At 40.2% G+C, this 72,089-nt stretch overlaps 2 protein-coding genes across 24 annotated transcripts in view; both read right to left on the bottom strand.

Annotated features, from left to right (window-relative positions):
- Positions 1–7,422, bottom strand: part of SETD5 (SET domain containing 5) — a 78,887-nt gene extending 71,465 nt beyond the window's left edge. For 13 of the 17 annotated variants that reach the window (XM_034658702.1, XM_019792804.2, XM_019792803.2 and 10 more), the window contains exon 1: positions 7,082–7,422. The gene's annotated coding sequence lies outside the window, so the exon portion shown is untranslated. Of the gene's footprint in view, positions 1–6,299; positions 6,452–7,081 lie in introns of all 17 variants that reach the window. The other 4 variants (XM_019792809.2, XM_019792808.2, XM_034658708.1 and 1 more) reach the window with 2 other exon arrangements.
- Positions 7,423–18,025: 10,603 nt separating this feature from the next.
- On the bottom strand, positions 18,026–41,263 carry THUMPD3 (THUMP domain containing 3). 7 transcript variants are annotated; one of them, XM_034658713.1, is made up of 12 exons: positions 41,134–41,194; positions 40,350–40,440; positions 39,522–39,809; positions 38,385–38,462; positions 30,959–31,088; positions 30,612–30,877; positions 28,474–28,604; positions 25,747–25,816; positions 23,277–23,392; positions 20,403–20,513; positions 19,474–19,597; positions 18,026–19,296 (listed from the first exon to the last, which is right to left on the bottom strand). In XM_034658713.1, exons 2-12 carry the CDS (start codon positions 40,389–40,391, stop codon positions 19,147–19,149), a joined length of 1,506 nt encoding a protein of 501 aa, XP_034514604.1. In that variant the 5' UTR covers positions 40,392–40,440; positions 41,134–41,194; the 3' UTR covers positions 18,026–19,146. The 7 variants fall into 7 exon arrangements, with proteins under 7 accessions (XP_034514604.1, XP_034514601.1, XP_034514602.1 ...); XM_034658710.1 differs by having other exon boundaries at positions 30,612–31,088; positions 41,134–41,192; XM_034658711.1 differs by lacking the exon at positions 40,350–40,440 and having other exon boundaries at positions 30,612–31,088; positions 41,134–41,263.
- Positions 41,264–72,089: the final 30,826 nt, after the last annotated feature.

The raw sequence follows: 72,089 nt of genomic DNA, 5'->3' as shown, positions 1-72,089 counted from the left end.
TGGAAAACTGAGTTCAAACCAATTATCTCCAAAAAATCAAATTCTCTTAAAATATATTAAGCATTTAAAAGAACCTTAGCATATACTCCTTTATAAAAGAGGAATCTTTTCTGGGGGCGCTTGGGTGGCTCAGTCATTAAGCGTCTGCCTTCGGCTCAGGGCGTGATCCCGGGGTCCTGGAATCAAGCCCAAGCCCAGCATGGGGCTCCTCCGCTGGGAGCCTGCTTCTTCCTCTCTCACTTCCCCTGCTTGTGTTCCCTCTATCGCTGGCTGTATCGCTCTCTGTCAAATAAATAAATAAAATCTTAAAAAAAAAAAAAAGGAATCTTTTCTAATCCAAATAACTGCTATCTAATTTGTATGTGAATGCAATTCTTTTATACATATTTTTTTTTAAAGAAACTGGCATACATGTACCGTTTGACATTTATTTTAAAAGTAACTAAAAATAGGGGCACCTGGCTAGCTCAGTCAGTGGAGCATGCACTCTTGATCTCAGGGTTGTGGGTTCGAGCCCCACCGTGGGTAAAGAGATTACTTAAAAATAAAATCTTAAAAAAAATAAAAAATAAAGAAAACTAACTAAAAATACTGTTCAGGACACTAATTGGTTTAACATTTTAATGAAAACTTTAAAAAGGGCCCAAACTTTGAAATATTTCATTGTGATTTTGCTTAAAGGGCCAGATAACCGACAAATCTCTTCCAACTCCATGATTCATATTATTCTAGTAAGCTAGATGCAACCACCCCACTTTCTGCTGGGAGCTGAATACAAATGTATTAAACTAGGTTGTGCCTGACCTAAAAACGGGGGAGAGCACCTTGGGAGTAATTTCCAGGGAATATCAGGTTCTCCAGGAAGTAGGGATGAGACAAATAAGTAGCCTTTTTCAGTTAGCATTTTATATGATAGCAATCCAACACATATATTCTGTAGGGTGCTCTCCGTATTTCTGGTCCAAAACTGGAGCTAACAGGGGCACCTGGCTGCCTTGTAGGCAGAGCATGTGACTCCTGATCTCAGGGTTGTGAGTTCAAGCCCCACACTGGGTGTAGAGATCGCTTAAAATAAATAAATGAAATCTTAAAAAAAAATAAAACAAAATAAAATTGGAGCTAGCAATACGGAACTATTTCACAAAGCGAAACAAATTATTCTACCTATTCTGGCCTAATCCTAGTCTAAATAAAGACTATATATATATATATAAACATAAAAGTTTTATGCAGATAAAATATTATCCATTTCTTAATGAGAATTCAGCTGTCAGAAGCTCTAGAACTGGTTTCCTCAGGAGGTGACTTGTATTCGGGAAAGTGGAAGGCATGGGATTTATTTTCTTTTAACCTATACAAAGCTTTAGTTTTTATTTTTCCTTGGAGGAGGCAATGGGTCTTTACCCGATATTCAGGGATATACTAAATTTGGGGTTAAGAGTATATAGTTGGCACAAATTCAATGCTCGAGTGGGAACTATAAATGATTTCTTTAATTGTATGCCAAACTGAATAATCTCCCAGGGAAAAGAACCTCCTCCTCCTGCCTTTCCTACCTCTTGCCCCTCCCCCATCAACACTGCCTCCCCGCTGTGTAAAGAGCCCTTTGTCCTGCCCCGCACTTATCTAGCTGTTTGGCCATATTGACAGGCCAACTAAAAGCATAATAAGGGAGTCAGTCTGACATAAGCAGCTGGCAATTTGAAACAAAAATCTTCCTTTTCTACTCAGACCAAATCCTGCTGCAGAAGTCTCAGGCTCCTCCCATGCTTCCATCTATTTTTCAAACAGAGCAGCAAGGAATTCGGCATTTTCCCTTAATTAGGTAGCACGTCAAAAACTTGAATCCCCAGACAGAAACAAATTTCTTACAAATTCCTATAGCCACTACTTATTTTATGATTCATAACATAGGCCAAAGAGTATACCCTGCTCTGGGTGTATATATATATATATATATAACCAACATAGCTAAGGAAATGATTCTTACCACTTCAATTTGCCATCTAAACTCTGAAAATTCTCAGACTACAAGGAAGACAGAGAAGCACAGAAGAGAAAGCGGTCAGACCAAACCAACACGTATATACACAAAGCAAAACTCGGTAATAATCTTAGTATTTTAACAATACAAAGATACTATTCCAATAAGCAAAAAAATTCCTTTTCCTTGTCTTTATACCAAATACTTAATGTGACCCTTACATCTCTCCCTGAGGTATTCAGCAAACAAAATCAATATGATGGAAAAACTGAGTGAGACAGGATGGGATTACAAATTCCTTCCTCACTGAAGCTCCTATAAAGTAGGCTGAGATTTACTGTCATTGTTTCTTTATTATTTCTCATGGTTTCCTTCATAAAGTTTTTCTAAAGTGATGCTTTCTAACAGTTCCCCATCCCCATTACTGGATACCAATTTAGAACTGAATATACAATAGGACAATTTCAGAAGATTCTAAATGATTTAACAAAATATGTATTGATAAATGAAAGAAATGGTATTCTATCTTTCATGAATTTCTCTGAATCTTTACCACAAGCGAGATCAATCGCTACAGCAAGTGAAAGGTCAAGGTTAAAAGTGCCATTTCATCATATATTTTGGAATTTTTGGCAGTAAGGAATGGTACCAATACTTGTCTAACACAGATGCATTATACTTATTTTCTAAGGACTGCCTCTGAAAGGAATTTTTCCCAAGGAGGTTCCACACCTAGCATGGAGCCCAACACGGGGCTTGAACTCACAACCATGAGACCCAGACCTGAGCTGATAACAAATAGGAAGCTTAACTGACTGAGCCACCCAAGCACCTGAGAGGATGTTTTTAATCAAATTACAAATAACTACCAGTTGTATTACTAAATATACATTATCTCACACATTTTACAGAGCTCAAAGTACATTTTGTCTTAAAGAAAATATCCTTCTCAGTAAGTTTTAGTTTTGTTTTTTTTTTTAGATTTTATTTATTTATTTGACAGAGATAGAGACAGCCAGCGAGAGAGGGAACACAAGCGGGGGGAGTGGGCGAGGAAGAAGCAGGCTCCCAGCGGAGGAGCCTGATGCGGGGCTCGATCCCGTAACGCCGGGATCACGCCCTGAGCCGAAGGCAGACGCTTAACCACTGTGCCACCCAGGCGCCCCTAAGTTTTAGTTTTCAATACCTGAAGTTTTATAAATAAAATTCACTGCTAAGCCTTTTAGTTTCAGATTGAGCTGACAAATCACCAGAGCTGAACCAGAAATTAGAAGAAAATTTCATTCTACATCATAATCCAATTTTCAATAAGATGTATCCAATGATTGTTGATAACTGTGGCCTCATGTTTCATTAAGTTATTTCAACACGAAGAGGATAAGGTAAGAGCGGTTGTCTGCACAGCTCCATTTTGCACTATATTATTTTCCTAACCAAAATCAAAAAATGAGATGTCAACCCTCCATTAGAAAGGCCAGAGTAAGTTCAGAAAATATTTAAGTTCCTAGACACAAAACAGTATCAGAACATACAAAAATTTTCAAACATACTGGTTAAATAAATCCTGTGAAAAGGGCCTCTATGATCTTTCAGAAAATGATTACATCAAGATCACAAAGGGTTCCAAACAATAGAAAATACAAGTGAAAAAGCAATTATTTTACAAGGTAACTTTCATGTTATGTAATAACTTAAACTAAAAGACATTTACATTTATATCTAAGCTATGTTAAATACCCAGTATGAGTGAAACCATCTTTATTTGATATGGCATCTTTTATATGTAATACTAATAAGAATAGAACCATCTAAAATATTATTCGTTAAAGGTTCTATTTCATTTGTTTGTTTGTATCACTGAGAGACAATGCAAGCCACATTTGTGAATGACAAAACTCACTTCCACTCTTTCTGGTTCCCTGCCACAAGTGCCAGAGTCAAATTACACATTATAGATGATTGTGGGATTTAAGTACATTTACATGAAACTGAAAATATCAAAATTCTGGGGTAAAAAAATAGGATGCAAGTGTCTTGGAGGGGTGGGAGGAAGAAAACACACCGACATCTGTTAGATATAAGTGGTGGTATATTTGGGTGGTGGTTTTCCTTCAAGTACTTCCATACTTAACAAACTGTTCTGCCTAATCAAAGATCTGCCTAATGTGCAAGAGCTGTGGGGGAAAGGGAGACCATATAAGGGGTTCAGAGGCTCTCTTTTCAAGTATCCTGTACTCTAGCCTTACTCGATTTCTGAATATTCCTTCTGGACCATCCTTTATTTCAAATGGATCATGGCCAAACATACATCTTTGTGATCTTACAAGACTACATCCAACACATATATAATGAATCAATTTTATAGGTCAAATGCCAAAGAAAAAATCTAATCGAGAGAAGTCTATACTAATACAGAAATTAAGAAAATACTTCCGAGATTTATATTTAGAAATCATTCCAAAAAGAGCAGTTCTTTTTAGAGTTTACAATTCCAAATGTAGTAATATGCTTAGCAAAACTTTATCTATTCAATAAAGTAAACGTGGCCTAACGACTTGAGAGAAGGAAGGTGGCACACAAACAACAAAATATCAAAATTAATTCAATAATTAAAGAGATGGAGGAAACACGTCAGTTGCTGAAAAAAGAACTGATTTTTCCCATTCTGGTTCTCTGGAGGATCCTTAAATTCTTATTACTTTGGTTATGAATGGATTGAAAAATTTAAACTCTAATGGAACTTTCAGACCTCTCCAAGCACAAATCCTCAGATAAAAACCGAAAATTTGCCCAAAAAAACCCAAAAACAAAAACAAAACAAGAAGAAGTCTTTAACTAGGTCCATTTTCCAGATGTTGATATCCAAAATGGGTAGAAGGTTATGAACTGCTAACTCTCATCTCCCCACCAATAAAATGCAAACCAGCTCAGCAGTCAAAATTCCCAGGAAAGCAAGGTTTCTTCTTAGTTCTGAAGCAGCCATCGCCTAAGTGCAGCTCCCTGCAGCCAACAGCATTAATGGACGCTGCACTGCTGTCCTTCCCTGGAGACAGCAGCCAGCACTACTCAAGCTTCTCACGTAGCAACCAGAGCTCCAGAGCCAGCAGCTGCTGCTGCCTTGTATATTCACCCCTGTGATCCAACCCAAAGGAACAACCTTCTCCTTACCCCACCCCCACTCCTTACATACTCTTTTTTCTTTTTTTTGGACCAGTGCTCCCTGCCAGAAGGGCTGGAATTATGCTTTTAGAAACAATCTTAAGGTCACCCTTTTAGTTTTAAACTAAGGTCTTTTATCAAAAAAATAAAAATTCACCAAATAAATTCCAAATATCCATTTTTAAATTAAGCCAGTAATTTAGGAATGAACATTAAGTTTTCATCTTTAAAAGGCCAATTTTCCAAACACTCTCTTTACAGTCAAATTTAAATTTGCAGCTAGAGACACAGCCTCGTGTCTTGTCTTATCAAAGGACATAATTCATTTTTCTATACATAATGACAGTGTGAGTAACCCTTAAAGACTCTAATCCCATAACGGGCCAGAATTTGGGGCTATAGAAGAAAACTAATGATCCTCCTGAGAAAACTGGAAGAAATTCAATTAAAAAAATTTTCTTGTGTCCTCCAAGAGGCCCAGAAACCTCTGATTATGTGAATATTCTTGCTTTAGTCCTAACTCACATCCACATTACACACATCTAAAATTACCACTTACAACTTTTCTCTTAGAGTGACCTAAAAACATTAATGACATAAAATTAACTATCAAGAAATTTTCCCAAATAAGATACACAAACATTCTCCTGAAAATTTCTGAACACTCAACTCACCTGGATCCTCCCCAATCAAAAGTATAGCTATGCAACATGGGCCCCAACAACAACAAAAAATGTAAATATGACCTTGATCACAAATATGTCATTTAAAAGAAACTTGTTTAGTCAAGTTATAAATTAGCAGAGAACCTGGGGACTTTTTCAGTACTATGACCACAGAGAAAATTGGAGAAATGAACTAAAGTACAGACAAAGCCCAATGGAACCCCGAGCTCTGGGTAAGAAATGAGTTACTGGTGAACACATTGCACAAGTAACATGAGAAAGCAGAAAATGCAGGTCATACACGCATCCCTGACCCAGAGCAGCAGAGCTGGCTGCAGCATCAGTATCCAAGGGAAAGACCAGTTATTCCTACGAAGTGAGACAAGCAAAGGCGCTCTATAGAATAAATTAGCATAGAAGGGGCTTTCCCAACAGTTCAACTTTCCCTCTCACGCAATTCACCTACTTAAATAACCAGGGCTTTTTCTTACCACCATTCACCTCACATCCCTGGCTTCCACGCAGAAGGAAAGGGAATTCATAAATGGTAAATTTTCCTGCTTTTAAGACGTTCTCAAATGATCGCTCTCCACGCCCAAGGCAGGAAAAACGACACAATCTGGCCCAACTCCAAGCTCGAACCCTACAAATTCAACGAGGCTATCTCAGATACTGGGGCATACGCCACTGAGAGCCCAAGAATGTGAAGTGGGGGTGGCGAAGGTAACGTCTCTAGTGTGGGAAAAGAAGCAATCATCTGAGATGGGGGCCCGAGAACGAGACTGAAGGCGTCCAGAGCATTATGGATGGGGGATCGAGCCCCCCCCCGAGAGATCAGAGTTGTCACAAGGCCGCGCGAAAGGGGGTGGGGGTGGGGGTTAGGGGAGAGGGAAAAAAAGTATGCCTGTGCATTTTTAGAGGAGGGCAGGGAGAGGCCTATCCTCAAGTAAAAGGTAAACGTGGAGTAGGCAATTCCCAGAAAAAGGGGTGAAGAGGCGTGGGGGAGGGGAAGCGTCCTGACCCAGGAAAGGCATGAAAAGGGTACTGGGGTCGACTAGATTACGAAGGGGGCCTCTCTCCCTGGGAAAGAGGGGTGCAATGGTGTGTGCGGGGCAGCGAGGGGGATGAGAAGGGGCAGCATCCTCCTATGAAAAGCCTGGGGAGGGCCAGGCCCACGTCCCGAGAGCGAGCGCGGGGAGACGGAGGAGGTGACCCTTCCCTCCCCCAGGGCCCGGTCGTGAGGCTAGGTCTCTCTTTTCTGTCGGACCCTTACCTTGTCCCAGGCGCTGCCGGGGCCTGGGCCCGGGCTGCGGCGCACAGCACTCCCGGGAAGCAGCAGGACTCGAGTTAGGCCCAACGCGGCGCCACGGCGTTTCCTGGCCGGGAATGGCCCGTGCCCGTGAAGTGGGGGTGGGGGACAGAAAGGCGGAGCGAGCCAAAGGCGGGGAGGGGGAAGGGCCAGGGAAGGAGGGGGGGCCGGCACTACAGTGTTGGCGGACTGGCGGGACTGGGGCTGCGCGAGTCTCTCAGCGCAGGCGGGCGGCGGCCGCCCCTCCCCCGGCGGCGGCGGCGGCGGCAGCGGCAGCTCACTCAGCCCGCTGCCCGAGCGGAAACGCCACTGACCGCACGGGGATTCCCAGCGCCGGCGCCAGGGGCACCCGGGACACGCCCCCTCCCGCCGCGCCATTGGCCTCTCCGCCCACCGCCCCGCACCCATTGGCCAGCTCGCCGCCAATCAGCGGAAGCCGCCGGGGCCGCCTAGAGAAGAGGCTGTACTCTGGGGCTCCGGCTCCTCAGAGAGCCTCGGCTAGGTAGGGGAGCGGGACTCTGGTGGGAGGGGTGGACCGGTGGACTGGAGGGAGTTGGGTGGCTGAGGCGGTCCGACTGATGGATGGGGGTTGCCTTCCTACGCGGGAAGTTGGGAGTATAATGTTTGTTAAGCTGGAAGGGAAAGAGGTGGTCAGAGGCAGGCAGGAGTGTGGCCCGCCCTGCGGCAACCGGAGGGGGAGGGAGAAGAGCGAAAAAGGCTCGAATCCGGACGGAGCCATTGCTCCTGCAGAGGGAGGAGCGCTTCCGGCTCACCTCTTGTCACTGATTGGCCGCTTCTCCTCCCGCCGTGTGTGAAAACACAAATGGCGTGTTTTGGTTGGAGTAAAGCGCCTGTCAGTTACAGCCTCGGGAGTGCGCAGCCGCCTGGGGACTCTCGCATTGCTCCCTGGGTGGGATGGGTAGGTAGATGGGGTGGGGAGAGAGCTGGAGGACGGGCGCGGTCGACCTCCCGCGGGGGGTGGAGGGTCAGTGAAAGTGTCTCCCGAGCGGGCGTCCTTCCACCCGCCCCTTCCTTGGAGGGAGTCGGTTTACCCGCCGACTGCTCGGCTTCGGCATCTGATTGGTTGCTGAAGCCCGGGGAACGGCCCCATGCCATTGGCTCGAGTCCCAAATGAGCGAAACCATTGAGCGGGTCAGCAGGGGTGGGGGGGGAGGCGGTCGTTGGTACAGTCCTTCCCGAGGCCCAGCGCCGCAGTGTCTGGCCCCGCGCCCCTGCGCAACGTGGCAGGAAGCGCGCGCTGGAGGCGGAGGCGGGCTGCCGGGCCGAGGCTTCTGGGTGGCGGCGACTGTGGCTCCGCCCCGGGCGTCCGCCGCCTGAAGGACGAGACAAGCCGGATCTGCTCTCGGACTCGCGGGGGTGGGGGAAAGAGCGGGGGTCGGTCTTGCTGGTTTGTGGGAAGGAGGTGCATGTTCTCCCCAAAATCGGCGAGACCTGCAATCCTAAGGGATCTGCAGTGGAGGAGGCGGAGAGAAGGCCGCACCCTTCTCGGTAGGGGGAAGGGAGTGCCGCAATACCTTTATGGGAGTTCTCTGCCGCCTCCTGTCTCCTAAGGACCGCCCTGGGCCTAGAAGAATCCCTCCCTCCCCCGCGATCTCGTCATCCTCTCCATGTCAAGTCGCTCCTTCTCGCTTGTGGGCGGTACTCTTTTGCCCAGCCTTAACCTGGTGTCTGGGCGTTGTCCTGCAGGGGATTGAGCAGGTGTTAAGATTTCTCTCTTCCCACAGACTTGAGTTTGTGTCGCAAAGTAATTATAATAGGGGAGGAGGAGGGAAATGGGAGTCCAGGCGTTCACCTCAGACTGATTTTAAGCATCAAGACTGCGTGTTATTACCACTTAAGACCCCTTTCGTAGTATTTTTCCTGCAGATAAAGGGGAGATTAAAGACATGGGTCATCCGAGTTTTTTACTCACCCCATTTGAGAACCTTGCTTACACCACCAAAGCATTTCAAATTAAATATTAATCTTAAAATTTTAGGCCCTTTCCTTGCATCCCTGGGGTTAGGGATCTTTGCAGCTCGCACTCCTACTTTGAGCCCATTTTGCATTTGTTGTACTTGCTCTTTCAATCCGAGACATAGCAGTGGCTTTCTCCTGTCCTGTTTTTGGCAGCCCGGTGAGTCATGAAACCAGACAGATCGGTTCTACTGCCAATTAAGACTACCCAGTTTGAGGTGAGGCCTCACGGTTACCCAGTAATGCATTTATTCCTCCTTGAATGTTTACCTTGTTTTACACTTTATCTTTTTCTCAGCTAGGATTCTACCCCTTGATCCTCTTCACCGTCCAGATGACCTTGACTACTGCCTTACTGAGAATTGGATATGAGGTTCAACAACATCTCCGTTTTACCTCCTTTAATACCTCTCCATCCATCTTTTTATTTCTATTCTCATCACTTAGTGGCTGGGCTCGATTGCCTTAATGCTGATAGCCTCCTAACTGGTATCTCTGTCTCTGGTATTATCTTCTGATCCACCTAACATGTTGGTGGGAAAATTATCCCAACATACAGATAGAGCTGAAAATGACTGATGCAACTCCTTTACTTCTTACGGGATGAATTCCATCAACGTGAAGGTGATACACAAGGCCCCTGAATGGGCCAACCTCAGCTTTTCTTAACAGCTTTTTCATTTGCTACAATTTTTTACATATACTTCAAACATTACCTTTGCAGTCATATTGGATTGTTTACCCAAATCGTAGTGTCATTGTCCTATCTTTGTAGGCTGGTTCCTTCTGGAGTGGTACCCTTGGTGCTTCTTACTCTTTAAGACTGTTAAGACTCAAATACCATCTCCCCTGTGATCTTGCCTTTTATGATCTATCTTCCTCTAAGCCAGACACCCCTAAACAAAGGTTACCAGTGCTTCTGATCTGATAGCAGGTTGAGTCAGCATTTCTCAGATTGTTGTCATTGCTTGTTTAAATTCTCTTAACTGTTCTGAGCTTCTTGAAGTGAGAGGTTCTTGTTAAGTCTTGTACCACTAAGCTAGTGTATTCCCTGATAGCTAGCCAATCCTAAGTAAAGTGGAATGAGTGACATGTGGATGTCTTTATAAAGTTTGTTAGGTTATTGGTCTCTCAGATAGTTTTGTATGTATGCTTCCTAGTGCTTTAGTTTAGCACTGTCCAATAGAATGTTCTGCAGTGATGGAAATGTTCTTCACTTTTGCAAACCAGTATGGTTGCCACTGACCATATATTACTATTGAGCACTGGAAATGTGGCTACTGTGACTAAAGAACTGAATTTTCAACTTGAGGTAATTTAAATTGCCACTGTGTACATTGTAGCTGTAGCCACAAACTTGTGTTTGGGTTGCTGAATATTAGTATGCATTAATAATTTTCTCTTCATAGTGAGCAGTAAGAAAACAAAACTTGGCCTGTTTAGTTTAATTTTTTTTCCCTGCTTCTTTAACCTATTATCTATACTACATCTGTACCTAGCTGAAAGCTAAATTGAAGCCATTTACTAAAGCTAAACGTGCCTTGGAGAATAGTGTGTTTAAAAAGCAAGTGTTGACTAGTTTGAGTTTCAAAAAAGAATACCTAATGAATTTTAGGAAAGTGGGATTTCATTAAACCGTAAGGGTGACAGAAGTTTAGTTAGGAATAGGACTATATCTGATAGTAATTAAACCAGCCCTAAATTTCAGTCCTACAAGTTTTCATTTTTGGAGAAACTTGATCAGAGGAGGCCAGGCCTTAAGTATCATATCTTGTTAAGAAACCATCACAAAGTAAGTTGTATCCTGATAAAGTATAAATTAATAGATATATCCTAACACCAAAATATTTTATCTGCTAATATAGCGTGTTGTGAATTTCAGTTAAATTTTTAAAAGAAGATTTTTGTTTGTTTTACTTAAGATTTCTCAGAGTATGAGGATAGCAACCTTAAAACTGTCAGTGCACACAGATAGTTGGCTTGCTATTTAAGCAGATTGCCAGTCCCAGAGCGAGAGATTCTGAGTCCACTTAAGACAGGGGTGGGAGGCACTGGAATTCTGTATCATGTTCCTTATTTGCTTCTGATGTTGGGGCGAGGAACCACACTGCAGGTAATAGTACACCTATTTATCTGACAAAAATGATTAAAACTTCAGAGAAACTCTCTAATACTCTCTGTGCTCTCTACTTTGTGATTTTTTTTCCTTTCAGAAAACGGAATGAATGGAAAAGTTGAGAGGCGAAGAGTAGTAATATTTAATAGTTTTGGAAACTTGCAGGTCAGATTGTTTTTCTTGTAAAAGGGATGTTAAAATTCTCCAAATACATTTTTTGAACAAGAGCATTGCCTTTTTTATCTGTTTTCCCAGTAAATGCATGCATTGGACTTATTTTTGATTCCCCAGTGCCTGTACACAGAGCTGAGTACTCAATAAATGTTGGTTTTATTAGTTTATACATGAAATTGGCTTTCAGATAGTAGCTAAGTCCACAAAACACAGACACAGGCTCCTTTTATGGAGAAATTTTAGGGTCATACTTAACCCAAGTCTCCTCATTGTATTTATAAAGGAGACTGATGGATCGTGGTCTCTAAATGCATCTGTTCACTGTTGACCTCTTCCTTGGGTTTCCTGTATGAACCATTCTTCTTCCTGTGCTTCACTTCCTTGGGCTTTATTTTTATTTATTTATTTATTTCATAAACCAGCTATCTCTTTTTTGAAGTAGAGCCATATTGTTTCTATACTTCTAGGATAAAAGTATACTGAACACTTCTACTTACATGAGAAAGTTGGAGGTATTGTAAAGGCTTTTAATTTTTTTAGATTTGCAAAATTTGGACCACATAATGTTTCTGCCATATATATATTTTTTAAGATTTCTTTATTTATTTTTAGAGAGAGCGTGCACTGGAGGAGTGGGCTGGCTGAAGGGCGAGGAGAGAGAATCTTGAGTAGACTCCCCGCTGAGCTTAGAGCTTAACATAGGGCTTGATCTCAGGACCCTGAGATCATGACCTGAGCTGAAACCAAAAGTTGGGTGTTTAGCAGGCTGAGCCACCCAGGCATCGCTCTGCCATTTATTTTATTTTATTTTTTTTAAAAGATTTTATTTATTTATTTGACAGAGATAGAGACAGCCAGCGAGAGAGGGAACACAAGCAAGGGGGAGTGGGAGGGGAAGAAACAGGCTCATAGCGGAGGAGCCTGACGTGGGGCTCGATCCCATAACGCCGGGATCATGCCCTGAGCCGAAGGCAGACGCCTAACCGCTGTGCCACCCAGGCGCCCCTCTGCCATTTATTTTTTATGCAAAGAGGAGGTTTGGTATAGTATGCTTTGCAACTGTTAGTTCAGAGTATGATAGGAATCAGCATCACAACGGTAAAACTACTTTGTTTTAGGCCAGTCTTAATTCTAGAGCACTTTGTTAGGTCATATGTCTAGGAATCTAGTAACTTGGAAGGTTGAGAATTCTTGATTTTGTTAGTTTATCTAGTAGCATACTACTTTATAATGGAGAACTTCTCTAGAAACTTACTTTTTCTTATCCATGACTCCCCATTCTTGATGGGGTGGGTAAGAAACTGGGTTATTAGAGAACTGTTAGTAGCATGGAATTAAACATTTAAGTTTATTTTATCCAAGTCAGGGTTGAACCTGATGGATTATTCCTGGTATCATGGTATATACCTTCCTGGTGATTAGAGAGACTATTTCTGCCTCTAATTATATCTCAGAGTCATGGTCACATTTAATAATCCTGTTTTCCAGCTTTATGCTCAGAGTTCATAGTCCTCACTGACTTTTACCAGTTTGTCCTGGTACTTAGTCACCCTGTTTTTTAGCTTTGAGTTTTGTTTTTTAGCATGTTTAAGATTGGATCTTCCTGCTGATAGCAGTAAAACATTTTCAGATCACATTATACAGCTGGCTATTTTACCAGCTAACCAGCCCCACCTCTAGTGTATGGATTCTGGTCAACTCAGTCAACACTCTTCACAACCTTTCCTCTTTTTACTGATCTTTCGTTAAAAATCTCTTGCCATACCCTTTTTATAATAAATAATGACAACATAAATCTATTGCATACTATAGGCAAAGGCTAATGGGAACAGTTGGGTTAGAAGAAATTAACTAATAATCATTGAGTGACAATTGTGTATCCGTGCCAAACTCATTTCCAGTGTATTTGGTGTGGTCCTAATACATAAAACATATCTTTCAGAGTAGGAAACTAAAAAAGTCGAACAACTTTTCTTTAGACACACCAACAAATTAAGGACCAGGGATTTAAACTCTGGTCAGACTTGCTTAGTCAGTATTCCTTACCAGCATATGGTACTGCCTTTCTCTAGTGGAAACTTTTTTTTTTTTTTAAGATTTATTTATTTATTTGACAGAGATAGAGACAGCCAGCGAGAGAGGGAACACAAGCAGGGGGAATGGGAGAGGAAGAAGCAGGCTCACAGCAGAAGAGCCTGATGTGGGGCTCGATCCCAGAACGCCGGTATCACGCCCTGAGTCGAAGGCAGACGCTTAACCGCTGTGCCACCCAGGCGCCCCTCTAGTGGAAACTTTTTTTAATGGAAACGGTCTTTCAGGAAATTAATCTGACTGCAGGATATCGATTGGGTTCCAGGGATGGAGACATTTGAAGGTTCTTTTACAACAGTCCAGACATGAGGTAATGTGGTTTGGTATAGAGTGATGGTAATCACAATGTAAAGGAAGTTAAAGGACTCTACCTGACTGAATGTCAGTCACTGAGAAAAACTGTCTCAGCACAAACTTCTAAAGGAAACCTTTGTTGATGCCCTCAGCTCCACTACATTGGATCCCTCGCTTGAATGTTGTCATAGCACTTCTGACAATCATAATTAAATTAGTAATTGTGTAATTGGAGATTTTCCTTACTTTTTCAGGTTGCTTTTTTTTTTAAGATTTTATTTATTTATTTGACAGAGAGAGAGACAGCCAGCGAGAGAGGGAACACAAGCAGGGGGAGTGGGAGAGGAAGAAGCAGGCTCATAGCAGAGGAGCCCGATGTGGGGCTCGATCCCATAACGCCGGGATCACGCCCTGAGCCGAAGGCAGACGCTTAAACCGCTGTGCCACCCAGGCACCCCTTTCAGGTTGCTTCTTGAGGGCAGGACAGTGCTTATTTATGGCTGTGTCTCTGTTGCCTAAGCATAAGGAGGTCTTCAGGGATAAAACTTACTAATACTAGGATGATGTTATTTACCTTTTCATCTCATTCTCATAAGTGTGCAGGGGCTACATGATATATGATGACATGACTGATATTAATCAAATGGTGCTGTATAATCGTGAATTATCTAGAATTTCCTTAAGCGGTACATTTAGGGTGTAAATATTTATGTTTTTAGAAATTAACTTAGTTTTTAGGTTATACCTTCTATAATCCTAGCAACCCCCAATATTGTGCAATTATTATTTTGAAATCCTGTAGTTCTCTTTGTGCCTAAGCATAAACATAAGTATATTCTGTTGTCTTATTGCAGTGTTTTAAATATTTCCTTAAAATATTAAAAAAGAAATTCTTAAATATAAGTACAATTTTTTTTTTAGAATTTAATAACTATTCTAAAATAAACAAATTTATATTTTTTTCTAAAGATCATTGGTGGGGCACCTGGCCGGCTTAGTCAATAGAACATGCCACTCTTGATGTTAGGGTTGTAAGTTTGAGCCCCATGTAGGTGTAGAGATTACTTACAAATAAAAGAGATTTAAAAAAAAAAAAAGAATGGATCATTGGCTTTAAAAAAAATACGACTATTCAACCTACAGCCACCATCTATGTCTAAAAATGCTAAAAAGATTAAACCAATATACAGCAGACTTCTCAGAGGAAGAATCCACTCCAAAGAAACTCTAAGAAAAAGCTACTGTAGTATCTTGAAAGATAAGTTATTTTATGACATTCTGGAGAAATAATACACAGTTGGGGCACCTGGGCAGTTCAGTCGGTTGAGCATCTGACTCTTGATTTTGGCTCCTTTCATGTTCTTAGGGTCCTGAGATCAAGCCCTGTGTCAGGCTCCCTGCTTGGTGGGGAGTCTGCTTGAGATTCTCTCTCCTTGTCCCTCTACCTCTGCCCCTCCCCACTCATGCTTGCTCTTTCTCTCAAATAAATAAATGTCTTTTAAAGAATTACACAATAACTGAGAAATTTTACAAAAAGCCGTATACGTAGTTGACATTGTTGTCTGTTGGATGAAAAGTAAAAATCGTGGCAGTGTCATTTTTTTAACAATCCATTGTCATATTAAACATTTGGGTACAGACATGAACTCTGCGTAAGTATTTTTAAACCTTACAAATGGATGAATCTACAAAAATGGCTGGGCTTATTTGTATTTGTCCTGCATTAGCTAGTCGAAGAGACTTCCGTCAAAGCTTGGCAAACACAGGCCCTGAAACAGTTAAAGTGTTATGGTAGCTTATTATTTTATTTCTTTTTAGTTTTTAAAAGTAATCTCTGCACCCACTGTGGGGCTCTGACTTACAAAACTGCGATTAAGAGTCACATGCTCTACTAACTGAGCCAGCCAGTTACCCTCTGAGTAACTTTTTAAAATCCCCTGGTTTATACTGATGTTTTCACTGATGGTGAAAAAGCAAAAGTTGGTAAAACTGCTGGCATCTTGGCATTAATCAAGGCAGTGGCACCCAAGTGTAGTCGTCATTCTTTACTGCCATGCATTTGTAGGGCAAGGGGAGAGGGTGGCAGTTCCACTTAAGAATGTTCTTGTGAGGGGCGCCTGGGTGGCACAGCGGTTAAGCGTCTGCCTTCGGTTCAGGGCGTGATCCCGGCGTTATGGGATCGAGCCCCACATCAGGCTCCTTTGCTATGAGCCTGCTTCTTCCTCTCCCACTCCCCCTGCTTGTGTTCCCTCTCTCGCTGGCTGTCTCTATCTCTGTCGAATGAATGAATGAATGTATGTATGTATGTATGTATGTATGTATGTTCGTTCGTTCTTGTGAGGGGCATATGGGTTGCTCAGTCGGTTAAGCATCCAACTCTTGATTTTGGATCAGGGTTGTAGGTTGGAGCCCTGTGTTGTTCCATACTCAGCACTCAGACTGCTGGAGGTTCTGTCCCTTATGAAAACAGTAAAACAGTTTTATGAAACCTGGACCTTCAGTATGTAAGTTTAGTATGAGTGATGAAATAGAAAGTTTGCATATAGTACTTCAGCTACATGTTTATAGTGGTTGTTTCAAGAAAAAACACTCAGGCAATTGAGTTGCAAGCTGAATTAGCTATTTTCTTTTCACAGCATTTTTACCTGAGTGTCAAAGTTGGCTATCTGGCAGACATTTTTCCAAATGTAAAGAAAGTGTACCTTTCAAGGAAGACAGCTGTTAATGACAAAACTCAAACTCTGATGTGAAAGAATTTTGGGAAAACTTATATCCACTATCAGAAGCTTCACATCTTCCTAATACTTAAAAGGACTTTTTTTTTTTTTAAAGATTTTATTTTTGCATGCATGTACACATGTGCACACACAGCAGGGGTGGCGGGAAGGGGCAGTGGGAGAAGCAGGGAGCTCAATGTGGGACTCAATCCCAGGACCCTGGGGTCATGACCTGAGCTGAAGGCAGACACTAAATTAACTGAGCCACCCCAGTGCTCCCCCCCTTTTTTAATGAGCTAGGTGGTGATATTAATCTAATTTGCACATATATAATGAATTGAGCCAGCATTTGGGAGATCTATATAACTTGGTGAACCAGTATTTTCCAAATGACCAATACATGAAATGACAAAAATTGCAAATAAAAAATAAACAAAAATCCAGCTGCCTTCTATTAAAGCAGACATTTAAGAAAAATGAATTGCAAAAAACCCCCAATATTCTTGAAAATAAAGTTACTTCATGAAAATGTTAACATAGTGCATTTATTACTATTTTCATTTTTTCTCAGTTTTAATTTCTAATGTGGAAATTAAGAATTTGGGCTTGAGAAAAACTAAAATACCATTCTCCATTCTAGTGAAAATACTTTTATTAAAGAAAGTAGCACTGAATAACTACGAACTTCACAACTGATTAGCAAACTTAGTAGCCTTGAGACAAAAGTATAAGGGGAACAGAGTAGTAGGCCTCTTATAAACTGATCAAGTACCAAGGTACAATAATTTGATTTTTCTCATGGGATTTTCAAACCTTCACCGTATCTTCCTGAGATTCCCACATAACATCTCACCTAAACTTTGGAAAGGCTAGGCAGAGAATAAGGGTGTCTTACTTTTTCTATGGCTAGCTCACTAATGTTAAACATATAATTTCCAGTTGCCCAATAGTTACCCTTGTATGTCTCACCTCAAACATGAACATATATTGACCCTTATGATGGGTCAAGCACAAATTTGGTATACTTAAAAACTAAGCCAACATGCAAAAGTACTATTTGTTCAGCAAATATTAAATGCCCACTTTGGCAAGTACTCTTGCTAGGCACTTGGTAAACTGGTGAAAACAGACATGGTCCTTTTACTTTCCACTTCTGCCAATTACTGACCCAATAGTTAAAGGTTTAAATGGTTTATTAAGAGATGAAATATAGGAGCGCCTGGGTGGCTCAGTCTGTTAAGGGTCTTGGGATTGAGCCCCATGTCAGGCTCCCTACTTTGCCTCTTCTGCCATGCTCTCTCTCTCAAAATCTTTTTTTTTTTTTTAAGATTTTATTTATTTATTCGACAGAGACAGCCAGCGAGAGAGGGAACACAAGCAGGGGGAGTGGGAGAGGAAGAAGCAGGCTCATAGCAGAAGAACCTGACGTGGGGCTCGATCCCATACGCCAGGATCACGCCCTGAGCCGAAGGCAGACGCTTAACCGCTGTGCCACCCAGGCGCCCCTCTCAAATATCTTAATTAAAAAAAAAAAAAAAAGGTGAAAGACTGTTTTATGGTGAACCCAAAATAGTGCAACTGTGCTTTCTGATAGTAAAAACTCCAGTCTAGGATATAAAACCCTTTTAAGTATCTTACTTCTAATTCATGCTGAAGTGTGGGGTAGTATCAGAGAGAAACCAGACCAGGGCTGTTAGCTCTGCTGCTAATGTGAACTCTTCTTTCAAAGGAAAGGACTGTCTTTTTATTCTAAATGGAAGATATCTAAAAAAGGTATTGAGTAGTACTGTATTACTAACATGACACTGAAAATCTAAGCTGAATAGAGCCAAAAACTCCCAAATAAACTCTGAGTACTGTAAAGAATTCCACATGTACCTCAACTACTACTTGTCCCAGGGAAGCACCATTTTTTTACAAGGACTTAACGTTCATTTCATTTTCCACAGTCACAGAAAGGACTTTATGCAACTGGAAAAACAGCTAAATACAAATACAGATCTAAAAGAAAATAGAAGAATTCTCATGAAGTTTTTTTTTCCTTAAAGACTTTGAATCTATGATTCCTTTGATCAATCCTACTCCTCTATTTTAGTTTATTAATTTTAATAACACATATTTTAATTTTTAAGGCATATGGTAAACTTTCTAATCGGTCTGGTGAGATTTCACTTTGTCATGGGGCAAACACTATTCCCAAAATGTAATGCTTCATTTTATTAAGGGTGAGGTAAAGCCAACTTGAGAAACTATACAGAGCAAAGCTGCATAGGCAATGCAATATGGCCCAAGATGTTTTGATTATGTTCTCTTCCTTTCTGTTAGGCCATGGTAACTTTCTACCTGCTACAGTGGAAAACAGGAACTGCTATGAAGCCTGAAAACATACTCAAAACCCAAATCCCATAGCATTTTAGTAGGCTTAGGATCTAAAAGCATTTTAAGTAGTAATTGCCCAGCCAGTCCTTCAGAAAGAGCTCCAGAACTTTGCTTAAGAACTTCAATTCCATTCACACCTTTTGCTAACAAAGGTGAAGAGCTTTAGACCAGTTTAAACTGCAAACTGCAATTTTATTAACACTATTTTTCTCTCAAACTGATTTCATCATGCTGACATTCCCAGTGTTGGGAGGCACAAACAACCATCTTCATTCTTTGCATCACCAAGGAGTCCTTTCCCCATCTTGTTCCGAAGGATGAACAAAAGCCTGAGGTGTACGTTTCAGAAGATAAACTGCTGCATGAAGACCCCCTATGTTCACCCAGACAGTATGTACCTTCCGCCAAACATGTCCCATTCCAGATAATGCCTGTGTATACACAAAAAGGACAAGTAATTAGCAGAAAATCTGTAGACCAACCAGCAGTCTAGTTGGCAGGAAGAAACCATGGGGGAAGAGGGGAAAAAATCTACTCAAACTAATGTCCCTAAGTTTAAAAGATCCTAAAGTTGCCACAGGGTGAATTTTGAGGCTAATTTACAGTACCTTGATAAAGCACTTCTTGTCCTGAGTAAGCAGTGCAGCTCGTCCTGTCCCTGGTCTACAGACACGGCTCATCTCCCGTAGGCAAGCTGGATAAAGGTTCCAGTTTCTTTTTTTGGAGCCCATCCTATAAAAGAAGGTCCAGTGAATCAAACATTTGGTAGATAAACATCTAGAACTATATGAAATGAGAAATTAAAAACTCATTACAATAAGAAAATGCTGAAGCCTAAAAAACAGTTGCCCTTTAGAAGCCAGGGCTTTGCCATTATATGCCAATAAAATGAGTAATCTGACTTATTAGTAAATGGCTTAGAAATATGAAACAGATGAACTGGCTACAGAACAATTTTTTTGACAACTATAATAGTTATATAAGTTGTCCTCTTAATGACTGTAATAAACAGATTACATAAACCGAACCAATGATGAGAAAACATTTATCCTGAGAATGAGAACCAAGTTTTCCTCAACCTTTGTGAAGTATCCTGTAATTCAGCAATGGGCCAGGAAGTGGATTAACCTGTGATCGTCATGATCAAAATGTAGTTAATTCATGAGTTCTCATAAGAAACAAAATGGGTTTATCCATCATGTTACAATTTTTTTTAAGATTTATTTATCTTAGATAAATAAAAATCTTAGAGATAGATAGCATGTGAGATAGAACACAAGCAGGGGGAGCAGCAGACTCCCTGCTGAGCAAGGAGCCCAACTCGGCTTGATCCCAGGACCCTGAGATCATGACCCGAACCAAAGGCAGACACCTAACTGAGCCACCCAGATGCCCCCATCATATAATTCTTAAGTGAAAATGCCCTAAGTCTACTAAAAGGAATTGAAGATTTCTGATCGAATAAGCTCTTAGAAGCTAAGACGGGTACTAGTTTAACAGGTGAAGGTAAAACTCATTTTTAAAAGCCAAGTCCCACCTTTTTCCAAATGGCATGTCTGTTACAATAATGTCCACAGTGCCGGTTCTCAATGGCAGATTGCAGATATCCCACTGAACAGCATCTATGGGCAAGCCCCAGGACACTTCGCTATGGGGACAAAGGAAATGTGCTTATTTTGAAGTATGAAATCTGAAAACATTTCTGAAGAGACTGCTATAAAATACAAAATGCTACTCAAATGATAATACCAGTGACAACATTAACAATAAGCAAAATTTTTAAACCAAAATGTAGGAAGAAAGCATAAGCTCATATGATAAAACTTCTCTAATGACAAAATCTGTAATGACAATTTAAAAAATGGTTAAGATTGGTTTCAAAAGATGTCTGGTTTCATCTACAATTTAAGAAAACCAATTAAGGGGTAAACAAAACTGCAAGACAACTGCAAAAGATGACTGCCAACAGTAATGAAGCGGTAAATTATATAACTGAGAATGTAAAACATCAATGAACACAGGAAAAAAAGATGATGAGGTGACACATCTAAAGCTTGGTAGATCTCTCAGTAACAGGAGACCTAAAGAAATAGATACATAAAATTAGTAAAATAGAGATGTTTATTTTAAAATTAAATATGTATCACACAATGAAAAAAATAAGACAAAAACATTGAAAAAAACATGACAAAAGACAAAGGATATAAATGATCTAAATCCTTATTAAGGCAAAGCTGCTGGTATAAGAAACAGAACAGGCAATAATACACAGGCTAAGAATTAAAGACAAAGATTGTGAGCAGAAATGAATGATTATTCTATTGAAAGTTAAGAATTTAAGAAAATGCGCAATAAAGGCAGTCACTCATGGAGGAAAAGCACAGATTGTTGAAAAGAGGCATATTAATCACAGGCACCAATAACTGCAACAAAACTGAACAAAAAATATTAAAAATCAAAATAGACTGACAGAAATAGTATAGGTAGAATAGACAAGGTACAGAGTGTCTGAAAAATAAGATAAAATATACAGAAAATAGGAATAATTTGTTTAAAAATGTTTTATCAGGTTTCAAAAGAACTGGTGATGTACTAAGCCCCAAGAAAATTTGAATAAATAGGCAACAAAATGTACCATAAAAATTCGTCAGTAAAACAAAACCTTTCGACTACTTGTGTACAGTAAATGATCCAAACCCTTGCTTTTCAAAGTTGGGTCATGGCCCAGCAGCATCAATATCACCGATAAACTTGCTAGGAAATGCAAACTCCCAGGTCCCATGTGAAACCTACTGAATCGGAATCTAGTTAACAGGATCCCCAGGTGACCCATATGCACATTAAATTTGGAAAAGCACTGCCCTAAACAACTAGATCAGGGAGACAAGTACACAGCCAACAATTTAAAAAGAAACAAAAATAGAGAAAATTTTACCATTGAAAGAGCATATAACTTAAAATTTTAAATAACGAATTTTAAAAAACCTCAACAGGAAATAGGAATAAAGAAACAAGCAGTGAGCATAAAAACAGAACAAACAGCATATGAAAGAACTAAACAAAGCACTGCTGATTCTAATCAAAACGGAAAAAAAATAAGCAAAGAAAAGAGAATTATCAACATACAGACATAAAATAGTATGAGGCATACCATATATAATTAATTAATAGGAATATCTTTATCAAATGGATATATATTTTTTTAAACCACTGATTTCTATTTACAGATATAAACCTCACGTTAAGGGTTACGGAGGCAGCTGTTTCTAGGTTTGGTAAGGCCAATTATAGGATATAACCACTTCCCTGGGCTATGTATTCAGGATACGGAACATCTGTACGATTCAACAAATATGCTGACCACTACCTACTCCGGCCACTTTCTAAGAAAATAAAGGGCACCAGCAAAGAAGAATACAGAAACAATTTATGAGGCCTCTGGTGAGAAATTGAAGACCAACTGACATTTCAACCAATTCTTCCAAAGACCAATGAAACTGAAAGAACAGTGCAAGGATGGCACAGGTGGCATCACTAAATGTAACCTGGAGTAGTGGGCCAGGGCTTAAGATAACTGTAACAACATACAGATAAAAAAACAAAATTTCCCAGACACCAATGGACTTCCAGGGCACAGATAAGATACAGCTGAAGGAATATACAGCTTAGAATATTTTGCTTGCAGGAGAAAGGATTTTGGAGGAGTGGGAGAGGAGGAGGGGGAGTTTTGGTAGCCCTTCAAATGTCTGATGCCAAGCATCGTGTGACACAGAGCTAAGATTTTTCTTTATGGATCCAAGTGGGTCTAAAACAAATCTATAGAAGGTACAGAGAGGAATTCAGTTCCCTAAAGGCATGACTAGCACTGCAAGCTGTGCAAAGACAGAACTGACAGCCTTCAGAGACAGAGTCATCATAGATGGTGACACAGACTTGAAGGCCATTGATCAGGATCTCCTATAGGACATTTAGGTAATGTAGAAATGGCTTTCAGGTTTCTTCCAACTCTGAGACTGCTTTAAAGTGCCAAATAGAGAAAAGGCTAAATAAACTAGAATTTCTACGCAAATATGCAGTCATTTTTAAAAGACTATATAAAAATACTCAAAGTATCTGAAAATTTGTAAAATTGAATCAACACAGTATTTTTCCACTATGTAGGAAAAAAGATATACAAATAAGAGAAAGGAAGACAGAAATGAACACAGTTGCACTGGGTGGGGAAATTATAAATAAGTATTTTTATAAGTTATTTTCAATAAATGATTTTAAAATTTAATGGAGTCTCACAGTATGTTCATTTTAGTTATAATGATGTCACCATGCACTGGAGGTATTAAATTCATAAAGTCAATATGAAATGTCATTATCTAAGTCTTAAGAAATGCTACAAAATCTTTTAAATTTTTACCCTTCTTTAATTTGGCTCTTGGTCAATAAGGATGAGATGTTATTTGCTGCTCTATCCACAGCCAACGGATTGTTATCACCAGCAATATGATAACAGTTGGACCATTCAGTAGCCCCCTAAAAGAAAATAGTATATATTAAAACCGAAGTAGCAAACTGTAAAAAAAAACAAAAACAAAAAACAAAACCCAAAACCCCACCTATAAATGATTAAAGGGAAAACCATTTCAATTGACTGTCAATAAACTAGACAATCCAATCCAATAATCCAGTGCTTTTCTAAAGTGGTAGAACACTGCATGTTGTCAACTTTCCTATTCTCCTCGCTTGAAAAGCCTTCCTATTCTTTCTCACTTGAATTTTTATGCATCTTTCAAGACCTAGCTCAAATGTCATGCTTTCTCAAATCAACCCCAACTCTCCAAGCTGTCTCTCACTTGCCTCCCTAACCCAAAGCACTTTATATATATACTGTCATTCCATTTGTTTTTAATTATTTCTATACCTGTCTGCCTTTCAAGGAATCTTCCTAAGAACAAGTCTGACATTTTATTAAATCCCTCAGGCAGCAGTGTCTGGCACATAGTAATAAGCATTACAGACCTGAAATACAAACATGGTTTGAAAAACTTAACCAAATTAAAGTGACGAGCCTATACCCTTTTGTGATTACAGGATTTTATATAATCTGATATACTGGGGTATTTGAAAATTTCAAAATGTAATATCCACTGCACAGGCCTTTGAATGATAACCACTACATCTCTAAAAAAGTTTCTGTAATGTTAGTCAAAAACATGTCAACAGAACATAAATACCAATGTTACATATCATTTGTGGAATGATGGTAACACCCTACCCGAGGCTGAACAAGGTTCTATGTAGATTCACAGGTTTCTGACACGAAAACAGAGGAAGTTCTGCCCTCTGTTCAGGGATGAGGAACAAATACCCCTTCCTTTGTAAATAGTAATACACCCATATCCATGAACACAAGGCTTCATTGTCTTTTCTTTTGCCCACACACTTGAGGGTGATGTAGAGAGGATGTAGAAAAGACCTACAGAATTTGATGAAAGCCTCTCAAGTAATTCTGATTCCTCAACACTCATTTTTTCGTCTAAATTTGTTTAGACTTTCAGCCTCTGCAAGAGATGGATTTTGCAGTACTTCCAAATTTTAAAGGGAGAACTTTAGATCACTATTTTATATTTGGGTGAACAATTCTGTATACATACCCTGTCAATTCCTTTCATAACTTTGTTCATTCTGATCATATATCAGTTTAGATTTCTCTATATTAACATCCGCAGGTCTATTCTTACATGGAAAGACCTCACCCATTTTCTGTATCTTTGCAGGGGCGGGGGGAGCTCTTCCGGACCCTCTCTAGCTCTGTTGTATATTTCTTGACATGTGGTGACTTTCCCTTCTATTTCAGACATAGGTACATCATGGTTTAATGCTAGAGAGGAACACTTTGCTTTTCCTGGAATTCTTGACAACAACTGAGTTTTCTCTATGGGCAGCTCTTTAGTCAGAGTAAATAGATAGCTCACACTATCAGAAAACAGTAGTCATCTAGACTACCAAGATTTTCTTCTGGGATTTTAACTCCCAGATGACACATGTCATTTTCTGATTGCAGTTTGGATTATTTTTCCCTTTGTGGGTTGCTTTGGACTTGTTCATCTGTCCAGTTTCTGCCCACTCACAGAATCTATGTATCTCCTTGGAGTTTATTCCCACTGGCTTTAGATATACTCTATGTAGGAAATTACTATGTCTCATAAATTTAAGCAATTTTTTTAAATTAATTTAATTTTAAAGAGGAGCACCCTCTTCTAAATTATTTTTAAAGTTTTGATAATACTGATTCAATGAGACTCTCCTGTTAAATGTTCTCCACTTAGAAAATGCCTTTCTATTTCCTGCTTTGCTTTAAGCAGTTCTTGAGTCCTCTTAGTATCACAATAATTTTGAAAACTATTTAAGAGCATTTGTGTGTAACCATGTTAGACTTCCTGAAAAATCTAACATTCATAGGTTTCTCCATTTTACTATATTTACTCCAACAGCCTATGTAGATTAAGAGGCATAATCTCAATAGAGATGGAACACCTTCCTCCAGTTTATGCTTTTGCCTTCGAGTCTACCAGCTTTTCTTTTATAAAAAAGGGACTCACCAGTTTGCAACTCTCAGCTCTTCTGTAATCCACAGAGTAACCATCATTTATAATCTACCAGTCTTTAGCTAGTTGTAATAAGCGGTTATATCCTTCACACAAAATCCCAGCTTTACTAGTGCAATTTCTTTTTAAATTTTTTTTTCTTATCTAGTGCAATTCTTTTAAAACTCTTGGGTCCACTCACCCAACCCTGATGATTTCATTATGTGTAATCTGCCCATTAGTTCTAGAATATTCTAGATGTATCACTTGCTTATCTAAAAGGTAAAGAAACGTTATTACCTCTATTGGTATTGCTCCTGTTCCACACATCGGATCAACTATTATATCGGTAGGTTGAGGAGCACAGAGCCTACAGAAGAGAAAACAGCCTATATGAAAAGACTTCAATCAATAGCTGGGGCTTTCACACTATTCCTGAAGCTATAAGATCGAGGACCTATTATGCTAGCATAAAGGAACACCAATCAATATTCATTTTAAAAATCAATTTGTAATTAGAGATTGAATCTATATCCTAGAGCTTAAAAAAAAAATTACATATAGCTAAAAGTACCCTCTGACTCATCCAAAATCACATTTCACTGACAGATGGAATTTAACTTCCAGATCTTTTAATATATACGTGTATATCTATCTATCCATTTGTGTCTTTAGAAAACAGTGTTATTTTGTATATAAACCTGTATTGTTCCCTAAGAAAAGTCTCAACTGTGTTTCAAGTAAACATATACTGATAAGTATCGATAATAAGTTTACTGGCAATTAGACATTTAGTATTGCTTTCCCTACGAATTTAACTTTAAAGGTAAGAACCTTGCCAAAAATAACTGCTTTGGGGGCGCCTGGGTGGCACAGCGGTTAAGCGTCTGCCTTCGGCTCAGGGCGTGATCCCCGCGTTATGGGATCGAGCCCCACATCAGGCTCCTCCGCTGGGAGCCTGCTTCTTCCTCTCCCACTCCCCCTGCTTGTGTTCCTTCTCTCGCTGGCTGTCTCTCTCTCTGTCGAATAAATAAATAAAAAATCTTAAAAAAAAAAAAAAAAACTGCTTTATTTTGAGCACTCAGTATTTGCCAGGCCATGGATTTAAGCTCTTTGCATGCATTATCTCATTTAATCTTTTTAACAACCCTTCAGTTTTTCTGTGGATTCCCCAAGATTTCTTAGTATCTTTCCCATAAATACCCCCTCCTATGCAATCATCAGTTTTTTGTTTTGTTTTGTTTTACGTTGTTTTTTATCTTGAACTAGCTTACTTAGGTTTCTAATAGTTGCACCCAAAAGAACTCTCCATGTTCCTGGCTCCTACCATAATGCCTGGCAATACACAGTGTTTGGTAAATGAATGAAGGAAGACTGCGAGCTGTTCCTTTATCAAATGGGCCCAGTAGGGGCGCCTGGGTGGCTCAGTCGTTAAGCATCTGCCTTTGGCTCAGGGCGTGATCCTGGCGTTCTGGGATCAAGCCCCGCATCAGGCTCCTCCACTTGGAGGCTGCTTCTACCTCTCCCACTCCCCCTGCTTGTGTTCCCTCTCTTGCTGACTCTCTGTCAAATAAATAAATAAAATCTTAAAAAAAAAAAAACAAAAAAACAAGAACAACAAATGGTCCCAGTATTCTATTACTATCATTGTATTGATAGATTCCAACTGTGCTGAACTGTGACTCCATGGATGAGTGAAAGAGGAAGCAAAGACTGTAAGAAAAGGAAATATAATTAATGATCAAAAAACAATTAATACTAGGATACACCAGACACTATGTGACAGGTATTAAGCATATATTTCTACATCTACTCCTCACTAACAATCCTTTAAGTCTCACACCAAACCCATTTTGCAGTCTTGAGAACAAAAACCTAGAGAAGACAACTTGTCCTAGAGGTGGAAAGAAGCACCCAATAAAAGGGCAAAGGACAAACAAGGAAGCAAGCTAGGTCTTGCACTTGAAAAAGTGGAAAATCCTGGATGGTTCCTGAGATACTGTGAGTATAAATTTTTAAAATATTAGTAAAAGCTCCCTGTGTTCATTTACACATTATATACATTTTTTGCCCCCTACCTCCACCCCATATAATACACATTTAAAATATCTCTACTTTCAGGGCACCTGGCTGGCTCAGCTGGTAGAGCATGTGACTCTTGATTTCCGGGTTGTGAGTCTGAGCCCCATAACGGGCTTAGAGATTACTTAAATAAATAAAATTAAAAATATAAAAATCTCTGCTTTCATCTGCTTCATGGCACAGAAATGAAACATAGCAAAATCTGTTGTATTTCCCAACACACAGTATATCCTTTGTAAACAGAAATGTTCAGAGGCAGATGAAAACTACTATTCTCATTTTAAAATCAAGAAAATGGAGATGGTAGTTAAGTGATGTTTTCAGGATTACAAGGAATCACAGCAATGGATACAAGAGAAAGAAATAGATCTTTAGCTTTTTATCCTGTTTATTCACTAAATTGCAACACAGTACTTAACAAAAAATTCAAGTGTTTTAAAGGGAAAATTCAAATCAAGGTGTAATTTTTTAAAAAAATATTTATTTTTTAAAATATTTAATTTATTTATTTGAGAGAGAGAGAGAACAGCAGGGGGAAGGGGAGAGGGAGAAGCAGACTCCCTACAGAGTGGGAAGCCTGATGAGGGGCTTGATCGCCTAACCTGAAATCATGACCTGAGCTGAAGTCAGACACTTAACAGACCAAGCCACCCAGGCGCCCCATGATTTATTTATTTATTTTAGAGAGAGAGAGAGAGAGAGACAGCGCGCGTGTGCTCACAGGAGCAGGAGGGGCAGAGAGACAAAGAGAGTGGGAGGGGGGCGGGGGAGGGAATCCTCAAGCAGATTTTCTACTGAGCACAGAGCCTAACATAGGGCTCTATCCCAGCACCCTGAGATCATGACCTGAGATCAATCAAGAGTCAGACACTGAACCAACTGAGCCACCCAGGTGCACCCCCGCAAGGTGTCACTTTAATCTAGATGGCAAACCCATTCTCTTACCTAAGCATCCCATAGGCAAGAGTAGATCTAAGAGTTGTAGGTCCAAAATGTGTGATATTTCTTCGGTGGAGACTCTCTTCTGTCAATGCAATGCCCACAACAATTTCACTATCATGGATGTTCAAAAGAACCTACAAAAGAAAAACAAGAGAGAATAAAATAGGGGCACCTGGCCGGCACAGTAAGTAAAGCATGCGACTCTCAATCTTGGGGTTGTGAGTTCGAGCTTAGAACATAGAGAATGCTTAAAAATAAAATATTAAAAAAAAAAAAAGAATAAAAGTTTTAGGACTGTTCACCCTGCACTGTTACTAAAATTAATTAAATTTTTTTTACTTTATTATTGAGCTATACTTTGCATAAAGTGGACTACTCTCAAGTGTACAGTGCAGGGAATTTTTACCTATATACACTGTTTAACTGCCACTGATATAAAGATATACAGTATTTCTAGCACATGCCATAAGGTTCCCCTTGTCCTCTGACAGTCAGTATCCACCCAAAGTAATCATTAATCTGACTACACCACTACAAATTAATTTTCTTTTTTTGAACTTCATATAAATTAAATCATCTAGTATGTACTCTTAAATTTTAAAACCTGTTTTATTCTTTTCATTCACTGTAAGTTACTGTGAGTAGATATCCCCTGAATTTTTACAATACCAACATGTTTTGTAGGTTTATGGGTTTTTTGAAATTTTAACTTTTTTGGAAAAGGTTCCAAACATACAGAAATGCTACTAGAACACTTGCACAATGAACTCCTAAATATACCCTGCATTTAGATTAACCAACTGCTGACATTTGCTTTATCACCCATTATTTTCTTACTTTAGTGTGTTTTTAAATTTGTCTCACTTAAGAATGCCTACACTTTATCCTATTGTTTTTCTAACACACGGTGAAATATAAACTATTCAAGTAACATTCTCCAGTCTTTCACATAACGTGATCTTAACAGGAGCAGCAGCTGACACTTATCTAGCACTTCCTATATGCAAGCCACTCTTCTACACACTTCACGTTCATTACCTCATTTCACGTTCACATCCTCCAAGCTAGATATCTTTTTTTTTAAGTATAGCTGACACACAATGTTACATTAGTTTCAGGTGATCTAGGTATTACTATCTGCCTTTTAAAGGTAAGGAAATGGGAGGCACAAAGAGATCCCCTTACTTGCCCAAAATCATACAGCATTGAAGTTGGGATTTGAATCCAGGCTGTGTGACTTCAGAATCTGCTCTGAGCCCTCCTGCTAACTTTTGGACATTACTGTTCTAGTTAGCCTAGGTACTCTCATAACAGCTATTACATCAAAAAAAGAAATGGGGATTGTTCTTCTGATTTGATATGCAAGGAAAGTGTACAGAGAGAATAAGTGACTTGCCCCAGATTCAGGAGTCCCAAAAGCAACTAAAAATGACTTCTTGGTAAAAATGTCTGCTGCTAGGGGCTTAAGCTTTCAGAGATTTAAAGACTACTTAGCATGGCCCACATGTGAATCACCTGTTTAGTAGAAGACTGAGACCGAGAGTAAGCGTGCAAAAAGAGGCATCTGGGCTTGCAGATCTAGCAGAATTTAAGAAAGGGAAGAGCTGCCTATAGGATAAGTATTAGCAATGATGTCCTGATTTTAGGAGGTTGGGGTTTATTTTAACAATGTACTCAACCTTTTTTTCAGTAGTAAAACTCTACAACCAAGACACAAAAAAACAAAATAACTGCTTTAATTCTGGTTGGATTTTATAATCTGAAAGTCCACATAATACAAAAAGTACTAGATTAAAAAACTCAAGTCTTAATAGCTCCCATCTACTGAGCACTTAGTATATAGCAGGTATCACACCAAATACCCAAAATGTATTATCTCACTTAATTTTCAGGGCACACTTAGAAAGTATATGCTACTGCTGGCTCCATTTGAAACAGAGGCTCAGAGACAGTATCTTGTCCAAAGTTATGCAGTTGTAGAGTCAAAATCTGAACCTAGATTTGTCTCATAGCTCATGCTCTTGTTAACCACACCCTATTAGCACTGTGGCCGCAATTTAGCTGCCCATAAAGCTGGTTAATCTAAAAATACTACCTGTGAGTGGCCTTCCTGAATCATCATAATTGGAGCCTGTACGTACCTCCACATCAAAGTTGGTCATGTCAGCCTTCCACTTAAAGTAATCTTGAACAGCACCCCCAAAATCTCTTGCGGCCTCATTTGAGGAAAAGCAATGTTTCTCCCCTGCCCGGTTGCATGTGACTCTAAACTTCAGCATTTTAGACTGAGTTTCTTCTTTTGAACTTTCATCCTTCTCGTCTTTGTAAGATGCCAAATCATCACCTACTAATGTTGATATCTCTTCTTTGATGGCTGGATTTTCGTAATAGTCTAAGATATGGGAATCTAAGGTATTGTTAGTGAATCCTTTTTTATCATCTGTCTCATCTGTTTTGTCTCCTTGTCCATTATCAATCTTCTCTTTACCTGCATTCTGCTTTATCTTTTTGCGCTTTGTTTTTTTTTTCTTGAAATTGGTGTTAATTTTCCATACTTTTAAAGGGTCTGACCATGGAAGCTTCCCAGCCAGTTCTTCGAAATCCTTTAGAACTTCTTCCTATAAAGGACAGACAGTGAAATCCATGCATCTCTCACTACTTTCTGAACAAATCCCTACCCTTTGCCTATACATTAATCATTACATTGGGGGTGGCAGGAGTGCAGAACAAAAGAAGAAATAAGATAATGTCTATGATTAAGGAAATTAAAATTTCACTGAAAATTAAGATATATACAAATTAAGCAACTGAAGAACACCAGACCAGTAAATCAGAAGTTGGGCTGTAAGATTAAAATATAAGCAATCAGAAACTATTAAAAATGGTTACCTCTAGAGAGGGGAAGTGGGTGGATGAAAAACAGGGTAGGGAGGGCAATTTACCTCTCACTGACTAACTTCCTTCTGAATTTTGTGCTATGTATATACACTACTTTTAAAAGTAATTTTTAAAAAAAGTAGTATTATTTATTTACTTATTTTTTAAGTAATCTCTACACCCAACATTGGGCTCAAACTCATGACCCCAAGATGAAGAGTTGCATACTCCACCAACTGAGCCAGCCAGGTGCCCCTAAGAAGTAGTTTTTAAAAGGAAAAAGAAACCAGAAGCAGTGAAAAATTATCTACCCAATTTTTAAATAGCACCCAGAATCATCTTTTTATTTTCTTTTTTATTTTTTTTAAGATTTATTTGACAGAGAGAGACAGCCAGCGAGAGAGGGAACACAAGCAGGGGGAGTGGGAGAGGAAGAAGCAGGCTCCTAGCAGAGGAGCCTGATATGGGGCTCGATCCCAGAATGCCGGAATCACGCCCTGAGCCAAAGGCAGACGCTTAACGACTGTGCCACCCAGGCACCCCAGAATCATCTTTTTAAAAAGTAAATCTGATCATGCTTAAAGCCCCTCAACAGCTTCCCACTGCAAATAAAAAATCTAAATTCCTTAAAGAGCCCACCATAATCTGACTTCTGCCTATTTCTCTTACATCACTTCGGGACTGTTCTCTTCCTCCCTCCCTCCCTCCCTTTTCACCTCTACTTTGAAGATACTTGCTTCATGTGGCCTCTGCACTGCTGGCTCCCTTCTCATTATTAATAGTAATTTAAAAGGCATGTCCTCTGAAAGACCTGCTTTTCATAAAGCAGTCCTCTCAAGTCATTCTCTTCCCGTTTTATTTTACAGAGCTTAGCATTAGCTGAAGTTACTAGGTTTATGTTTTGTTCACCATCAAGGCTTCTCCCAGAAGTAGGGTGGAAAGGACCTTACCTGTCTTGACCACAGCTATTAGCCACATGTCTAGAACAGTGCATGGCATACAAATAGCGCTCAATAAACGGCTACTGGATAATGTCATTAAACATTGAAATGGGTGGTGCAGAGCCGTGCTGTCCAATTCAGCAGCCATTAGCCACATGTAACTATGGAAAGTAAAATGAGGGGCACCTGGTTGGCTCAGGCAGTCAAGTGTCCACCTTCAGCTCAGGTCGTGATCCCAGGGGGCCTGGGTTTGAGAGCCCAGGGAAGCCTGCTTCTCCCTCTCCCTCTGTCCCTCCCGTTTGTGCACGCTCTCTCTCTCAATTAAATAAATAAATAATTTTAAAAATAAAAGAATAAAAAATAATAATTAAAAACAAGAAAGCAAAATAATTTAAAATGAAATGCTTAGGGGCACCTGGCTGGTCAGTTGGTAGCACATGTGACTCTTGATGTCAGGGTCATTACGTTCAAGCTGCACATTGAGCATAGTGCTTACTTAAAACAAAAACAAAAACAAAAAAACCCCCCAAAAACCTCAGTTTCTCAATCACATGAACCACATTTCACACACTAATGGCTAGTGGTTACTGTGTTGGATAGGGCAGACCCAAAACATTCCAGTAAGAAAGTTCTACTGCAGAGTGCTGATATAGAAAGTATATGCTACTGACAATCAAATTAGAAAGAGATCAGTGTTCACTGATGGAACTGAGACTTGAAATAGAGAGGAGTGAAGGTTTTGATACTAATTGAAACCTAATGAATAATAGTAAATTTCAGGTTTGGCAAATTCAATTCTATTTACAAATTATTTCCCTTTTATAAAGGGTATCTACAGGAATTGGAGGCTTAATGTGATGGAGAACACTGGCACAGCCCTTTTTTCTCCAGACACCAATCTAAACACCACCACCAACAGAAATATCGACTTTATCTTAATAGAATCTACATGAGACCTGTAACCTTGAACCATAACAATTCTAACGTAAGAATTCCCTAGTGAAGATCAAAGAGAGGTGTAGGAAGACACCAGAGGGAGAATGCCTACAGATTTCAGACGAAGGTTAGAGCAATCTGGGGGGCCTGGGCGGCTCAGCCAGTTAATCGTCTGCCTTCGGCTCAGGTCATGATCTCAGGGTCCTCGAACCCCATGTTGGGCTCCCTGCTTAGCAGAGTGTCTGCTTCTCCCTCTCCCCTTACCCCTCCCCCTGCTCATGCTCTCTCTCTCCAACAAATAAATTAAATCTTTAAAAAAAAAAAAAAAGGTTAGAGCAGTCTGCAAAGTTATAGCAAATAAACTGTTCTTTGGAATAAGCAGAGAAGTATGTATACTGACAGAAGGAGCTTCCCTGGACTCATTTGTACCAAGAACAAGCAAGGGAGAGAAATGGAGGCTAAACAAGGAGGAGAGATGTTTTACATTGTAAATAACCCTGGAGCTGCTGATCTCTTCAGGCTAGCTAGAGAAGTACTGGTTAAAAGAACTTATGCAATAGTATGGAAATTATACCTCAATAAAGCTATTAAAAAAAAGAAGGAAGAGAAAGAGACCTCAATCACCTACAACCCTTTGTCAGAAGGAACTTAACAGTGAAGCAGGGGAATTTCTTGCTGGCCTGGAACAGTTCCTGGTTTCTCCCACAGGAGCCTCCTATCAATAGCAGGTCCAGGAGGAACTTCCTCATTCACAGATGAGCAATCATCAAAAGTTATCAGCATGAGATTTATGTGAACATAAGAAAGGACAAAAGAGGAAAGGAACAGAAAAACAAAGGGCAGACAAAAAACAGTGACCAGAAAGACAAAGCCACAGAGCAGCTGAAAACTGTGATCAAACATACTGACATGATAGAAAAAAAATGGAATGAGGAAATACCTTGGTAAAATAAGAGTTCCAAGTAGAGATATAAAAGCAGAAAGATGAGGTGTGACACCATGAAAAGATGAAACAGGAGCTTGTACAGTTCAAAGAATCAAGTGGAATAAAAAAATAAAACCATTGCAAAATGAAGACCATATTGAAAGCACCACATACAAAAGACACTGCTGAAAACACAGTAAGGGATGTGGAGAAAAGTAAAGCAAATACAATGGAAGTGGGCAAAAAGTAAAAAAAAAATTAAAGAAAATCTTAAAACATGAAAGGAAGTCAAGAGATCCTATATATGTGTAACTGGTTTATCTGTAAGAAAGGACTGGAGATAATGAAAGAAAAAAATTTAGGGGCGCCTGGCTGGCTTAGTTGGTAGAGCATGTGACTCTTGATCTCAAGGTTGTGAGTTTGAGCCCCACACTGGGTGTAAAGCTTACTTAATTAAAAAAAATAATAATTCAAGAAAAATTTCAAGTAATGTATGTGGATGTGAACTTCTCTATAGACTCACATGTCCTGACAAGGAATTACTGACAATGAGACACATCCTGGTGAACTTGTAAGACTTCAGAGATTAAAAATAAAACCCGGACATGAAGCAAAAATATCAAGACAGCAACAAATAAGGGGGGAAAAAAACCAAGATGGCTTCAGAATTTTCCATGGCAACATCTGATGCCAGAAGAAAAAGAATACTGCCTACAATATTTTTCAGGAAGAAAAGCATGACTCCAAATTTTATACTTAGACTATTCATCAAACATAAAGGAGAAAAACAATCATTTCTGAACTCATGCCATTCAAGAGATAAAAAGAAAACAGGGATTATAACTACAGACAGAATCTGTCATCTGTAAATATCACAAACTGGAATGTAGTTAGAGGAGGAAGGAAAGAGGAGATGCTGACATCTTCCTCTGTGAAGACATTAAAGGATACAAGTTAAAGCTGATAAGTAAATATACTTAAAAGCATTGGGGATGGGGTGCCCCAGTGGCTCATTCAGTTAAGCTTCCCACTCTTGATCTCAGCTCAGGTCTTGTTCTCAGGGTCATGAGTCCAAGCCCCATACTGGGCTCTATGCTGGGTATGGAGCCTACTTACATGAAGCCTACTTTAAAAAAATAATAATAAATAAAAAAGCACTGGGGTCAACACTAAGAAAATTATAAAACTGGAGGACGAAAAGGAAGGAGGGGAGATGTGGAAAATATGCCAACTTCATCACTGCTCTTAGTAGGGATTCAAAAAATACTACATAAAATAGTTTAAGTTGTAGTTATGGTAACAGCTACAAATCTTACAGCCAGAGTTTCAGCACCAAACAAAACAAAAACAAGAACAAAACCTTCCAAACTAGTGTAAAACAACGTGTAAAAACGCAAAGAAAACACACAAAGAAACTTTTGATAAGAAAAAGCAGAATGTGTGTAACATAAATGTGACAGAACCAAGACCAAACATTTCTGACCTATCAATAAGTACTGATAAGATAAATTATCTTATTAAACAGAAAAATGACCCTCAGATTGAATATTTACACGGATATATACAGGATATTCGCTGAACCACTGTAGTAGCAAGAGTATTAAAAACCCTAATGTCCTAAATGGGAATGATTAAATTATGATGTAGTGAAATCCAACATGATATTGGCATGATCTTCAAGAAAGAGGAGAAAAGCACAGCACAAAACAGTATGCATGCCATGCTTTCATTTGTTAAGTATATAAAATGCACGTATTTATAAAATATCTCTAGATATTTTCTAGAGGGATATCCAAGAAATTGGTAGAAATTGTTGCCTCCAGGGAGTGAACTGCATGGTCTGGAGATAAGAGGAAAAAACACTTTTCACTGCATATCCTTTGGGTCTTTACAATTTTGCCCTAAGTACATGTATTACCTAGCTTAAAAAAAAAACCCATATAAAGCACAGATATTACCCCTTTTTTTTTTAACAGGTTAATCAATTCATGATATCATCTGAATACTTAAAAAGAAAAGGACCTATCAGAATACTAAGTAACATGTTTTTTATAAGATATGGGAAAGTATAATGCCACAAACAATGAAACTGATGGTCAACAGAAAGCAAGAAGCAAATATTTAAAAACAAGGGTATGGGGATATGTTGCAATTTAAGTCCATAAAGGGAAAGGCTTAAAAATTTTTCACGGTCATCTACACGCCCTTGCACAGATCTGAAAATCTACCTTAATCCTTGTTGCTTTTCTTTTGGGACTTCCACCGGCAAACTCTTTTGTAGTTACTTACAAAGCAATTCTGAAAAGCTGGCTCATGCAGAACCATTACATAGTATCAAATTCACCTCCAAGCAGAGCTCAAAACCATGCAAAATAATGCAAACTCTAAGATTCCAAAAACACAGGAATTTAAGAAAATATTAATAAAGGCCAGAATTTAAGATGGAACTTTACAGGGTTTTTTAAATTTATTTTTTTATAGTTTCTACAAATGCCTGTTAGTATTTACTCATGTATAGAATTGGCTGTTAAAATTTCCAAATACTAAGCAGCAATAATTTTCAGTACCCTGCCTGGTATGTTCTAGTTTTATTGATATGATTCAGTTGACAATGATTATCAGAAGTCTGACAGGTTATAATACTAGTGTTGAAAGTTACATTTTTAGTTAATAAAATTTTAATCTATTTTCAGCCTGAATTCTTTTAGGTCTGGTTTTATTTTTTCTAGCCTATGGGTTCATATCACTTTGATTGTTTATTAAATAATACTTTGGAAATCAACCTGTTGCCAATAAATAAAAACTAGAGAAGTAGGCATTATATCATAGTTTTTAAAAAGGCATTGTTTCTAATATAGGCAATAACACTGACAGAAAAAAAGTTTTCAAGCACCTGACTCCAAAAAACAATGTGGAGAAATACGAAAGCCTTACTGCAATCTATTTTTCAAACTTCAACTTAGGCAGCATATCAGGATTTAGGAATCAGATGCTAAATACAAACTGGGAACAAAGCTGTTGTCTTAACAAGTAAAGGAGTATTTAGATATTATTTTGGCTTTATTTTAAAAAATGAAGTTAGAGAAGAAAGCAGGGCAAAAGCAGAACTGTGAGAGAAAGCGTTATTTGTAGATAATTCAGTCACTTAATCTTTGATTCAGTCTGGAAGCAATTCTGTTTTGAAACCGTATATATAAGGGTGTCTGGGTGGTGTAGTCATTAAGCATCTGCCTTTGGCTCAGGGCATGATCCCGGCGTTCTGGGATCGAGCCTCATGTCAGGCTCCTCCGCTGGGAGCCTGCTTCTTCCTCTCCCACTCCCCCTGCTTGTGTTCCCTCTCTCACTGGCTGTCTCTCTGTCAAATAAATAAATAAAATCTTAAAAAAAAAAAAAAAGTAACCGTATATATAAACAAAGCTAATCTAAAGTATGTACCTTTTTGTAAGAAAGTCAAACAATTTATGTTGTTATACACTTCAATATTTTTCTATATTGACTTTTGTTAACTTATTTTTTGTTATTCTTTCATCTTTTACAAAAAAGATGTAACTAACATACATTATTTTAGTTTCAGGTGCACAGCATAATGATTCAATGTTTGTATATATTGTGAAATGATCACCACAAAGTCTAGTTAACATCTGCCAACCTACACAGTTCTAAAAATTTTTTGTGTGATGAGAACTTTTAAGATCTACTCTATTAGCAACCTGCAAATATGCAGAACAATATCATTAGTTATAGTCATCATGCTATACATTACATCCCCAGAACTTAGTTATAATTTTAAGTTTGTCCCTTTTGACCCTCTCCCACCTGTTTTGCCCACTACCCACAATATTGATTTTTTTAAAAACAACTCTTGGCTGGGGTGCCTGGGTGGCTCAGTTAGTTAAGTGTCCAACTCTTCATTTCAGCTGGGGTCATGATCTCAGAGTTGTGGGATAAGGCCCCATACTGGACTCCATGCTCAGTGGGGAGTTGGCTTGAGATTCCCTCTCTCCCTCTCCTCCCCCAGTCTCTCTCTCCTCTCAAATACATAAATCTTAAAATAAATAAACAAAAACAAATTTTGGAATGAGCTGTCAACAAATTTCTGATTTTTATTGTAAAAGCCTCCCAGTATTCTACATTATAAAAGCAGTAGTAATGCTAAACGATAGAATGCAAAATGTGAGAATAATTTCTTTGGGGAAGATGGCTGAAAGTCAGCTACCATGTTTGGGAAAACTCACCTTTGTTTCTTTGAACTGGTAATCTTTAAACTCCTTAACAACCACAAATAAGTTATCAACTGATCTCAGACAATGAACCTGGAGAAGGGAAAAAATGTTAGAAACAAAGTTCTAAGAAAGCTCTTGAATCACATGGACTATCAACATTTAAATACAAAATTAGGTAAAAACATTTTAAAGAAGCTAATACCGATAATTTGTACTTTAAATTTTTCCCATCTCCCCAGTCTACCATGTTTTTAGTTACGCGTTAGCTTCTATTCCCCTACAGAAATGTAAGAAGGAAGATGGAAGGATAGCTTAAAGTGCTACCAGGGAAGCACAGGTTTAGGGGAGAAAGGAAGATACAGAAAGTCAAGTGGGGCTTTATCATATTTCCCTCATGGCTCCCTAGGGTACACTGTAGAGTGCAGTAGTTAAAAGCACAGGGTTTGAGGTCGTTGTGATTACTACTGAGCAACCCTGTAGAAATTACATATTCCTAAGCCTAATGATTGATGAGGATAATAAAAGCACCTATCTTCACAAAGCTTCAGACACTAGGTGGAAAATATTTGCTTGTCAATTCATCCCCCAAATATTTACTGGGTGTCTACTATATGCCAAACACTAAGAAACTGGGAGATATCAGCCCAAAAAACCCCAGACAATTCCTACTCTCACAATGCTTATATGGTAATGAGATATTGGTTAGCTTTTATTCAAGTGGGATGGCAGTCTGCTGACCACTTCTCCCTTTCAGTGATTCCTAATTACTTTCGAGCAAGAATTTGACATAGATTAAAAGAAAAATCTCTCCTTATATGCTTCACCACCAAAGTCTAAACTTCAGCTAGATGCTGAAGTAATAAATTCAAAGATGTTTGGCAGATACTTAGAATTTCTTCAAAAGTCACAGGATTCTTTCTGGTGAAATTCATCCTCAGAAAATAACAGGATCACTTCTAAAAACATAGAAAACCTACTAGTCAAAGTTACAAATCAGTACCAAATGAAAAATGCAGCAATACTTTAAAATCACTAGATGTAGGGCAGAGCAAAGAAAAGCAAAAAGGATTCAAGAGGGGTCTGTAAGCCAGAAAATAATCGTAAAATGACCTTTTTAGAAAACTATTTTAAATATTGCTTCATTCAAACCTGAGCCAGACTTTCCACTGAAATGTCAAAATATATCTTGCCCCGGTCTTTGCTGATTTTGCATGATGACCCCAATTTCTCTCTCACTTCATCTGCAGCTGTTTGCTCAAAACCAGTAGGTACAGTGGCTCCAATAGTGACTTGGAGGTGCTCAGACTCACTTCTGGGACCACTTTCTGTCGCTTGTATACAACTCCAGTTCTCATGAAGGTTCACGTCCAAGAGTTGGTTAGGGGCTTCTTGAACGTCAGACATGTTGGCAGTGCTTCCAAGATTCCTAATCAGTCCCTTTAAAAGCCAGTACAGAAAAGAAAAAGAGATAATGCCTAAACATTATCACTTCATATCTCAACTATAATTAAAAACACCTGATCTGGAGAGCTAGAAGAATAAAGGAACACAACTGACACCGCCATATGCAGTCAACACACCTGAATCAATATTTACCAAAGATAAAAGGATTGAAGAAAATGGGCACAGAGGACCGGATATAAATTGTGGTATTATTTAAAAAGCAATATAGATGCTAAGGAAGAAAAGGAGACATAGAAATAGTATTTCCACAGCATGCAATGTTTGGTTTGGGACCATCAGTGTTGATAATAGCCACCTCATAGAGTTAACAATTCCCCAATAGAGGCTGCTAGAACACATTCAAATACATTTCTACACCTAGTCCTTTTTCAGCCAGTAGTTAAGAACATGGGGCTTTGGAATTGCAGCCATGGGTCTGAATTCTTGCCCTCACCATTCACAGGGTGAATAGCCTAAAACAAGTTTATTCTCCTATGCCTCAATTTCCTCATGTGTAAAAACGGGAATTAATACCTCTCTTCTAGAGTTGTTGGGAGACTTAAGTGAGAAGAGCATACTGCCAGGCCCATGATTAAAACTTTCTAAGAGGATATCTATCTTCTTCCTGTGAAGTGGATAGTGAGTCACGCGCTTAAAAAACATTAACTGAACAGCTACGATGTAAACTGCAAATGTCTGAACGTCTACTACAGGCCAGGCTCTGAGATGCATGGACTGGCAACGGTATCTGCGGTATCTGCGAATTATCTGAAACAGTAAACGAAATTTCCTGCTTATAGGCAAGGCGGGTGGGGGCAGGGCGGAATTTAGAGAGGTGGGTAGCGAGGATCAATAGCATCACTAGATGTAAAAGGTTTTGTGACCCAAAGCAACACAAGTAGGCACATAGTACCTACACTGTTCTTGCTCTGTGACCGGGCAAGCGACAGTGTATAACACTAATAAAAGTCAGCTCAAGCCCCAAAGGAGCTCATAATCCCTGTGAATACGACTTCCATCTTCTAAATAAAGCAGCTGAAGCCCACGAAAGGACATATCCTGCCCAGGGTCAGAGAAAGCCGATCAGTGGCGCAGGCTGGGATGGAACCCACGTCTCCCGACTCACACCCGCAGGGCCCCAGTGACAGGAATCCCGGGGTGCGGGTGAAGGCCTAGAAGCAACAACACAAAAAGCTCCGCCACAGGATCGGGCTGAAGTCCAGTTCGGCGTTGGCCCGGGTTACAAGGCAAAGGTCGCCCCTCCCTCCCGAGGGTCACCGGCGCCACACCCGGCCACTCCCACCCGCCGCCCAGTTACCGGCCGCCACCGCAGACCCTTCTCTCTCCGGGACCCGGCCAGACCAGCGCGCTCAGATCACGCCGCCGGAAGCCGCCTCCACTCCCCCGGAAACGGAAGTCAGGCTGCGCGGTCCCAGAGGCTCAGAGATGGGGAAGGGCGCCCGTGAAAGGTCGTGGAGAGAGGAACATGCGCATAAAGGTCTGTGCGCGGTGGCGCCGCATGTGGGGCAGTCGGCTGTTGCAGTTGAGGCGAGCATCCTCGACAAGCTGGATCCGGAGAGTCCGGGATCTCGTGGCCTGTCATCATAGTAACTAACCTTTATAGCGTGTTTAGCCGTACCAAGCACTGAGTAAGCGCTTCACAGGCGTCATTTCATTTTTTCCAACAGCTCTTTGAAGTGGCACAGACTATCCCAGCTTTAAAGTAGGAAAAAGTGAGTCTCAAAGAGGTTACATATCTTGCTCAGAATTTCAGGCGCAGCATTTTAGAAGCAGAACTGTGTTTTGAATCCGAATAGTGTGACTCCAGAATGCTTCCTCATCACGTCTGACCCAGTGTTTTTGAAACTAGTCCCTGAGTTATATATTGCCTTCACTACTTTTGTCCAATTGCACTCTTGATTACTCAATATTTTTCTTTAAATATATATATTTAAATATTTATTAGAGACAGAATGGGGGGAGGGGCAGATTGAGAGGGAGAGAGAATCTGAAGCAGACTCCACCCTCTGGCTGGAGCCGTTGGAGGGGCTGGATCTCACACCCTGAGATGGTGACCTGAGCCTAAATCAAGAGTGCTGCTTAAGGACTGAGCCACCCAGGTGTCCCTAAAAATGCTTTCAACTTATTTTAGAAAAGAAATTTGTGCACCTCAACAACGGAAATAACCCAATTTTAAAATGGGCTCTAGCTTGACTATTTCTCCAAATAAGATACACTTATGGCCAATAGTCACATGAAAAGATGCTCAACATCATTAGGGAAATGCAAATTAAAACCAAAATGAGGGACATCTGGGTGGAGCAGTCGGTTAAGCGTCTGCCTTAGGCTTGGGTCATGATCCTGGTGTCCTGGGACAGAGTCCCACGGTGGACTCCCTGCACAGTGGGGAACCTGCTCCTCGCTCTCTCTTGTGCTCTGTCTTGCTCTCTCTCAAATAAATAAATAAAATCTTAAAAAAAAAAAAGCAAAAAACAAAATGTAATACTTATTTTGATGGCTAAGTTTTTTTTTTTAAATGGAGAGTTATAGGGGCGCCTGGGTGGCACAGCGGTTAAGCGTCTGCCTTCGGCTCAGGGCGTGATCCTGGCGTTACGGGATCGAGCCCCACATCAGGCTCCTCCGCTGTGAGCCTGCCTCTTCCTCTCCCACTCCCCCTGCTTGTGTTCCCTCTCTCGCTGGCTGTCTCTATCTCTGTCGAATAAATAAATAAAATCTTTAAAAAAAAAAATAAAAATAAAAATAAATGGAGAGTTATAAGTTCCACTGAGTATATAGAGCAGTGGAACACTCATACATTGCTGGTGGGAATGCAAAATGATACAGCCACTTTGGAAAACACTTTTGCCTTTCCTCAAAAAGTTAAACAATTACCACGTGACCCAGCAATTCTACTCCTAGGTATATACCCAAGAGAACTGAAAAACAAATGTTAAAACAAGAAAACTTGGGCATGATGTGCCTAAAGCATTATTTGTAATAACCCCAAAGTGGAAACAACTCAAATATTCATCAGCTGATGAACAGATAAAAAATATGATTTATATATCCATACAGAGGAACATTATTCAGTCGTGAAAAGGAATGAAGTACTGTTCTGATTCATGGTATGAAATGGATAAACGTTGAAAGCATTATGCTAAGTGTGAAAAAACCAGTGCCAAAAGACCATATTTTGATTCCCTTAGTATGAAATTTCAGCATAAGCAAATGTAAAGAGACAGAAAGATTAGTGGTTGTTTAGGGCTAGGAAGAGTGAGGACATTGGGGGTGATAGCCAAAGGGTATGGGCTTTTTTAGGGGGGGAAATGAGAATGTTCTGGAATTATATAGTAATGATGGTTGTACAACATTGTGAATATACTAAGAAACTGAATTGTACAGTTTTAAAATGGTGAATTTTATGTGAATTTTATCTCAAAGGAAACTTTGGTCTCATGGGAAACTCATCTGTAGTTTCCTCTAATGCAAAACTATACTTACAGAGTTGTTGCAAGATTTAAATGAGATTAAAATGTTACCAGTCTCATAGTTGAAGTAGACAATGCCCCTAAGATTAATACAATGAAAACAAAACAAGGTTATTAAAACCGTGGCCAGATACTGTTCCCTACAAAAGGCTCTTAATAGGCTTTAAATGTAAGGCCCATTCTCTATTCTTTAAAAGTATAAATTATCAAGTATTAGAGACAAACTAGCACTCTATGAGGCTTTCTTGACCTAATGAGAGATTAAAACATTGAAAAGATTCTCTCTACCCGATTCAGTGTTATTTAATGCATACCTTTGTATTATCTAAAATCATTTCTGGGGCACCTGGGTGGCTCAGTTGGATAAGCGTCGGACTCTTGATTTCAGTTCCGGTCATGATCACAGAGTCTTGAAATCAAGCCCGGTGGTGGGCTTCTCACTCAGTGGGGAGTCTGTTTGGGATTCTCTCTCTCCCTCTCTTCCCTCTGCTCCTCCCCCTGCTCTCTCTATCTCTCTAAAAAATAAATAAATAGGTCTTAAAAAATAAAATAAATTCATTTCTCATAAACAGATCTCACACTCGGGAGAACATTGCTCTAAGACATTATCTGCCTGCGGTATCTTGGTAGGTGTCATTAAAGTGGCGGAATTTACTGAGCATCTATTATGTGTCAGGCATTCTTGTAGGCACTAGGGTTACAGCAGTAAAAAATTATTCTAGAGCTTACATTCTAATGGAAAATAGAGACAATACAGGGAACATGTAACATTCCTGAGATGATGAGTATAATGGAGAAAAACTAAGAAAGCTGGGGGAATGGAGAGGCTGGAGAGAAGGAGGGGAATGCTTATTTTATATCAGTTGGTTAGGAAAGGCCTCTTTGATAAGGTGACAAAGCAGAGCCTGAGGGAAATGAGAGAGCAAGACATTTGGGTATCTGTGAGAAGAGCATTCCAGGCAGAAAGCAGGAATATGCAAAGGGTCTAGGAAGATCCAGGAGGCTGGTGTGGGTGGGGAGGAGTGAATGAGGGAAAGAGAGAGGATTAGATGGGGTGAGTGCATCATATTGGCCAGTGTTTTACAAATTATCACACATTCAAAAAGGGTCACTCTGGCTGCTGAATGGGCAAGGATGGAAGCAGTTACCAGGCTATTTCAGTGGTCCTAATGAGAAATACAGACAGCTCAAACTAGGATCTTAGGGTTGTGTGTGGTGAGAATTGTCCAATTCTGGTGTATTTTGAAGGATGACCTGTCATTGCTGATGGATTGGATGTGGTTTTGAAAAGAAGGTAAAGAACAGGAAGTTTGGGGGATGCATGCTAAGAACTCCTCCTAAAATGCTATGAAAAAAGTAAAAATGGACACATTTGCTCTTTAAAGTTCTGGTTCTGGTTTATTGAAAGAATAATGGTATTTTGGCTTATGTCAGAAAAACCCTGGTATCTGCTGTAAAAATATTGACTAAAGTGGATCCTTGCTCCAAGATGCCAGTTTTGGATAAGGGACATATACATGTGGAAATAGAAGCTTCTAATTTTTTTCTGACAGTAGTGTTATATTAAACTGAAGTGACCTCTATGTAAATAGGCAAATGATTAAATTTGATAATTTCCGTCAGATATAGTGACACAAATTAGGAATTCAGTGTTAGCTGTTCTCATGAACCAAGATACGTCTTTTACCCTAATTGCTGTCTATTCTTGCCTATTCTTTTTTTTTTTTTTAAAGATTGACTTATTTATTTGAGAGAGAGAGAAGGAGCACAAGCAGGGGGAGGGGCAGAGGGAGAGGGACAAGCAGACACCCTGCTGAGCAGGGAGCCCGTTGTAGGGCTCCATGGAGTGGGGGGGGACTCCGGGATCATGACCTGAGCTGAAGGCAGACGCTTAACTGAGCGACCAGGCGCTGCATATTCTTGCCTATTCTTAAGACTAAAACAAAGTGATGGTTAGAAAGTCAAATAGTACAGTCACTCCCCAGCCCAGCCCCTTCCTTTGCTCTTTTACAGAAGCAAGAATTATTAACTACTTCTTCCTTTAGTTTATATGGTGACTTCCTCCATGTCTCTAAATAACCTGCTTGTAGTGCTGTTTCTTGCATTTTCAATTTTGGTCATTATCTACCGACTCTGTTAGGGTACTTGAGGCTTAGCCTATTATTATTCCCACCATCCTACTTCCCCCTTCCCTTCTCTTCACATTAAAGTTACAACCCAATTATATGGGGTGCCTGGCTGGCTCAGTCAGAAGAGCATGCAGCTCTTGATCTTGGGGTTGTGAGTTCAAGCCCCATGTTGGGTGTAGAGATTACTTTAAATAAATAAATAAATGTAAAATTACAAACTAATATAGGTTGTTCCCCTATGTTGAATTTGCTGGGTAAATTTAAGTAATATATTAAACATCTTTTTGTTCTATCAACTATAGACAGAATCTCTTGATCCCCCATACTGTAAGATGATGGTTTTGTCAGCACTCCTGGCCTTTTCTCTACCTGTTCTTCTGTCTTTGCACTTCCCAATCTAGTTTGTTAAAAGAGGATTCCATTTGGCAGGTTGGATTCCTGTGGGGATGTAATTGAGAAAAGGGAGGTCCCTACACCTGCTTATCGCTCAATAAACTACTGAAATTCCATCTTTTGGGACCTCACTGGTAAATGAGTGATGTGTCTGCAATCCTATTAACAAAATGATAGCCTGGGAGTCCATGAACTCTTAACCCAACAGACCTTTGGCCTGTTGGGTGTTAACAACCAGAGGGGAAAACAATCAGCTTTGGCCTAAATAAGCTGAGGTTTATTTACTTTTCCCATGCCCTTTCAAACCAAAGGCTGTAAAACTGCTTTAGTAATATAACTCCTGTGAGAACTCTCTGAAGGAATTAGTGACATCACAGTGAATTTTCAAGAGAATGTACATGAAATTTATTGTTCACCTTGAACTTCATATGGATAAGTTAGTTCATTTAAAAGCAAGTAATTCACTTTGAAGGGAACTGTGTCTTGACTGTAATTGAGATTGTAAGGGTTGGGGGCAGAGAGAGAAGGTAATGAGCTGGGAAGCAAAACACTGCTGCCACCTAGTGGTTACTCATTCTGAAACACTGCAGTTCTTTCAAAGCGCAGACAACAGAAAAGGAACTGACATGGGAAACACCCAGCAAAGGTCCTGAACCAGAGAAACTTCCATTTCCTCCTCCCTTGTTAGAAAAAGATGTTAGTGAGCCTTTTGCAAATGGTCAGAGGCAAAACGGTATTCAGGGGATTAGGCTGTAAGAGGCTCCTCCTTTTGTGTAATCAGAAGAATTAACAGAGCACTGACAAAGGGAAACTGTCGTAGGTCAACATGGACAGCCACCAGATCTCTAACATGAAGTGGCAGCTCCAAAATGAAGCAGGACGTGCAACAAATGAACAGAGAGGGACCACAGTGGGGCAGGCCCCCTCAGTACTGGTCACTGCTGCAGCAGCATGGGTGCAGAGGCAAAGCAGAATCGGAAGCAAGACCAGCAGGGAGAAAGATGATCAAGTCACAGAGACTTAGGATCACTGGTCAGCAACAGCTCTGGAGACTGTGGTCCTGAGACTGCACTACCGCCTGATTTAGAGTAAACTACTCAGGGCACTCAGGGACTATTTTATAACAGTCCTGTGGGGGTAGATATTGTTACCAGCCCTGTTCTACAGATGATGAACTTGAGGCTAAGTCACTAGCCCGAAGTCACAGAACTAATGAGACTTAGAACCAAGACTTGAACGAAAGCAGTTTGACCCCAGAGTCTGGGTGCTTAACTACAATGATTCCTGCTTCCCTCAGGGAGAGGGAACAAGGGATTTAACTCCTCTAACTCTACTGAATGTTATATTGAGGGATGGTTACGAATTAGAACTCTAAAGGTGGTTTGGATCTGGTCCTAGTTCTGTCACCTACTTGCAGGAGGATATTTAACTTTTCAGGAACTAAGTTTCCTTACTTGTAAAATAGGGACATAAAGGAGACTATTTCATAAGTTGCTCTGAAGATTCGTTGAGTTAATACACAGTTTCTGGCATGTGGCGAATAAGATAGCTTGCCTACAAAGATGATTGCCAACAATTTTCATCATTGTAAGTACTACTACTCTTCTCAACAAGAGGTGGAATCTGTTTCCCTTCCTCTAGAATCTGGGCTGAGCTTGTGACTTGCTTTGACCAGTGGAATGTGGCAGGTGTGTTATTGGCTAGTTCTAAGCCTAAGTCTTAAAAGGCCTGTCTTGCTCTCTTGGATCATCTGTGCCATTAGGTAAGGAAGCCCAGCCTAAACTCTTGTATGGTAAGGGACCACATAGAGAAAGAGGCACCAGGGATCCAGTGTCCCACCTGAGCCCACCATATGAATGTGACCACGTAAGTGTACCATGTGAGATCAGAACTGACCTGCTAACCTGCAGAATTATGAGTAATAAATCATTGTTGGGGCGCCTGGGTGGCTCAGTCGGTTAAGCATCTGACTTCGGCTCAGGTCATGATCTCAGATCCTGGGATCAAGCCCCTCATCGGGCTCCCTGCTCAGCGTGGAGACTGCTTGTCCCTCCCCCTCTGCCCCTCCCCCTCCTTGTGCACTCTCTCAAATAAATAAATAAAATCTTTTAAAAAATTAAAAGAAATTGTTGTTAAACTACTAAGTTTTGGGGCGCCTGGGTGGCACAGCGGTTAAGCGTCTGCCTTCAGCTCAGGATGTGATCTTGGCAATCTGGGATCGAGCCCCACATCAGGCTCCTCCGCTATGAGCCTGCTTCTTCCTCTCCCACTCCCCCTGCTTGTGTTCCCTCTCTCGCTGGCTATCTCTATCTCTGTCGAATAAATAAAATAAAATCTTTAAAAAAATAAACTACTAAGTTTTGGCATACTTTGTGATGCAGCAAATAGAAAGTCCTCAGTAAATAGTATCTATTAGTATTATAATTGGTGCTGCTGAGAGATTCAGCCAAATATCTGGCCCATCTTTTCTTAGGTCACTGATTTTTCTCCTCTTTCACTGGAATAGGCTTAGAGAAACAAGAGATATATGTGCAGATGAACACTGCTTATCGCAAATATGTCTTATCTTTTTATTAAACCAGAAGATTGCTGGATATTCACTCAGAGAGCCTTTGTTAGCATTTCAAATTGCTGTATACATTTGAGATAATATAGAAGCATATTTCTTCACACATTTACAATTCAGACTTTTCACTAGATTGGTTATGCTGAGACCTTCCAAAGCCTTTGTGTTGGAGGATTTGAGGCACAAACAGGGACTTATCCTTTTAATCCAGCATCTCAAATCCCTGAGGATGATTCTTTAACTTTCATCTCCTTTTTCTCTCCTTCCCTAAATACTCTCTTTTTCTGTCTGTACATATCCTTTGCCTTCTTACGATGACTTTCCTATCTCTTTTCCTTATTGTGACAATTAAATAAGATCTTCCCTACCAAAATATAAGCTCTGAGAAGGGGGAAATTTTTATCCATTTTGTTCTTTATAGAACATTCTTTACTTAGAACAATGCCTGGCACACAGAAGCGTGCAATGAATGTGTACTGGATGAATGAAATAATGCATGTAAAAGCCCCGAAAACAGGGTCTGGCATAGAGTAGATGATGCTCGATACATGTAACCTATGACAGTTCGGTATTGCTATAAATGCAGTCATTCATATTCAGTTTTTAAAATGTTTTATTATTTTTAGTCTTTCTCTTTTTTCTTTCCATGTTGTCCCTTTCTTCTTGTCTTTCTTTTTCTGTCATTGCATCTTTTCTCCTTACTTGTGGCCTGCCTGGGACCCTCATAGATGTTGTTTTGCCTTCACTCAGAGGATGTGCAGAGAAAAGGTTTTAGAATTTTGTCTTGGGTGAAATAGAATTATTTGTGATTCATAGCTGACTTTGTATTGCACATAAAATTCTGCTATTGAGGTGAGCCTAATTTTGATGTTACTAAATATTTTAACCAGGGGCCTCGATTATGGAAAAGAGCAAGCTTTTTAAGTAATAGCCGAACAAATGCCTGTACATACCTCTGAGGGTGTGGGTGTTCCTAGCACCTGTTGGTGAGTAACTGTGATACTCTTGGCAATAGCAATGTGACAAGAATCAAATAGAACTGATTTAGCTAATTTTTTCTTCTCCTTTTCCCTACAAGGGAATGGAAATGAATGACTACATAGTGGATCAGTCCTTTCTCAGGTCGGTAACATTACGGGATCCCCATTGAAATGCAAGCTGGACTGGCGGAAATCAGATTCCCATATTCTCTCATAAGCTGTTTATCAAGGTAAATCCCATGCATTTTAAAATCATGACTTCCCAGGGCTATATGAGAAAATAAAAAAACTCTGGACCTATAACCAGTGCCGATTATAGAGCTGTCTGCGTTACCGAGGAGTCTGTCTTGTAGGAAGCTCTCTCTCCTCTTTCCTGCTGGTCTTTCAGATTCAAATCAGGAGTTTCACAAATCTGCAGGTCGGTGGCTGGGTGGCTTGGGCGAGTACAAAACAGTATTGATGCAGTTCTCAACACAGCCTTGTTTAGGTTTCCACTATGCTAGTAGGTAGCTAGACTCCTTGGCCCTGCTAATGTTTAATCGAATCCTGTTATATATTCAGATAACATGTGTTTCTGCATATATTCTTCTGTCACATAAGACCAGTGTTTTAAAAACAGAACCGGGAGGAGAATAGGTGAGTCTGTGAGCCTCCTGTCACCCTCTCTCAAAACCTCCTTCTGCCACTCTATTTTTCTTTCCTTCCTTCAAACATTTGATTATCGTATAGACAGTAAGTTACCAGGCCTCTTTACTAGCTAACCAACTTAGTAAACCAACCTAAAGTCAGGGTAGAGAGATTTTGAGGCATTCAGACCATCAACTCTCAAACATGCTAACTTAATTGGTACATGAGACCCCACAATGCACTGAACCCATCCATTCTACTTGTAATGGGAAAAGAATTTGATGATAAAGAAATTATAGAGGAGCAAAATGGCAACCCAGAACAGCAGTGTCATAATGTTTATGCCTGAACAAAGTGATCAAAAAAAGAAGGACAATGATATTCAAGTTGTGAAATAACACATACAAGAAGTGCTGTATTTGAAACTCAAGGCACTACGGAACCCCCCCCCATGCCCCCAAACAAAAAAGCATCTTTCTTGAAAACTGTGGAAATTACAGCAGTCTATGTTGTCACATGTGCAGCAGGAAATTTATATCATTGTCAACTTCTCTGTGGCAGCTAAAGTTTTCAGTAATTGGCAGTATGGCACGTTGGTTTTCTTTTTTCTTTCTGGTGAATATAAAACTTTAATCCCTCTTAATAATTAACAAAGGAAGTTATTAAGTACTTAGTCATATGTAAAAATGAAAGTCCCTGGCTTTGCATGGCATTTAGTCTAAGAGTTACAGAAAGAACTTGCATACTTTGATCTCTTTTCATGGTTCATCAGGAAGACTCCATGAGGCCACAACCATATCTGGAAACATGCTGGCCTAAATGACTATGGGAGCCTTACTTCTGGGCCTTCTCTGAGCGTATGTTCTTGAACCTGTAAATTCTTCTAAGTCTTTGAGTAACAATCTGGTTTCTAGATTAAAATGATCATTCTACTGGCAGAAGTATAATAAATGGATAAAACCTTTCCAGAGAGTATTTGGCAAGAGGTTCAAAGTCTTAAAGTATGCATTACCCATTCACCTAGCAATTCCACTCCTAAAGAAATAATTATGAGTGTGAACAAAGATGCATGTATGAAGGTGATTATTATAGCATATTTTCAAATATTTCTTATGTTAGGGAATTGTTCACAACACTAGTTTTTATTTTATTTATTTAATTGTATGATACTTTTTCTTTTTAAGGTTTTATTTATTTGTGAAAGAGCTTGCATGAGCACGAGATTCTGGTGGGGGTTGGGTATTGGAGGGCAGAAGGAGAGGGAGAAGCCGACTGTGAGCTAAGCAGGGAGCCTGACATGGGACTCAGTCCCAGGAGCCTGAGATCATGACCTGAGCCGAAGGCAGACACTTAACCAGCTGAGCCACCCAAGCGCCCCTACGACACTAATTTTTAAATATAGGGCATAGAAAGTATGTATGATATAATCCTTTTCATCTAAAGATGTATGTCTATTCATAGAATAGGGCTGGAAGTACATATAATACAGCATTAATAGTCATGATCTTTTTGTACTACTATAGGCTTTTCTCAAATGTCTACAATAAACATGTATTACTTCTGTAATGAGAAGAAAAGGTGTTTAAGTATACTTGAAACACAAAAGATCGTTTTGGCTGCAGTGGTTAGAAGAATATGAATGGGGACAATTGGATGAGGGGTTACTGCAGTGGTTCACACAAAAGTCAATGCAAGTAAGAACCAGGGATATGGCAGTGGGATAGAGAAGGAAAGAGAAGGAAAAGCTGATTGGAGACATATTCAGTAGTCCTATGAGAACTGTAAACACATACCATACATTCAAGTCAATAATAAAATTGATCGCTTAAAAGAGTCACCATGATTCATCCATATCCTTATAGTACCTTCAAATATGCATTTATTTTTTCTTTTGTAGTTTCTTTTTTAAATATTTTTTAATTATATTATGTTAGTCACCATACAGTACATCCCTAGTTTTTGATGTAAAGTTCCATGATTTATTACTTGCATATAACACCCAGTGCACCATGCAATACGTGCCCTCCTTACTACCCATCACCAGCCTATCCCATTCCCCCACCCCCTCCCCTCTGAAGCCCTCAGTTTGTTTCCCAGAGTCCATAGTCTCTCATGGTTCATTCCTCCTTCTGTTTATCCCCCCTTTCTTCTTCCCTTTCTTCTCCTACTGATCTTCCTACTTATGTTCCATAAATGAGTGAAACAATATGATAATTGTCTTTCTCTGCTTGACTTATTTCACTTAGCATTATCTCCTGCAGTGCCGTCCATGTTGCAGCAAACGTTGAGAAATCGTTCTTTTTGATGGCTGAGTAATATTCCATTGTATATATGGACCACAGCTTCTTAATCCAGTTATCTGTTGAAGGGCATCTTGGCTCCTTCCACGATTTAGCTATTGTGGACAATGCTGCTGTGAACATTGGGGTGCATATGGTCCTTCTCTTCATTACATCTGTTTCTTTGGGGTAAATACCCAATAGTGCAATTGCTGGATCATAGGGTAGCTCAATTTTTAACTTTTTAAGGGACCTCCACACTGTTTTCCAGAGTGGCTGTACCAACTTGCATTCCCACCAACAGTGTAAGAGGGATCCCCTTTCTCCACATCCTCTCCAACAATTGTTGTTTCTTGCCTTGTCTATCTTTGCCATTCTAACTGGCGTAAGGTGGTATCTCAGTGTGGTTTTGATTTGAATTTCCCTGGATGGCTAATGATTTTGAACATTTTTTCATGTGTCTGTTAGCCATTTGTATGGCTTCATTGGAAAAGTGTCTGTTCATATTCAAATATGCATTTAAAGAAACTCAGAGCCAACTCTGATTTGGTTTCCTAGGTTTTAGTTTCCTGGCTTGTTCAGCTGAGTTAATGAGGGTCTAGCTGACAAAAAAAGAGAGGGTAAGAGGAGGACGGGACTGTGGAAGGAGAGAATAATTCAGTTTTGTACATGTGGATTTGAAGGGTTTGTGAGATGTCTACTAAGCTGTGGTACATGAGCTTGAAGCTCAGGTAGATCAGTAGATACAGAATTAGAGATGATCAGTATATGTGCGATTGTTAAAACTGGGTGGTTGTTAAGGTTGCCTGGAGAGTGTCCAGTGACAAAAGGGGTGAACAGGGAGCCCTGTGGAACCTTTACAGTTCAGGGCAGGATGGAGAGGAAGTCACTGAGAAGTGGTGAGGAGGCCAGACCATAATAGGCTAATCCAGAAGCCAGGCAAGGACGACCAGTTGCACAAGTTCAAGGTTGCGTTCATTTTGGCTTACTATCAAATCTGCAAGCTAGCACTGCAACGGGCATAGGAAATGAAACTCTGGGTTTCTTCTGCTCTCGTGGAGTTGTGACCAAAGTGCAGGGGTCAGCCCATCTCCTCTCTAGTCTGTCTGCCACTCCCTGCTCTGTGGGCTTGGGAATGGGCCCCATAGCCTTCAAGGGTCTAGGTATTCCTGCTTCAGGCAATTCTGTGCTGTGCCATAGGCATGTCCTTGTGTGTTCTCTCTTCTTACTGTCTCCTCGCCTGCACCTGCCTTGGCCAGGGCATACCAAAAGTAGCCAGAGGGGTTCAGAGGGAAAAGAAAGTTAGGGGAGGAGAGAATTTCAACAATGGAGTTGTCAACAATATCAGATGCCAGAGAAGTCAAGTAACATAAGTGCTAAAAAGTTCCCAATTGAAAGTTGGTGATTTAAAGGCTATTTGTAGCCATACACGTAGGGTACCACCAAATTCCCATGAGAGTCATTTTCATTCCCACAAAATATAATCAAGGTATTTTAGTTATGGTATTTTGTTATGGCAACCTGACCTGACTAAGACGTTCACCCCGCCGACTCCTTCATTCATGGTGATTTATTCTTAGTGGCCTTATTGTCTTTTCCCCTCCTCCTCTTCCTCCTTCTCCTCCTCTTCCTCCTTCTTCTTCTTCAGATTTTATTTATTTATTTATTTATTTATTTATTTATTTACTTATTTAGAGAATCAGTGGGGGGAGGGGCAAAGGGAGAGGGAAAGAGAGAATCTCAAGCAAACTGTACTAAGTGTGGAGCCCAGTTCAGGGCTTGATCTCACAACTCTGACATTACGACCTGAATTGAAATCAAGTCGACACTTAACTGACTGAGCCACCCAAGTGCCCCCTATTGTCTTTTCTAACAGTCCATCCCTTTAAGGAGCTCCCATCATACAGGGTTGGAGTATATACCTATTGTGGGCTGTGTTCAGGGTCTCTTACATACGCCTCTTCTGTCCCACGCACATCAAGGAATGTGGCGGGTTTCCAGTTTCATTGTCCCCAGACCTTCCCAATAGGTGAGAAAACTATCAGATGTTTGTCCTCCCAGAGCATGTGATGGACTTCTAGATGACCCAGATCTATCAGGGTCATTGCTGACTCATGGAATGCTCAGTTACCCTTAAGTGGCAGAATAAAAGAAACACATTTAAGTGGGGGGAAGTGAAGGTCCTTAGCACAGATATTATAATTACTGGGTTTTCTTTTTTTAAGATTTATTTATTTGAGAGAGAGGGAGAGAGAACAAGTGTACCGAGGGGCAGAGAGAGAGAGAGAATCCTGAAGCAGACTCCCTGCTGAGCACAGAACTGGAGGTGGGCTTGATCCCAGGACCCTGAGATCACGACCTGAGCTGAAACCAAGAGCTGGCCACTCAACTAACTCAGCCACCCAGGGGCTCCTAAGTATTGGGTTTTCTAAAGCAAGGTATATGTTGGAGTCAACAATGCTTAGACTCTTCTGGAAGAGCTGAGGCAGCTTCAGTCTTGTATCTGTTGGGCCAGCTTCATTTGGGGCCCGAAACCAAAGCAATATAAATATCCATATCTTTTTATGTCTGTCATTGCTTATTTGGTTTTCCATCTGTCCTGCTCTGAAGCAGGAGGGGGAAGAGAAGACAGGGAAATCGTGAGCTCTTTAGAGGAATAATGCCAGATATTAAATCTATAAACAAAATAGATTGAAGCAGAAAGAATGAGTCAGAGATGAAGGAAGCATGAAAGCAGCATCACACTGGGAAAATGTCACCTGAAAGTGCTGACTGAATGTTCCTGGCATATCTGTGATTGGTCCTTTAAGTCCCATCAGCACAATTCGGTTCCTGAACTGTTGTGCCTCACTGCCCTGTTGAGTGCATTTTCATTGTTTCCTCATATCAAGCCCTTAGATTCATTTATATGATGCAAACTGATGACCCATGGTGAGATCATCCTTTGCTCTGGTGATAATGATCCTGTCACACCAGGTTCCTGTTTTGTTGGAGCGTGAATGGAGTTGTGCTGATTGATGGGGACCAAGCTGGAGTGAAATAAGGATTTTACTGGAGGGTCCCTTAGTCTTCCTGTACAATGCTCAGAGAGTACTTAAAACTAGGAGTCACCTGAGTGCCCTGCCTTCTCAGGGTTAGTCCGCAATGAAAGTTACAAATGGGCAGCCCTGGGTCAGATGTATTTTATTTGGTTCACCCGGGGTTTGGAGTTAGTTGCCAACATTTAAAAATAGGAATATTTCACATCCAGGTTTCCTACTCTTTAAAATGGGAAGATCTAGAAGGTTGGATCTGTATCCCTTCCTGAAATCCATTGGCTAATGCTGAGTACGCTGCCTTTTAGTGGGGACAGAAGCCCTCGAGATTTCCATGGTCCTCCCTGCTGCACACATTTATGTTGGCCACCATAGGCACTTAAGTTTGTGTTCTGTGGTCTATGCGAAGGATGGGTAGGGGAGGAAAAACCTTTTTTCTCTACCTTCGTAGTGTCACTGGCTCAGGAATCAAACTGATAATAAACAGATTAACAAGAAAAAAACCAGTTTTAATCATACAGGCACACAAGGGAGTTTGACAAAGAATTAAAACTCAAGGAGGTGTCCAGGTAATTGAGGCTTATATACCATCTTAGGCTAGACAAAGGAAAAGCGGTTTTTGGATTTCTGGATGGGGAGGCAAGTTATGGGAAGGCAAGAGGAGGAAACAAAAGATAAAGATGGGATGTCTTATTATGCAGATAGGAGTCTCACAGTTGATAAAAGTTGTCTTTCTTCCTGGTACAGCATAACTTTACAAGTGAAATTTCCTTTCTAAATGTATATTTCCTATACAAAAGGGGAAATTTATACTCATTTTTTAAGCATTTTAGAGGGAAGCAGTAAAGATGTCTTTAGCTCAAAATAATCCATATGCCAAAGAGATACATTTTGGGATTACATATCCTGGTACCTCTGAGAAGGAAACTAGCATTTATTCAGTTACCTTTATGTATGAACCATTGTATCTAGTAGTTTACACATATGATCTCATTTGATTATCCTCACAGTAAAGTAAGGTTTCAGCTTCAGTGCTATAGGGACCATGTCTGTGACATGCCATCCCAAATATGGCACTTTGGCATATTGAGTATTTTATTTTATATTATTATTATTTTTAAAGTTTATTTATTTTTTAGTAATTTCTATACCCAACATGGGGCTCAAACCCAAGACCCTGATATCAAGAATCACACACTTCACTGAGCCAGCCAGGTGCCCCTGTTATATTGAATATTTAATTTACTTCTTTATAAAATAAATTTCTGGTTTTGTTTTTTTGTTTTTCCCCAGTGGGGGTGGGGAGGGGTGGAGGGAGAGGGAGAGAGAATCTTAAGCAGACCCCACACCCAGCACGGAGCCTGAGGTGGGGCTTGATCTCATGACCCTGAGATCATGACCTGAGCCAAGATCAAGAGTCAGACACTTAACCAACTGAGCCACTCAGGTGCCCCCATATTGAATATTTTAAATTGAAGGAGTTTGAGAACACAGAAAAAAGAGGAAGGTCATTCTGACCTCTGCCTAGCTTTCTCTAAAACAAGTCATAAAATCTTTGTGTGAAAGGTGCCCTTCCTATTCCTGGAGGGAAGGAGCATCTTTTTTTTTTTTGAAAGGAGCACCCTTATCTCTAAAGATTAAAGACAAAGGGACGCTGAGAAGAATGCTAACAAACAGGCCTTGCTAAGTCTCCTTCATTCTCCCTAATCTGTCATATTCTTCCACCTCTGCTCTTCATCAAACCTAGCATAAACATACTCAATTCTTTTTTTTTTTTTTTTTGCATCTTCATTTCCTTAGGAAGGCTCCTTGTGTCATGTAAAACTTATATAAATTTGTATACTTTTTTCTCTGTTAATAAGTTTTTGTCAGTTTAATTTTCAGACCCAGCCAGATATCCTAAGAGGGGTGAGAAAAACTTTTTCCTCTCCTATACTTGTTTCTTTCACCACTGGGAGAGTCCCAGCACTTAGTATAGTCAAAACTATGGTAGGAACTCCAAAGTATTCATTGGATGAGTGAATGTGCACATGAGTTATTTTTATATCAATTTTGTAGATGAGAAAATCAAGGCCCTATGCATTTAAGTAACTCTCTTAGAATCATATGGCCGGTAGAGGTTACAGGTGGAATTCAAATATGAGACGGTGTGACTCAGAGGTCCAGTGTGAAGGAAAAGGGAAAAGACCATGGGTCGTTTCAGGGCCAGGCGCACAGTAGGCATGTTGTAAGCACTTCCTGAATTGGTTGACACTGCTTCAGTATATGTTTGTGAGTACAAGCAACCAGAAGATTACAAGTGTGGTCTTTATTTTATGAAATTTGTTTAAAACCTACTGGTATCTGGGTGCCTTGGGCCTGGGGATTTCATAACAGGCTCTGTAGTAGAAGGTACTATTGGCACGTAGCAAGAAGGGCATAATGTTTCTGTTCACAGTTGACTTGTGCTCCATAAACAGATGAAATTCCAAAGCTAATCCTCCTTGCATATCTAAAGAGCTTCCTCCGGGGCTTATTTTCTTAAACTACCTGGTGCTTAGTTACCACTCCAGAGCCCAGAGCTGTGCTCAGGAATGAATATAATTCACTGCTCCTTTGTGAGGCTATTATTAGGAGGATCTGAAACTGGCTTAGGAAGCCTGTTGTTCAAAATGAAGCCCTTTCAAAGAGAATGGATTGGCCTGGCTGAGGGAAATGGGGAAGTGGGTAAGAGGGTAGCCTTGTGGCTTAGTTTCCAGCTCTGTGCTGATGATTCCCAAATTGATTTATAATTTTTTCCAAATTGATTTATAATTTTAGTATCTCTCACACAGGTCTCATAATTCCAGAAACTGCTAGATATTTCTTACAGACCGCTGTCTACCATGACTCAAAACCTAACATATGGAAAACTGAACATACAAAAACAAAACAAAATAAAACAAAAAAACCCCTGAACATACCACATTTGTGCCCATGAACCAGTCTTTCCTTCCAACTTTTCCATCAGTGGCTCTTTATTCTTTTACTTCCCTAACTCCAAACTTTGGAGTTCTCTACTACTCTTTTCTATTTATAATTCGTATATGTAGATACTTTCCCATAAAAGGTCTTATTTCCTTCCTCTTCCCCCTCCACCATTCCCACCCAAGTGCAAGCCTCTGTCTGTCCTCATATTTTGATTGCTAAAGTAGCTTCTCTGCCTCCAGGCTCTCTTTCCTTTTATATCACTGCATACTACAGCCAAATTTATCTTACTAAAATCCTGTTTTCATGTCCCTTTTCAGGTTCCAAATCTATATTATCTTCTCATGGCTTGGACTAGCTTTTCCCAAAGTTTGTTATGTGAAGCTTTCGTTCCACAAGAAATTAATAGACTTTAAGTGAAAAACAGATTCTGTGACCAAATGTCGGAGAAATGCTATGTTGACAAAGTTATAAACCATTTCTTTCCTTCAGGATGATTCATAGCTTTCATATGTTAATATGCCTTAGAATGCAGTGTTTTCTGAGACATGTTTTCACAGACCCTTTTTTTGTAGCGTGTTTCGTTGGTCTAGGTCTACACGCACCACATTTTGGAAACACTGGTCCACAGATACAAGTCTATACTCCCTGTGATGGTTAATTTTATGTGTCAATTTGATTGGGCCATGGAATCGTTAACCTTCAAACTCAAACAGGCAGTTATTTTACCAAAAAATAAATAGCAAAGAATTGTAATCAGGGCCAAGCAAGTTACATCAAAATCATAGGCAAGTCTGCTGAACAAAGGAGAGGAAGGCTCTTTTACAGAGAGAGTTGGGAGTGCTATTATAAACGAAGAGTCCATTAGGGTGAACTGGACACTGGAAGTATAGTGGCTTTTCATTGGCTGAGTTGTGACTGCCTCTCATTGGCTGGGTTGTTGCCAGGAGAGGAGGAGAGCCTTTCTTCCTGCTGCTGGGATGGTAAGGTAGTGTCCACTTGCAATGTCTCTCTCTTCCTGTTAGGTCTGCAACTGACATAGAGTGATAGGGTGTGAGAGCTCCCCCTGCTGGCCTTCCCACCCCAGTCTAGTGACGTTTCCCTTTATTACTTTTCATAGGGTGCCCAGATATTTGGTTAACCATTATTCTGAATATTTCTGTAAGGGTGTTTTTGGATGTGATTAACACTTAAATCCATAGATTGAGTAAAGCAGATTGCCCTCCTTAATGTGGGTGGGCATCATCCAATCAGGTGAAGGTCCGAATAGAACAAAAAGGCTCATCCTTCTGTGAGTAAGAGAATTTCTCCTACCTGACTGCCTTCAAACTGGGACATCAGCTTTTTCCTGTCTTCAGACTCAAACTGAAACTTTAGCTTTTTCTGGGTCTGAAGCCTGCCAGCCTTCAGACTGCAACTACACTCTTCTCCTGGGCCTCTAGCTTCTGACTTACCCTGCAGATTTGGGAATTCTCAGCTTCCAAATCACATGAGCCAATTCCTTATATCTCTTCATATAGCTACACATTCTGTTAGTTCTGTTTCTCTGGAGATCCCTGACTAATACACTCCCATCTTTTTCTCTAAGTTTATTTAAGATCAGACTTCTGTTACATCTGTTTATCTCTTTCCATTTCCCAGCACATACCTCTGCTCCAGGTAATCTGGTCTTCTCATTATTTCTACATGCCCCTTGCAGAATTCACCTCCAGCCTTTGTCCAAACTGTTTCTTTTGCTTAGATATTTTTGCAAATATCTCCTTTTTCCTATTTGTTCACATTCTAGTTCTACTCAACTCTCTCTTTCTCTCTCTCCTCCTTCCTTCTCCTCTCTTCTTTTCTTTTTCCTTTCTGAAAATAAATTTCCCAAAGACAAGTCCTGCAAAGCATCGTGCTCTGTGGAAAGTGACTGGAATGCTAATCTGCTAGAAATTCAAGGAAGGAAGACCTGGAGGAAGTTCCCATTATGAGTAGATAAAAAAAAAAAAAGTGAGACTCTTTCCCAGTCTTCTAATTCCCCAGTGCTTTCCCCCAGAGACATCTACACTTACCAGTTTCTTTTCTCTCCAGTTTCAAGGCCCAATTTCCGTGATCGCAAATTAGAGCCACCTTCAGAGCACTAACAGACTCTTGAAGGCCAGGCTGCACCTCAGACCTTTGCCTCAAAACCTCTGGGGGTGGGACCCAGGCATCAGTATTTTGTAAAGTTCTCCTGACTCCAGTACACAGGAAGGACTGAGAACTAGTGTAAAGTCACCTTCTCCTTCCTCTCCTTCCTCTTCCTCTTCTTCCCCCTTCTTCTTTTCCTCCTTCTTCTCTTCCTCCTCCTCTTCCTCCTCTTCTTCAAGTTTTAAAAAATTTTTATTTAGGGTCGCCTGGGTGGCTCAGTCGTTAAGCATCTGCCTTCAGCTCAGGGCGTGATCCCGGGGTCCTGGGATCAAGCCGCATCAGGCTCCTCCCCTGGGAGCCTGCTTCTTCCTCTCCCACTCNTTAAAGATTTTATTTATTTATTTGACAGTGATAGAGACAGCCAGCGAGAGAGGGAACACAAGCAGGGGGAGTGGGAGAGGAAGAAGCAGGCTCCCAGGGGAGGAGCCTGATGCAGGGCTTGATCCCAGGACCCCGGGATCACGCCCTGAGCTGAAGGCAGATGCTTAACGACTGAGCCACCCAGGCGACCCTAAAAAAATTTTTTTTTTATTTAAGTGATCTCTATACCTATTATGGGGCTCAAACTCACAACCCCAAGATCGAGAATCACATGCTCTTCCAACTGAGCCAGCCAGGTGCCCCAGGGTGAAGTCTTGATCAGAAGGTACTGAGCCCATGGCCCTCTTGATATGTACCACACAGTCTGGCTTGTTGTTATCTCATCTTATTAAAAATGGGAGCCTGTGATTTGCCTGGTGGTGCTCAAGGAGGAGAATTTCTCTAGTTCTGAAAGTCAGTCTGTATATCCCTCCTACCCTTTCTCCTCTCGGGTATGTATGGAAAGCAGTAGTTTGCTCTAGTAAGCATGAGACTCACCTGGAGCCACCACTCCTAGAATGTCTGAATCAGTAGGTCTGGTAGGGGCAAGAATCTGCATTTCTAACAGATTCTCAGGTGATGCTGACCCTGTTAATCTGTGAACCACATCTTGAGAACCATTGACCAAGAGATCCAGGACTAAGGAAGAGAGCACAGGTGGGCCTGATATAGCTCCTTGGGCCTGAGGAAAACCTAATAGATTGGACATAGAAGTGAAGGCTGGCTAAAAACACTACTTAACAGGGAGGTTCCCAATTGGGGGCCTAAATTCAAAATCCAATCCATAGATATGTTTTGTAGGGTCATACAATGTTTCCTGTTAATAAAAATTGTTAATACTTAAAAATCAGGGATTTACACACACACATACACACACACACATACAGACAAATATTTCAATTTTCCAGGAACAATAGGTTGGCAGCAAGGGGCCCAATTTTCTATGTGACAACAGTCAACTTTAACCAACAGGGAGTAGCTGCTTTGCTCTTCCAAATGAACCCATCTCCCAGCTAACCTTGCATCTGAATATTAACCATATGAGTGAGCCCAGTCAAAACAGCAGCAGAAAAAGTACCCATCGAATCCATAAAATGGTGAAAAGTAATATACTGTTGGTTTAAGACACTAAGTTATAGGATGATTTGTTATATAGCAATAGCTAACTGATACAACAATTGGCAGAATTCCCACAGGCCTGCTTCACTCAGTTATGTTACCTTCTAGGCCCCTACAGGCAAGTGAGTTTCCAGCCTGGGCCTTACCCTACAGAGCACTAAGACAGACTTGTAAGCCTTTTATACGTCCATTATCCCAACAACCTCACAAAGGTCAGCTTGTATTAAAATCCATTTTGCAGATTAGGAAACAGGACTAGCAAGCTAAAAGACATCCGTACAGATACATAGTTACAGTAGGGTGAGAATCCATCACTTTGCACTTCTATTTCAGTGCTTTCCCCCTTTCCTATCTGGGCAATTGGCTCTTAGTTTCTCTAGGCCAGTAGACCTGACAGCCACCAAAACCAAACTCTGTAAGTTAACAGGGCATGATGTTTTCAAGAAGGGGAACCCTCTAGGTAATCTTTAGTTATTGAGAATGTTGTCTGTGAAGGGTTTCATATAATGACCACTACATAGAAGGATCTTAAGAGAGATGGTTGTTAATATATACTCTATTTCTGTAGCATCCTTTGATGCCCTTTTCCTTCCTTCCCTACTCATCAGACTCCTGGCTGGAGAATTTCATCTCTCCTGTAAGATCTGGTACATTTTCTATATCTCTGTTACAGCACATAATCAGACTATATTATATTTTTGATGTGTCTCTCGACTCCCTCAGATGCTTTCATTTTGGGCATTATGGATTTCCTCTTTATTTTCACAGGACTTGGCCTAAGATAGGCACTGAAAAAATGCTGATCAAATGGAAATGAAATTTAATTGCAGAGTTGGAAGATACATTCAATCATAGTCCAGTTTTACTCCTATAGTAATCATTTTGCAAAAGCAAGCATTATTAATATTGTTATACTCATATTAAAAATAAAGAAACAGAATCTCAGTATACTAAGAATTTCTTTCCAATTGGTGATACTCAGGTGATATTTGTTAGGTTTTCCATCAGACAGTTGACTGTTACTCTTTTGCTTTTCTTTATAATTTTTCTTTATAAAGTTTTCTTCTTGGGGTGCCTGGGCAGCTCAGTCAGTTAAGCGTTCAGCTCTTGATTTCGGCTCAGGTCATGATCTCAGGGTCCTGAGATCGAGCCCCGTGTTGGGCTCTGTGCTCACTTTCCCCTCTTTCCTCTCTTTCTCCTCCCTTTGTCTCTTCCCCTGCTCGTGCACTCGCGCGCGCTCTCTCTCTCTAAATAAAAAAATAAAATCTTTAAAAAAGAAAGTTTTCTCCTTGATGGAAGAACCTAAGCCTTACTTAGATCTCTATCCCTAGTATGGGGTGTGACAGGTGGTAGACATTCAGTAATTGTTGACTTGAATTTAATTTCTACTTCTACTGTTAGAAGCTATGTCTGGTACCACTCTAAGGAAATCTTTGAAAGAGCCATTTAAAATTTGCTTATGATTAAGTCCTACTTTTCACTCAGTTTTAATATTAACCAAACATAGTCTCACTTTTTTTTTTTTTTATCACAGATTGAATGCCTGGAGAGAGACAGAGACAGACAGACACCCCCCCTCCACCGCCCCCCACAGACTGACTGACTTGTATCTTTGAGAAAAGGACGTGGAAAATTGCAGGGTAACCAGACCCTGTCTGAGAGAGAATTCTTTCTTTGTGCTAACACCAGAGAAATGCAGGGCTGTCATGTGAGGAGCAGTCATACTCTTTGTGTATCAGGTAAGGCAGAAAAGAGAAGACTAAGGTTCAAGGAAGGGGGGAATTAGAAGGGGCCAAGTGATTGAAATCAACAAAGGGACTGCCAAGAAATATGAGAATCGAAGAGGAAGGAAAGACTGAGAGGGCGTTCTGTCAGTAGCATTTAAAAGAGAGCAAGGAATGCAAAGTGACCCGCTGTGAAGGAGCCACAAGATACCATCTGTATTCTTTTCCCTGTGAGGCACTTTCTTCTGAACAGGATTGTCATCATCAAACTCCAGACAGCACTGCACTATTTTGTTGGTGATTTTGCTTTTAAAATGTAGATTAGAATTTTAAGAATTGAATTAATCTGCAACAACATTCTGGTATTTTGTAAAATGAAAATATGCCAAGTCATCCTGTCAAGAGAGGTGATAATCAAGAAGCTAGGGTACTTTTTTCCTATTATCATGGTTGCTGATTTTGACAGGGAGTTACCCACATGCAAGGAACATTTCTTGGTGTTAGCAGTGGGTTCCATATCATGATTTGATCTAATATGATTTTCTGGTCTAGAGCCATTTGTGTTTGAATGAAAATGATGGCTTTAGTAGCAATTTTTCATATTCTTGCAACAAGTTCCTTTTGCTCACAAATCTGTTATTATTGAGGAAGCATTTAGTTGTAGGTAAATGACCCTTACCTTCTGTCTTTAATTGAAACTCAGCCTGCCACAGTTAATATGTTTCATGACTCACTAAATCTTGGAAGGAAAACCTAATGTGCTGTAAAAGCAAAGAAAATAAATTAATTGGTTTCAGCATACATTTTCCTATGCGACTGAGCCAGCTGTCCCTAAAGTGGAGTGCATATGAGTAGCTGGATGTGTACATGTATGCTTCTGTGATTGTATTCCATGGCTTTTCACCTAGAAGGAGCTCTCTTGATATTGTTTTTTATGTAATCTTCCTCACTTTCTTACTAGTATCTGTTCACTTGTATAGTTAGTTCTGTTTTGAGAAGAAGAAACCTTTGGTCTATATGGAAAGGAGTCTGAGATCTGTAATCATTGCCTGGGCCTGGACTGTGGGCATGATCTCTATATTAGGAGAAGAGGTGCAGGAGAACCTCACTAAAAGGGTTTTTACCACTTTGCGTTAGTATGTCTTTGTAGCATTGACCCAGCCCAGACACTTCAACAACTTGAGAGAGAGAAATTCAAGTTGTATCAGTTAGCTATTGCTGCATAACAAGTCACTCCACAACTTAGTGTCTTGAACTAACAATAATATATCACTCTGAACTGTTTTGTGGGTTTGCTGGGTAGTTTTTCTGCTGCTCATTTTGCCTGGACTTACTCATGTGGTTGCATTCATTTGTAAGATTAGCTGGGGTATGGACTCATTTGTGTTGAGGCTGAGCCTGTCTATGTGATATTTCATTTTGGGCTTCATACCACGGTGGTCTTGGGGTTCCAAGAGTATGAAGGTGGAAGCTGGAACACCTCTGGAACCTACACTGTATCACTTCCACTGTATTCCATCAGCCAAGAATTTAGAAATTCTGAATTACAAACTCAGACACAAATTTGCAAGTCTCAAGATCAGCTCTTGAGGAATCATTCCTCTTTGAGGAATACGGACTCTACCTCTTCCAAGAAGAGGCCTCAAAATACTGTGGCCAAGTTTTTCACTCTACCACATTCCTAGTTATCTAGGAGAGAATTATCAGGATATTTGGGGCTGGAAAGCATTGTCGTATTTGGGTTTTGAGACTTAGATCGTTGTCAACTGAGCCAGCTGTCTCTAAAGTGTAGTACATACAAAAACAGCTGGTGTCTGCATGTATGCTTCTAAAATTGTATTCCAGAGTCAATCCACATCATTCTAGTTGGGCAAATTGCTTCAAGTTTCATTTCTTCATCTTTAAAATGGGAATAGTAACAGTGCCTCTCACATAAATTGTGAGGACTCACTGAGAGAGATAATATATAGAAAGTGCTTTGTACAGTTCCTGACACATGGTAGGTGTTCAAGTGAATTATAGCTAATTTTACTTTTTAATTTTCTTATTTTAAGTCTTTAGCTATTTTTGTTTGTTTGTTTTATAAGTAATTCACACAGTATGAAAATCAGAAAATACAGAAAAGCAGAAAGAGAGAAATATTTCATATTACCCAATATTATACCACAGAGTTAGCCACTATCAGTCTTTTGGTGAAATTCATTTAAAGCCTAGACTTTTTTTCAATGCATATGCACATATGAATAAGTGTGTGATAGAAAGACAGAAACACACTCACATACACCCACACACACCCACACACACAGAGAAATATTTGTGTGTATTTTTAAAAATTTTCTTTTTAGGATTTTATTTATTTATTCGAGAGGAGAGAGAGCTCAAGCAGGGGGAGTGGCAAAGGCAGAGGGAGAAGCAGGCTCTCCACTGAGCAGGGAGCCCGACACGGGGCTCCATCCCAGGACCCCACAATCAAACCTGAGCCAAAGGCAGACACTTAACTGACTGAGCCACCCAGGTGCCCCTGTGTGTATTTTTAGATATATACAAAATGTTAAAAGCCAGAGAAGCACTTATTACTTTTTATTATTTGTGACCTCCTCCTTCTGGCATTTGTATAGGGCAGTTTCAGTTACTCAGTGTTAGGTGGTACCTGACTCACTACCTACCATTTTAGTTTTCCCTGGATCCCAGATATTAAGGCAAGAACTCATACCTGTTACTAAATCTGAATTTTCCAGAGCGAATCTAGGAAATACCATGCTACTGAGGTGGTCTGAGAAAAAAAAGTGGTCAAATAAATTGGGGAAATGCTATATATTTTCTCTTCTAGTCTTTGAGAATCACAGATACTCATTTTTTTAAAGATTTAAAATTTTTTTTCTTTTTAAGTAATCTTTACACCCGAAACAGGGCCCAAACTCACAACCCCTAGATGAAGAGTCTCATGTTCTACTGACTGAGCCAGCCAGGCGCCCCTCATCTTTAAAAAAAAATTTTTTTTAATTAAGCAAACTCTATGCTCAACATGGGGCTTGAACTCATGACCTCAAGATCAAGAGCTGCACACTCCACTGATTGAGCCAGCCAGGTGCCCCCATAGATATATTAATTTATGATTAGATAAGTAAGTAATTAATACTTATTAAATTAAATATGTGATTAAAGCATGTTAAAGGCTCTGAGAAGTCCTGTTGTAAAGCATCCTATTTTACTTTACCCTCAAATTTCCCACATTTACGTGAACTCTTCTTTTTTTTTTTTTTAAAGATTTTATTTATTTATTCGACAGAGATAGAGACAGCCAGCAAGAGAGGGAACACAAGCAGGGGAAGTGGGAGAGGAAGAAGCAGGCTCATAGCGGAGGAGCCTGATGTGGGGCTCGATCCCATAACGCCGGGATCACGCCCTGAGCCAAAGGCAGATGCCCAACTGCTGTGCCACCCAGGCGCCCCCGTGAACTCTTCTTTTAATTTTATTTTGAAAAATAATATACAGTAAAATTAACATTTTTTTAAATGTACACTTTTATGAAATTTTGTACGTGGATCTGTGTAACCACAACAACATTCAGGATTCAGAATAGTTTTATTATACCCTAGAACTCCCTTCTGTTACCCCTTTATAGTCCATCCCCTACTTCTCTAACTCCTGGCAACCACTCACGTGTTCTCCATCCATATAGTTTTCTTTTTGCCATTTCTGTTTTATAGGAATGTCATATAGATGGAATTATATACCATGTAGCCCTTGAGACTCGATTCTTTTATTCAGGTAATACCTTTGAGACTCATCCATGTTGTTGCATGTATCAGTTATTAGGTAGGTGTGTGTGTGTGTGTGTGTGTGTGTGTGTGTGTGTGTGTGTGTGTCTGTGGTTAGGTCTTTCTTATTGCTGAGTAGTATTCCATGGTATGGAGGTACCACAGGTTATTTATACTGTTGAAACATATTCAGGTTTCTTCCAGTCTTTGGTGATTTTAAATAGATCTGCTGTAAACATTTATGTACAGGTTTTTGTGTAAACATAAATTTTCACTTCTCTAAAGTGAATACCCAGGAATGGGATTGCTGGATCATTTGGTAAATTTATGTAAGTAAACTCTTTTTATTTGTGTAATACCTATTAAGATCCCACATAACTGGTATTTCATTGAACATACTATTAACATCTTTTGTAGACCTAATATTTTCATAGGATGCACTTTGCAGAGAAAAGCTTTAGGAAGGCTTTGAATGTTGTGACTTGTTGCCGTTTTTGAAAGTCAAGTGGACCTCACATCCATTCCACACACCCAAAGTTTGCTTAGGCTTAGCCAGGACTCTCACTATACTCCCATTTGTTAAGGACCTACTGCCAGACATTTCTATCACAATCTCATTTAATTTAACCCTGACAACAATCTCATGATTTTGCAGGTGAGGAAACTGAGGCCCAGAGAATCTAGCAATTTACCCAAGTTCCCATGGCTGGTAAATAGCCAAGATTGGAATCCTTGTATTGTATCTTCAAGTCCAGTGCTTTTTCTGCTTCCCCCTCTACCTGTCTTTTTCTTCCTTTCCCTCTTTGAACATTGTTATCTGAGTCTGTAGTCAATTGCCTTCGACCAGGGTTGGCAAATAAAAANTTGGAATCCTTGTATTGTATCTTCAAGTCCAGTGCTTTTTCTGCTTCCCCCTCTACCTGTCTTTTTCTTCCTTTCCCTCTTTGAACATTGTTATCTGAGTCTGTAGTCAATTGTCTTCGACCAGGGTTGGCAAATAAAAAACAGTTGCTATCACTTCCCACTTCAAGGCAGACACCAATAATTTAATTTCACCTCCTCTTTCTTGCTCAGCCCTTTCTCCAGACAACTATCAGTTGATTGGAGTTAGCATTTGAGCTAATAACCATTTGCTATTTTGTTCTTGGACTTTGTATTAGTTATCTGTTGCTGTGTAACAAACAATCTCAAAACAATGTGGCTTAAAAATAGTAAATATCACTTGTGATCTTTCACAATTTCTGTGGGTCAAGAATTCAGATAGGGCACTGCAAAAAAGGCAGGACCTATTCTGCCATGCGTGGGAGCTTATCCAGTTGGAAGACATGAACCATGTTGGGGGAATTTGTTACTCAAAAGGATGAGTTGGGCTTGGTTATCAGAAGAGGGCATGCCAGAGAAAGACAACAGATGTTCCCTGTGCACAGTGAGATGCCTTTTGACCCATTCTCTCATCTCTGCTCCCCCATTCTTGTCATGGCTTTTCACTCAGCTACATCCTGTTGCACTCATGTTTCTACTCAAATTGTAGGCTCTTTTGTTTCCCAGGAGGACAACTTAAAGGCAGATGTACCCTTTCATAGTTGAAGGTCTAGCTCTTGACTCCTGATGCTTTGATTTACTTCCATGACTCCCTGTGTTCCTGATTCCTGGTCTGCTCAGGATTTGAGGGGCACAGAACACTTTGGTTTTGGTCTTAATTTTCTGGACTCCTAACCTGTCTCTCATAGTTAGGAAATGGTTACTCCCAGATCTGTGGCCTTGACTTGGGACCTCTTGACACCCTAGTCTCCTGCTGTGCTGTTTACAAACCTGTTAACCCCTTGCTTTCCATACATCCTGTCTCTTGGTTTGTTTTCTTACTCTTCCTTGTTACCACCTACATTTTGGTTTACTAGTATCTCTTAGGCCAAATATTTCCCAACCACGTATCTGCTGATCGGTATGCTGGGCTTTGCCTTCCAATGACAGTCTTCTCTCTCTCCTTTTCTTCATTTGGAGGTTAAGCTGAGGTATAGTATATTTAGCCTTGGATTCAGAACCAGAAGCCCCAAGTTCAAAACCTGACCTATGTGACTTTAGGCAAGGCTTTTAATCTCTCTGAGCCCCAATTTTCTCGTCCATAAAATGGAAGAATATTATCTACTTCACAGCATTGCCTTGAAGATTAAACGGGAGAATGTAGATATTGCAAGTTAATAATGGGTAATAATTCTAAAATGCTAATGTGTGTATGTGTGTTTGTGTATATATTTAAAGTGAATTTATTTTTTCTTCCTTCTAAGGATCTTTCCTTTATATGGTTTTCCTCGCTTAGCAGAGAGGCCATTGTGTGCTTATTAACTCAGGAAAGGAAATGTCAGAGAAGAAAAAACAAATTGGAATCTTTCTGGCTTTGGTTTTCAAAAGCCTAAAGCCCTTAGGGGAACATTGAGAGCCCAGGACTCTCAGGGCTGAGCACTTTGACACCCAGGTCAAAGTGGGTGAGAGCAAGGGGTTTGAAGAGAGAGGGAGATTCTTCTTCAGACTGGCAATGGATTCCACTGTTCTGGGCAGAGGAGGGAGGTGGGAGGAATGAGGAGAGACTGAGGGGGTGTAATAAAGCACAGATGCAGCAGGACCCAGGGTGAGAGGGGCCTATGCCCTCCCTTCTAGAAAGAGCTTTGGGGAGCAGAAAGGACATGGTTGGCAGATTCTGGGTGCCCAGGGTGGCCCACAAATGGTGCTGGACTGAAAGGGGTCATGCAGCCTGGGGGTGAAGGAAATGTCAGTGTAGGTCACTGAGGATTGAAGCCTACAGGCCTGACAAGGTGATGGCAATTTCACTTGACAACTGCATGGATAGATGATAGCGTGGACCAGAGTGCACTTCTGTCCCACCCCGCCCCCTCCTTCCACTACAATCCTCCAGAAGCACCTAGAACCTAGAGGCATTCCCTGAAAGTGAGAGGAAGGCTTCAGATGAACTGAGGTCACATTCGTCGCTCTGGTCGAATAGAGTCTAAAAATGAAGTTGAGTTATAAAAATAGTTTGTGTCTGTATGGCAGATTAAGACCCGTAACCACTACCACAGAAAGCACTTAGCTTTCGTCTGTAGGTGGGCACCAGAATGTTTACAGAGTCTGAATTCAGATGTTTTTGAGACTCTAAATGTATGTAATGTCCTGCTTGATATGTGAGGTCTGGGACAGCCACTCCCTCCATCAGGGGTACTCAGGGTATGGTCCCAGGGATCAGCAGCATCAGCATCACTGGGCTTTTGTGAGAAATGCACATTCTCAGGCCCTCCCCCCAGAACTACTGAATCTGAAACTCTTCTAGGTGATTCTAACACATGCTAGAGTTTAAGAACCACTGCTCTACATCCTTTCTGTTTTCTCTTCTTTCTTACACCCTCAGTTTCTCAGACGTACTCCAATAGTCAAGTTACCATGTGATACTTGACTAGCATCAGCTTTGGCCTAGCCAGTTAATAATCCAATTAATAATTGGATTTACAGAAAACTTCTTTTATTAAAAAGAGTAGGCAGACTATAGTAAATAATATTTTGGGGGCTCCTGGGTGGCTCAGTCAGTTAAGTGTCTTTCTTCAGCTCAGGTTGTGATCCCAGGGTCCTGGGATTGAGCCCTCCTGCTCCATGGAGAGCCTGCTTCTTCCTCTCCCTCTGCTGCTCCCCCTGCTTGGGCTCTCTTTCTCTCCGTCTCTCTCTTAAATAAATAAAGTCTTAAAAATAAATAAAAAATACATTAAAAATAATATTTTGAAGTATAGAGGGCAAAAGATGGTGAATCTAAAATTTAATACCAGCTAAATTGTCATTCGGAAAAAATGAGGTTTACAAAAACTATTTTCAATCATATTGAGATTATTTAACATGTACCCTCCTAAACTGATAGTCTCACATTACTAGTAAATTCTACGAACTGAGGATAAAAATTAGTAATGATAAGAAAATTTTCCGGGAGTAAACAAGGACTTTGATATGCATATTTATTTTTTAAGTGTCTGGACAGGAGAGCTTCTGATTTCCCCTGGAGTTTTCCTCATGACCATCCCACTTTTATTTCATTTCACTGAGGACTCAGCTCCTGAGAGGAAAACAAGGGAGATTGGAAAGAGACCCTTTAATAGATGGGGAGAGGTGATCATAGGCAAACACGATCTTAAACCTTTACTACCTCTCCAAGGAGCCAGTGAACTTCATAGGGAATGATTTTGTGGCCAGGCAAGGTCCTAGGGAAATTTATGGCAGAAACATTTTCCCGTTTCTGGGTCAGGAAATGATAGCACACAGATGGAATTTACAATGGGAGTGTGAATGGAGTGGCCCCACCCAGGCAGCCCAGCAAAGGCCCCTTTCACCGGCTCTATTCAAATATAATGAGTGCTCCCCAGGCTCTCCTGGCTGGCTGCTTTTTCTTTTTCCTCGATTGCTTTCACTTTTTCACAGAAGACTGCCCCGTTTGCGGTCAACTTGGGACTGGGGTGAGCCTTGATTTGGCAGGAGAAAGGAAGAAGTACACGGTGGCCTACAAAACTGAATTGCTCTGCCTCCCTGGCCCCTTTCCTTGAATAATAGGCCTTTGTGCTTTGAAATGTAGGGAAGTCCCAGTTTCTCAGGCTTTTAAAAAAGAGGAAACCTTCCTAAAACCTCCTCTCCCACTTTAAGATGCTTAGCAGGGAGTAGTTAAGCGGC

This window comes from Ailuropoda melanoleuca, chromosome 4, assembly GCF_002007445.2.
Source record: "Ailuropoda melanoleuca isolate Jingjing chromosome 4, ASM200744v2, whole genome shotgun sequence".
Classification (NCBI taxonomy): Eukaryota; Metazoa; Chordata; class Mammalia; order Carnivora; family Ursidae; genus Ailuropoda; species Ailuropoda melanoleuca.
This window is presented reverse-complemented; position numbering and strand designations above follow the sequence as displayed.

Bases quoted from the DNA above. Each gene is read 5' to 3' on its own strand.
- THUMPD3 (XM_034658710.1), bottom strand. From the start codon at position 40,391: ATGCTCTTCTCACTTAAGTCTCCCAACAACTCTAGAAGAGAG. The intron at 38,463-39,521 runs GTTTGAATGAAG...TCCCTTCTCCAG, and splicing joins CAGTGGAAAGTCTGGCTCAG to GTTCATTGTCTGAGATCAGT. The intron at 28,605-30,611 runs GTACGTACAGGC...TTTCTTTTGTAG, and splicing joins TGACCAACTTTGATGTGGAG to GTTCTTTTGAACATCCATGA.